This window comes from Dipteris shenzhenensis, chromosome 16 (genome assembly GCF_047967505.1).
Source record: "Dipteris shenzhenensis isolate YYH24624 ecotype China chromosome 16, Dip_SZ_1.0, whole genome shotgun sequence".
NCBI lineage: Eukaryota > Viridiplantae > Streptophyta > Polypodiopsida > Gleicheniales > Dipteridaceae > Dipteris > Dipteris shenzhenensis.
This window is the reverse complement of record NC_141611.1, coordinates 8,707,607-8,779,695: the sequence shown is the minus strand read 5'-3', so window position 1 is coordinate 8,779,695 and position 72,089 is coordinate 8,707,607. Positions and strand designations below refer to the sequence as shown.

Genomic DNA, 72,089 nt, shown 5'->3' with positions numbered 1-72,089 from the left:
TCTCCTCAAGCCTCATCATCTCGTTAAGTGCAGCTTCAATTAGTAGCATCACGATCAAGCTTCAGATATTTTCTATTTTGAAGCCTCTTGGGCTTTCTTTGTATGCTATTGAAGTAATGCTAGGACTTAATTGAACCTGTAAGTCTATTCTATGCCATTCGATGACTTCTTTTTTTAAATGCATTTGTGTCACATTGGCAGGATGGTAAAAATAAAAACTTCTGAGAGGAGGGGGAGGTGTGGAAGAGGAGAACGAGGAGGTAGGAGAGGTGGAAGGATAAGTAGCAAGAGAAGTTTGCAAGTGGAATCTACACCAAATTTAGAGTTTCAAAAAGAGGTTGAAATTGGAGTTGAAGAGGATAAGGAGATGGAAGACTTTGAAGACACTACTATAATTATGGAGGAATCTTCTAAGAAGAGAAAGAAAGAGGATAAACAATTGGATGAGGAGTTTGAGCAAGAGTTTCCTGCAGCACTTGATATTGGCCAGGGGAAGGATGTTATTGAATCTCTTGCAATCAATCCTAGAAAGATTGCTCCCTTGATCCCATTATGTCGTTGTGTTGTAAACACAAGAGTGAGAGGCCTATGAATTGATATGGATAGCCTAAAGCAAGCTCTAGAGGCAGAAAAATATATTCAATAGAAAGGAATGTTTATTTTATCTACAACACTTCCAGATGGTGTTTCACGAGAGGTGACAAATGAAATTGAACAATCATGGGATTCTTGTTGGAGGGATGTAAATGCAGAATTTGAGGCATAGGTTGTTGATGATGCTGATTGGTCATTTTTGTCTCGAAAGATGTTTTTTATGTGGGAGGGGCATCACCGTATTATTGCATGGATGTCTCTAATTGAAGAGAAATTTAAGACATCAAAGGCATGGCATATTTGAGTTTTAGTAACTTGTTTTATTACTCCAGAGAAAGAAACAGAAATGAAGCTAATAGCTGCTCTTCAAAGGTTCAATCTGTAAGTGCGAGTTCTTGCTTATATGTGTTACCTTTTTTCGAGCTTTTAAGGGTTTTGTGAACAATTCTTAATATGTTTGAAGCTATATATTTTTTATTTTTCAGCCTTAATGAAATGGCAATTATTAAAACAAATCTCAAGGATTATTTGTACAACACGAAGACAATGTGTTCGTGTGATGAGAATGAGTACTTATCACTTTTTTCTGAGGAAGAAAAAAAGACACTTGAAAAGCATAGGGAAAATGAAAGCAGTAAAGGATCAAGTACTTGGTATCCTTTGACATCTCTGATGCTAGGGAGAATGGTATTTGGAGTAAGTTTCATACCATTTGTCATGGATGTCTTTTGAATTAGAACTAACTAATTCATTGTACTCATTCATTTCTTTGGAATATATTTTAGCCACTATACAAGCAAGATTATGAGGCAAAGCTAAAGGAACTTCAGCCAAATTTGAGTGTTGCTGATATGGAGAAAGCACTTAAAAGTATTCGAAAGGATGTGAATCTCAAGTATGGTCGAAAAATGATCAAGGTATGGTTAATTTAATGATTCTTAACATAAAGTTGATTTTTTAAAGTGTTCAAGTGTTTTTTGAGATTGAGAAAGAACTCATAATATTAAAAAAATATGTAAATATGATGTTTGTTTAGAAAATGATCAAGGTATGGGATATGCATGTATTGTATGATCAAAAAATACAGTTGAGTGTGACGATTGCATGTATTGTTTATATGTAGATTCTGTCTATTGTCAAACCAACAAATGGTGAAGATTGGTTTAATATCTTGTGGAGCCTCCCATTTGATGATAAATCATCCATTGTCACATTGGAAAAGTTGTATAACATCTCCATTGCAAAGGTCTCAAAGGAGACACAACTAGCAACCCTCAGAATCTTAGGGTCAGATTCAAATTTGAGAACAAGTTATGGGATGCCAAAAGCTGATAGAGAATTCATAAAGTGGATGGTGAAAGAGGCATGGATGGATCAGTTGCTTTGTGAATCTGAGAGGTTACTCTCTCAGATTTTGGTTGCTAGTCAACAAGCTAGCTTTGTGCTTCCTCAAGATCCTACATTGAGAGAGTATTTTGGGGAGATACAAGTAATGAATAGACTTGAACTTTATGAAGACTTAAAGGATTCAATGACTGTTGCTATAGTTGCAACATGACAAATGGAGATGACGAGGGCATCTCCACGATTGGTATTTAAGTAAGCAATACATATTTTTTCCTTTTCAATTAAAAATCCATCCTTAAGTATTTCACTTTTGTACTAAGACTCTTATTGTATGCATATTCTTGCAATCCTTCAAAGTTGTTGGTAAGATTGAAAAATTGTTGCCCATATGTCGAGTATGGACAAAAATTCAAGACTTAAAATTCTATATGTACTCTCTAAACATGATAGAAAAAGAAGGGAAGCAAGTGCTCTTTAAGTGGGAGAGAAATAACTACCCGTGGTGGCTCAATATGAAAAAAGGATGTTGTATCGAGGAGGAGGTAGAGTTGTACACATAGCATAAAAAGGGAGAGATGGGTTCATCAAGCTCAAATTTAGTCCACGAGGATGATGCAGTTATTGAGATTCAAAAAACACTTGAGAAGATGACTAAAAAGGACAAGGATTCAAGTATGGAACTAAAGAAGGGTGGTAGGCCACCAAAAAATCCTAGTACTAATAATGATAAGCTCTCTTGGTCTTTTTTCAAGCTGTTATTTGTTTGTGTAACATATGTTGTTATCACTTTGTGTCTTTACATATGTGGTGTGGATACAGATGTGCAGGTATTGCAGTCTACACCCATTTTGAAAGGATGTAAAAGGAAAGATAGGTCTATCCACTTTTTGTACATTCCATTGACCTCTCTAACTTTGAATCGAAGTGGCACATGTGATGCTTCACATTGCAAGGTTTGGTGCTATGATTATGTCGAGTTTGGGAAGCAATTGTCTATCTCAAACTTCACACAAGCCTATATAGACATGAAGGAATACTTTGTGGGTCTTGGAGGTGAAAAAAAAACAAGAAATGGTAAGAGTGTTGCTTGGGCTATAGATTTTGTCATTCTTGATCTGCCTACATAGCTAGAAGCTCTTGGAGTAGAGGATTCCACATCTCCATCTTAGAATTTATTGACAGAGGACCATGTACGCTACTCCTTGCTAGTAGTGGCCATAGTTGTTTCAAATTCTGGCTGGATCCTAGTTATGTGTGCTCCTCATGTTCTTCATTTGGTTTAGCATTATGCTAGGATTAGTAGATTGGAGTTTGCATGTCGAATGTACATGCAATTCTTGGATGCATATTGTACAATCAAAGTTGGTGGTATTCATCATAAGGTGAGACAATTGTCTTACAATGACCTGTTGAAAGAATTTATGCTCTTGTATAATGAAATGGGTTGTACTAAGCATAAGTTTAATTCTTTTCTTGTCTTTAGGTGGATGTTGTGGTTTTATGCCTTCTTCATCGGGCTGGTATGTCTTGTGTTTGTAATCCTAGAAATGCTTCTGTGGTTGGTACCAAATTGGGCATTGCTTTTGGAAGTAGTTTGTTTCATCATTATTTACCAACAAGTGAGCAGACTATAAAACATGGAGAGAGTATTCCATGGAGAGGTGCATTGGAGAAGGCTCCATGCATGATGTACTTCTTGGAGTAGTTGTGTCCAATTTCTAGACATGTGGTGGACTTAGGTGCTGGGACTGGTTCTATGCAAAAAGCATGCGTGCATTCTAGGAGAGCATGCTTATCTATTGAGAATGATCCTGACATTTGCAATTCTATATTACAACCATTTTTGGATGGACAGAAAGGAAAGGGAAATGTGTTAAGCAACTATGGGTCTCTAAATGATTCTGAAGATGTGGAAATGGTTGTTAATCTTCCAGATGACTAGTAAGTATGTTACTCTCGTCTTTTATCTTTTTAAACCTATTTGTTGGAGAATATTATTATCAATGAGGCATTGATATTGATTGATCTATTTTAGCTTTTTGCCTTCTTATGCAGGTGCTATGGCTAAGATGATGTGTAATGGCATTGCATTCAATGCCCCCATCAAAGAGAGAAGGCATCATCGCAATATCTATGTGAATGACATCAGTAAAGAAGATTGAGTCTAGTGATTTGACATGAGTTTTTCCCTTCAAGAAATTCATTTTGCTTGTGATGCCCTAGTATTGAACATGCATAACTTTTGTGGTGTCTTGCACCTATTTCATTTGCTAGAGATGTAGTAATCATATTGAAGAACTATTAGTAAATCATGTGAGTACCCATGAATATTAATCTCAATATCACATATTCAATTTTGAGCATGTTGGTTTCATAAAACTTTTTATATTTGCTAGAGATAAGACAATCATGTCATATCTTAGTTAAGGTTTGCATGTCAAAACTATGAGTTGTGTACAAATGATCATCACGGTGAATTGAAGCTTAAAGTATCTCCTTGATGCAAATAATAAATGTTTCGGCGTAGATGCATACAAATTTGCACCCTAAATTCTTCACCATGTGACTTGCAATCATTTCATCGATAAATCACTATCTATCATGATAGTATGAATGATGGATGATATAGGTGGAGGGTGTTGAAATGAAGTGAGAGTGCTCTCAACGGAAGCAAGAACGGAAGAAGGAGAGCGAGAGAGACAATGAGCCACACAAGTTTTGGTGGGTGCAGAACCACCCTAATCTTCTTTTTCATTCATTTATATATGTGTTTGAGTATTGTACATAATCGGGGTTAAGGCATAGTGGCCTTTAACCCCCACAACCTCCCACTTAAAGGACAATGTGCCTTTAAGGGAGAATAACTAGTGAGCATACTATCCAATGCCCATCAATACATGACAATACTCAAACCGCTGACTAGGTAGACTCTTCGTCAGCATATCTACAGGGTTATCATTTGTATGAACCTTGACAAGCTCTATGTGCTTGTCCTCAAGTACCTCCCTGATGAAATGGTACCTGACCTCAATGTGTTTGGTCTTTGCATGAAAGACCGGATTCCGTGCTAGCTGAATAGCACTCATGGAATCACTATGCAATGTCGGTACACCTGTATGAATCCCCAAATCTCCCACTAGCCGATCAAGCCATATAGCCTCCTTGCAACCCTCTGTGTCTGCAACATACTCAGCCTCTGTGGTAGACAAAGCAACGCACTTCTATGCGCGAGACATCCACGACACTGCACCACCTGCAAAGGTGAACACATAACCAGAAGTGGATCTCCTACTATCCACATGCCCTGCATAGTCTGAATCTGTGTACCCAAGTACACGCATGTCTCCTTTACCAAAGCAAATGCACATCTCCTTGGTACCCTTCATGTACCTCATGATGCACTTAACTGCCTCCCAATGCCTCTTTCCTGGATTAGCCATATACCGGCTAACAACTCCCACTACAAATGCAATGTCTGGTCTAGTAGCTATCATAGCATACATAAGACTCCCAACTGTTGATGCATAAGGAACCTTGGCCATCATGGCCCTCTCCTCATCTGATTTGGGACTATCTGTATGACTCAGTTTCACATATGGAGGCAATGGAGTACTCACTACCTTCCCCCCCTCCATATTGAAACGCTGTAATACTTTTGTAACATACTCTTTTTGTGAAAGCCAAAGGAGTTTCCTACTCCGATCACGCGTGATGCACATACCAAGAATATGACCTACAAGTCCCAAATCCTTCATATCAAAGGCCTCATGCAACTTGGCCTTTAATGCATCTAGCTCATAAGTGTTCTTGCTAGCCAATAGCATATCATCCACATATAGTGCCAGGATTATCAGGCTACTATCCTTAGCTCTTTTAGTGTAGAGGCAGTGATCAATTTCACTCCTTCTAAAACCCTGGGACCGAATGAAAGCATCAAACTTCTGATACCATTCTCTAGGTGCTTGCGTAAGACCATAGAGACTCTTCTTCAGTTTGCAAACTAAATGCTCTTTGCCCTTTTCTTCAAAGCCTTCCGGCTGCACCATGTAAATTTCCTCATGCAAATCCCCATGCAAGAAAGCTGTCTTGACATCCATTTGCATAAGCTCCATATCCTCTGATGCCACTAGTCCAAGCATGCATCTAAGTGTGGTCATCTTCACAACCGGAGAGAATATCTCATCAAAGTCCACACCCTTCTCTTGCTTGAACCCTTTAGCAACCAAACGGGCCTTGTACCTAGGCACATCATCACCTGTGACCTTCATTTTGTAGACCCATTTACATGGCAATGCTTTCTTTCCATGTGGCAAAGAAACCAAGTCCCAAGTCTTATTCTTCATAAGTGAACTCATCTCTGATTGCATAGCATACTCCCACTTGCGTTGATCCTCACGCATCATAGCCTCTCTGTAGCAAGAAGGCTCCCCGCATTCATTAGTAAGCATCACATAGTCTACCCCTGGAACAAACCTATCAGGCGGTCTAGACACTCTAGATGATCTTCTCAAGGGCATTTCAGCTTGCTGTCCCATTTGCATATCAGCCACATTTGGCTCATCATTTCCACCAATAGATGATCCATCATCTACCCTTGATTGTATACCTGTGGGAGTACTTGGTGGCACCATTTCTTGCACATTTGGTGCATGGACAGCTTGCTGTCTATCAACATATGCAGGTGGATTCACATCCTGGAAAGTGATTCTCCTCATTTCCACATCCCTCATGGGTGTCTTATGCATCTTCTTCTCATTGAAGACCACATCATGGCTGCGTATGATCTTCTTTGCTTCTGGATCCCAGAGACGATAGCCCATCTCTCCACTTTCACCATAACCCAGAAAGATGCATTTCCTAGACTTAGGATCTAGCTTCTTTCGAAGCTCTTTTGGCACATGTGCATATGCCTCACACCCAAATATACGCAAATGAGAGTAAGAGGGCTTCTTGCCACTCCATGCCTCTTCAGGAATACCACCATCCAAACTCTTACTGGGTGATCTATTGATCACATGCACTGCAGTCTTCATTGCCTCAGCCCAAAAACCACTAGAAAGACTTGCATTGGAAAGCATGCATTGCAACCTTTCTTGAATGGTACGGTTCATCTTTTCTGCAACTGGATTTTGCTCTGGAGTACGAGGGGATGTGAGCTCCCTTTTAATCCCACGTGTATCACAGAAATGTTGAAAGTCATGAGAGAAATACTCTCCGCCATTGTCAGTCCGTAGGCATTTAAGCGTTCTACCTGACTGATTCTCAACCAAGGCCAGCCATTTTTGAAATACCTGGAACACATCACTCTTCCGAGCTATAGCATAAGCCCACACTTTCCTAGTTGCATCATCAATGAATGTCACATAGTATTCAGCCCCGCCTAATGACCGTGTAGGCGTGGGACCACATACGTCTGAATGCACCAAATCAAGCATTTCAAACTCTTTCTTTCCCCTTCTTTTATGGGCTGATTTAGTCTGCTTCCCATAGAGACAGTGCTCACAAAATTCAAAATCAGAGAAACTCAAATGCGGTACATAACCCAAATGGCATAAGAATTTCATTCCATTCTGGCTCATGTGCCCCAACCTGCAATGCCACAAAGAAGTGCTTGGCTGCTCGGTTATTGCAACAACATGATCAAATACCCCTGATACATGTAAGGGATACAAAGTCCCACATTTGGCACCCCTGGCCAAAAGCATAGAGCCCTTCTGAATTTTTCAACTCTGAAAGCCAAAAGTAGTGTGAAAACCAGCATCATCTAGCTGACCCACTGAAATAAGACTCTTGGTCAGGCACATGTCTCACATGTTTCAAAACAAATGTAGACCCATTTGCAAAAGAAAACTTTATGTCACCTGCTCCCACTATGTCACATGCATAGTCATTTCCAAGATGCACACAACCTGTCTTTCCACTATCATAAGTGGAGAACCATTCCCTATGGGGAGTAACATGGAATGAAGCACCAGAATCCAAAATCCAATCCTGGGAATATGCATCATCTGAAGTGGCAAGCAACTCTGCAGATAAACTAGACATGAAGAGAACGTCATTGTCACTATCATGTGTGACTGCATTGATCTCCTCGATCTTCACTTTTCCTTTATCCTCCCTTGGACTCTCTTCCTTTTGATTTGCACCCCAATTTGCATTCTTTTTCTTATCCTTTTGCTCTCTTTTCAGCTTGTAGCAATCCTTTTTCATATGGCCCTTCTTGCCACAATGGTAACACTCAATGTTCCGTGCCCTGGATTTGCTACGAGACTTCCCTCTTTCTTGGGACTTCCCCCTGAACTGTGATTTGCCCCTTTGCACATTTAAGGCTGCATCCTGCTTGTTGCCATCCATAGACTTCCGTCTAATCTCCTCAGCCAACAAGCTACCCACAACATCATCAAATTTCAGTACTCCACCAGGTGCAGAGTTACTGACAGCTGTACGGAAGGTATCCCATGAGGATGGCAATGAACATAAGAGAAATATTGCCTTAGTCTCCGCATCAAAATTCATTTTCTGAGCCTGAAGCTGGATGAAAATAATATTGAATTCATTCAAGTGAGAAGCAATGGAGACCCCTTCCTTCATATGTAGCTCAAACAACCTCTTCATGAGGTAAACTTTATTAGAGGCAGTTTCCTTCTCATAAGTGGCACATAGTTTCTTCCACAAATCTTCCGTAGTCTGCTCATTTACTACTGTGAAATAAACTGACTCTGCAAGATGAAGTCTAATAGTAGACTTTGCTAATGCATCTAACTCATTCCAATCATCCTCAGACATATTTGCAGGCTTAGCTTCAATCCCTGCCAAGGGTTTAATCTGCTTCTTTTGAATAAGCACATCCCTTATTTGTTCTTTCCACAAAGAAAAGTTTGTCCCATCAAACTTTTTAATGTTGAAAAACTCCTTTTCAGACATGGAAGAGGATGCCATGATGCAAATAAAGCAAAATCCCAAATGCTAGTGCCTCAAGAGAGAATCACACCAAATACCAGGTGCACCCAAATGTGTATGCCACAATAGAGTGAAATATCACCAAAACTCAAAGCTCAAAGCATCTGACTCATGTGCATATACTATGCATCCATATGAGCAAATCTGGCCCAAAAGAAAATGCCAATAAGTGCCAAATGACTCAAGCATAAACACCGTCCACTGGCATATGCATCAATTATATCTCATCCAAGAGAGCATAGCACTATCAGTGTATCACCAACAATGTCTCAAAGCTATCCCTCAGCATAAAATAGCATCCATGTGCAAAGCGTCCATAAAAAATAGCATCCCACAAGGCAATTTGGGCCTATCAGCGCATCCAACAAGGACCGCAATGCATCCAAATGGCCTATAAATCATCCACTGCAACCCAATGCATACCATGAATGAGCGCACACTGCTGCAACCAGAGTGATCTGCATAAGGTATGCTCAAGAAATCATAGTCCCACGGTAATGAGCACTACTGAAAATAGAACCTGAGATGCCTCAAAACATGGGCGCCATCGCATAATTGGACTCAGCAAGAAAATCTGCAAATATCTCTTCTCTGCCAGAACTCCAAAATCCCAACCGATGAGTGAGAAATGGGAGTCAATACTTATCCACTGTCATGTGGCATAAATCTAAGGTTTCAAAACCTTAGAATGAAAAATGCATAACAGAGAGACGAAATCGAATACACAGAGATCTATAACTCTGAAAATCCTCCACCGAATCGTGCAAGAACTGATAGGTAGGGGTTTTTGGGCGTCCGGAACGCAATGGGATAGACGGTTTTAGAAACCGTGGTCTCAATCACTGGGTCCAACACACGGACTGAAAAACGTTTTTGGAAACAGAGCTGTTTGTAAACTCCACCGGAGTGCGAATGATGAGCAACACACCTCCTGAATCCACTGGAACTGACAGATCTGCAAATGGTTGCTCCAAAGTTGAGTTCCAACACCCGAGCAAAAAACGCAGAAACTGACACAGTGAGTCAGAAATCCAATGAAATGATCCCAGATTCAAGAATGAAGGTGTTTCCAAGCTCCTGAAGTAATGTGGACACCAAAAGCAAGTAATAGTTGCCTCTACAAGTCAATACCGAGTCTCTGTCATCGAACGGAACAGGGAAAAGCTCAAAAAACGACTTTTTTCTTTCAAACCACTTAACAGGCTCTCAAAACCACTTCGTAAAGCCAAAGTGACTTTTCCAAAGGTTCCTCCAAGGTCTCTGCACACTCGGATGCAAGTAAAGTCACCCACAAAGCTTCCCACAAAGCTTCTCCTTCCTCCCACAAAGCTGCTAAGCTTCAAGCATTCACGCACGCTCAGCTAGATCACCCGGGCTCTGATACCAGTTGAGAGTGCTCTCAACGGAAGCAAGAACGGAAGAAGGAGAGAGAGAGAGACAATGAGCCACACAAGTTTTGGTGGGTGCAGAACCACCCTAATCTTCTTTTTCATTCATTTATATATGTGTTTGAGTATTGTACATAACCGGGGTTAAGGCACAGTGACCTTTAACCCCCACATGAAGTAGACATGAAAAGTAGTTTTTGTGAATAAAGGGATCTTATAAGCCCTAAATACTATTGGAAAGAAATGTAATTAAATGTATGTAGCATCTTTGTGGGGTAGTTTTATGACTAAAGGGTGTGTGATGTTAGCGGCATTTTTGTGGGGTCGAAATGTATATAGTATCTTCTTGGGGTAGTTTCATACGAAATCACAATATAGGCCATGCTCAGAAAAATGTGCTCAAACCAAGATGCTTAGAGAAAAGACGTACCCGGGCTTGGGGAGGGCAAGAAATTGAGTCCATGTAGGGTTGGAAGGTTTGGTCATGGGCATTTCGTGTGTAACAAGATGCCCACCCATCTATAAAAACCTTCCATTCTATTGGCTCAATCAATTGCCCGATGATGGGTGCCTCTGACAGGGTAAATAGCCTGAGTGTTAGAAATATGTTCCTATCCTTATGCCTCAAAACTACACTCATGGTTTAGGCACAATGATCATAGAAAATCTATAAATTATGTAGAATTCAAGTTCACTTGTAAAAAGTATTTTCTCAATTTTGCAAAATTTGAGGTATAAATTTAGATTAAAATGATGCAATTTCTCAAGAAATGTTTTTAAAAAGTTGAAACCCTTTGTTTAGTGATTTGTTTAGAAAAATGTACCCATGAACATTGATAATGTGAACACTGGCAAGGCGATGGTAGGATGCATATGTTTTCAATGTGTACAAACCATATCCTATAAAAAGCAAAGACAAGATTGAGAGAAGATGGTTTGAAGTCCTATGCCCAATGGATGAAGGCATCTATTGTGCAAAGCTTGAGGGCAGATCTTGCCCAAATAGAAGACGTTAAATGTTTGGCAAAAAAGCAATGCGAATGGGCAAGCAAAAGAATAAGAACTAGGAGGAGCATGTGAAGGCGGAGGAAAGACATCTGCAGAAGGACTAAAAGTGGCTTATAGGCACAAGCAATGGTTAACAAGAAACTAAAGAAGAGGGATGAGGCATGGTAGGCAGATGATATTTTGCACATATGAGTCATATTGCTAACTAAAGCATGCAAGGAAGGAATGGAAAATTTTATAGATGGAATTCAAGACTCAGATGAGGGTGGTCCTATGGGAAGGCCAAAAAATCCTTGAAGATCAACTACTTCCATTGTAAGAGCCAAGCATACACCATTCTATTGGCTCAATCAATTGCCCAATGATGGGTGCCTCTCACAGGGTAAATAGCCTAAGTGTTAGAAATATGTTCCTACCCTAAAAAAATATGTTCCTATCCTTATGCCTCAAAACTACACTCATGGTTTAGGCACAATGATCATAGAAAATTTGCAAACTATGTGAAATGTGAATAACAATTCTAACACATTATAGCGACATTTTTCAGAGAGGTTTTTTACTTATATAGGCCTTAAAAGTTAGTTTTTTCCAATGACAAATTTTTTTAAATTTTCATACATGTTTGATCTCATAGAGAATAAAAATATGAGAGCATGTACATCAAGCCTTTGAAGCTCATATATTCATGTCCAAGTTTGAGATGAAAAAAATCAATTAAGAGCATTTATATCAACTGTTTCATCTTGAGCCAAGTCTAAGGCACCAAACAAGTCTATCTCCAACTCTATACTGAGTTGATCTCGTATATCATCATCGTACTCTAGCATCGTACGTTCACCTAAAAGTACTTGATCATCTTCTTCAATAAAGTGTGGTGATTCTTGATGATCGTTGTCTTCTTCCTCAATATCGTGATCTCCATCTTCCTCCCGTGCGATGTTATTATGTGCATCTTCCTCTTGGCTCATATTGTGATCTTCATCTTCTTCGCTAGATTTATCAATTGGATCTAGCATTGGTAGTGGCATCTCCATATCCACATCTCTATCTTCAAAAATTTGCTTACTTTGTGGTGCAACTTGGATCACATACCACCATCTTGGATCAGAACGATCCGAATGAAAAACCACCTATATTGAAGATGGGTACCAAATGTCATCAATTATATCTATGAAATTATGCTCAACTACATGTATCAATGTATCTTTAAAAATGAAAGCTTTGATTAATTAAATCATTAGTATGCACCTGCTCACAATGCTCGAGAAGAACAAGAGTATCACTTTCATCGGTCCAATGTTTGGTGGAGTCTATTGCAAAGAAACCGCTACTATCTTTTCTCACCATCGCATGGGGACCGTTGTAAATAGTTCTAAACCATTTTACATCAAGAATGAAAATACTAAATCGTCTGAAATCAACTTCATAGATGTCGCGTATGGTTCCACAATAATCCAACTGTGAGGAGAGAAGATTGGTATCTGAAGCACTTACTCGGCTATCTTGTGTGAAGTTAGCCATGGCTCCACAATCATACGTGACTCTCTTTGAATCGATGCGTTTCACGTGAAAATGTCGTCCATATGACCATAATGCACTATACTTTTTGTACTGTAAAAGAGCATCATTAAAACAATGAAGATGCATCTATTTTATAGCGTATATTGCCACAAATAATTACTTAATTACGTCAAGAGGTAAGAAACTTACATGCACCATACATCCAGATGATAACTCTCGCTCGTGCTCGTTTATTGTCTCTCCATCATGTTCGGCTTTACGTAGAGCCAGTTGTAGCCAATCAAGTGACATGTGAGTGGGGAGAAGAGCCAGATCTCATGGATATGGTTGCAATTGCCTGTACATTACTTTGAATCTCGTCCTTCCATTTATTCTTTCTGCTTTGGCCACTTCATATCTCTCAATCCACTTTTGCATCTCAGGGCTATTGAGGATACAAAACTTATTGAATTTCTCCGTTTGCTCTTCGCTCATCTTTCTTTCAATCCCTTTTCCTTGGGGAACCTTGCCAACGATGCGATCATCATCCTTGTTATGCCAAGCTTGCGGCATATCGGGATCCATGGATGCAAGAAACTCTGTGATATATACTAATGACTCTTGCACAAGCCATCCCTCTGCCATGCTTGCTTCTGGTCTTGCTCTTTGTCTTACAAATCCCTTTAAAGTTTTCATAAACCGCTTGAGAAAAAACATCCATCGACTATGAACGGTACCTGCAATAGCCACCTCATCAACTATGTGCACAAGCAAGTGGACTTGAGTTGTCATAATGCTCGAGGGAAAGTGCTTCTCAAGCAAGCATACGGCTTCGATGGATTCCACCCTAGCCTTCTCGATGCTTGATATGGAGATATCTTTTTGAGATATCCACCTATTTCACATGTCCATGTAAGATATTTTCATAATCAGTCTATAGATTAATCAGCTTAAATTGAAGAAAATGCAATCAATGCGATTTGATAGTAAGCATACCTCACAATACCACATATCTTGAATATAGCATTTCGAACATCTTCTTGTAAGCACCCTTTTATTGTAATTGGGAGGATGAACTATCAAAGCAACAAAGAATTCATGTCAACAATATAACATAATCATAATTACGCTAGGCATCACGATTATCGGTACACTAATTCTACTTAGAATACCTGTAAGACCTTGTGCCAATCATGGGACTTGAGCCCACTAAGCTTATTGTCCTTTGAAAATGCTCCTTTCAAGCAACGCATGTACCCTGTCGGTGTTTGAAAAGAGGCAATGCCTGCCTTGATCACTGCCTCCTCCCTCGTAGAGAGGATCCATGTTGCTTTCGGGAGGACAACTTTTCCTGAAGCATGCACTTGGGGCCACAAACGAGACATCCTATTCATAGCACGTAAGTCTTCTCGCACTCCTCTCGAGTCTTTTGAACCAACCAAGTGTGCCCAAATAGTAGCCCCCACATTCTTGAAGATATACATGGGATCCAAGAGATGATTGATTTGTAACTGACCCCAATAAGGAAGCTCGTGAAAGATCGATAGCCTCTTCATACCAGGAGGAGGTTCCTCTTCATTCGCCCTCCAAGCTTGAATCCAGTCACTTGCCTTCAAATATGATGGTGGTGGATCAAGCTGACCTCCACGTGCGAGATGGTTGAGCGGAAGGTATCGAGCATGACCTTCATAAACATTTTTCCTCATATATTTGGAGTAGCGTGCAAGTGATTTCAAACTCGGTCCACAAACAGGACAAGCATGGTACCCACTTGTAACAAGTCTTGCACGCATGCATGAATGTGTTAGTATAAGACATGCGTGCGAAAGAGAGTCATAAAAGCATAATCCCTCATTATACATGTAGAGACGCAACCACGTACCTACGCACTCTCCATATCCTGGGTAGTCATGCATGGTCCACATCAAGATACCCCTGACCAAAATATCATTGGTATGTCTAGGAGCTCTGGAAATATCAAAGACCTGCACTCCTCCATAATATCTGTAACTCCTATATCAAAGGTGCCATGTACACGTCCATATTTTTTGCCTTGTACTTTCTTGGCACAAGTAGTGCAAGCATGAGGTGTCCCTTTTTTATTGTTATCCATGGTGGGATATTGTAATTCACCACGACTATGGGCCATGTCGACCAAGATGTCGAGCGTAACTCAAAAGGATTCACACCATCCATGGCGAGCCCAAGATGTAAGTTGCGTGGCTCCCTCACAAAGTCCGGCCACTAATTATCTATATGCTTCCAAGCTACACAATCTGCGGGAATCCCCAATGTGTCATTGTTGGACCGATGAGATGCATGCCATGTCATCAACTCCGCTATGGATTTGCATCGGAACATGTGTGGTATTCCTGCAATGATGGGAAAGTGTCTCAAGACCTTTACCGGTATCCGCTCACCCTGCAAGTCATCTCTATATCATTGTTCTCCACACTTTGGACAACTAGCCAAATCTCCATGCTCACGACGAAAGAGAATACAATCATTACGGCAAGCATGGATGGTATCATAATCCATACCCACCGTTGTTAGCATCTTTTTCGCTTCATCTCTTGATGCGGGCATGGTATTTGGTGCAGGCAACATCTTCTGGAGCAACCTATGACAATTCAAACATACATAGGCTTCGAACAATGATGATTCGGTATACACTTTCGAAATGATGATTCTCAAAACAAACATGATGATTCTCAAAACAAACAATATCCAAATAATGAGTCAAATTAATGCAAGAGCTAACCTCATTAAGGTCGAGACACTTGTATATGACCACCCATACTTTACTTGCAGATTCAAGATTGAGAGACAAGCACGTAGTTTAGACATCCTAGCACCCTCTCGCATTTTGACCTCAAACTCTGACATCATAAGTACATGGGATGTAGTGCCCCTAAAAATAGAATCCATCATGTCGACCATATCCTCGTCATCATCTGAGAGACTATCAAAGTGTGAAGGTATATGCATACCCTCGTTAGCCTCCTCATCCTGTTTTAAGATTTCGTGTAAATATAAGATCTTGTATTTCCTGGTATCCAATAAGACTGTGAACTTAAATAGCTTTGACTTACCGATAGTCCATCAACACGTGCAACACCAATGATGGGTATTGGTTCGGGCTCCTCCCCATACATTCGCAAGTGGCGCATGATAATATGACGTTGATGTCGTACTTCTCGCTTGCAATGAGTGCAATGACAGTATAACCTCTCCATAAGCCACTTTGTGCTCCCGAGCATTGGCGCATCATCGGACGAGCTTCCACTCATCCCTTCCATCTACACTTATAAAATCACAACATAAGTTGGAAGAAAATATATTAATAGTTATAAAATAGCATCTATGAGCTTCCCTTCAACTTAGAACAAAAAGTGTCTTAAAGCGTCACTATATAGCGATGTTTTGCTCTGTTCCGTCACTATATAGCGATGCTTTCAATTAAAAACATCGCTATATAGCGATGGAAAAGCGTCGCTATATAGCGATGTTGTGGGTTAAAATCAAAACCCAATGCTATGCGCGGCGCTTTCTTTAGCACTCTCTAATCTTTTAAGTAAGCAAGGCAATCTCTCCTCCCACCTATTTCCAACGACCACCCACCTATTTCCGACAACCTCCCACTCTATTCTCCACTCCTCACCCTTCTCCTAGCTCTTGTGCTCCCTCTCCACCCTTCTCCCTCTTTTGTTTCTTGAAAGGAAGTTTTTCAAGAGGTGAGTCTGTTTCAACAATGTAGGTTATTTGTTTGTTAGCTTTAGTTTTGTGAGTGCTTCTCCTTGTATTGCTAAACCTGTAAACTAGTTTTCATGCTTGTTTTCAAAGGATTGAAACAAAAAACGAGATTTCAAGAAAGAAAGAAGACTCACCTCTTCTAGTCTTTTTTGTATATCTCTTCCTTCTCTTTCTCCTTGTCTCCTCAATCTTCTCCTTTCAAGAAGTTACTTTTATAATCTCCTCCTTCCTCTAATGTCTTATTTGAAAAATGGTATGTTTCCTCTCTTTTGTAGGGTCAGTCCACAACACCGAGCGGGACGTACTATTTTAGGTAAGTGCTTCCTCTTTTTTCCATTTGTTATTTTTGTTATTTGCATTGGCCTGCAGCTAGCGCCTTAAGCGCTAGCTACAGTGATGGGCGTAGGAACCCTCTCTTCCCCTCTCTTTTCTCTTCTTTCCCTCTTCTCTCCTCTTCTTTCCCTCCTTTCCTTCTTCTCTCCTTCAATCTTTCAATCTCTTTCCTCCTCTTTTCCCCTCTTTCCTTTCCCTCTTCTTCTCTCTTTCTTTCCCTCTTTTTCCCTCTTTCCTTTCCCTCTTCTTCTCGCTTTCCCCCTTCTCTTATGCTCATGCATAAGAGAAGTAGACATATGCTCATGCATAAGCATGAGCATATGTCTCTTTTTCCCTCTTTACTTTTCCTTTTCTTCTCTCTTTCTTTCCCTCTTTCTCATTTTTCAATCTCTCTTTCCTGTCCCTCTTCTTCTCTCTTTCCCCCTTCTCTTATGCTCATGCATAAGCATAAGCATGAGCATATGTCTCCTGACTCTTATGCATAAGCATAAGCATGAGCATAAGAGAAGGAGACATATGCTCATGCTTATGTTTATGTATGAGCATAAGAGAACTAGACATATGCTCATGCATAAGCATGAGCATATATCTCTTTTTCCTCTTTACTTTCCCTCTTCTTCTCTCTTTCTTTCCCTCTTTTCTCTTTACCAATCTCTCTTTCCTTTCCCTCTTCTTCTCTCTTCTCCTCTTTTCCCCTTCTTTTTCCTCTTTCATGCTCATGTTCTTATGCTCATGCATAAGCATAAGCATGAGCATATGTCTCCATCTCTTATGCTTATGCTTATGCATAAGCATAAGCATGAGCATAAGAGAAGAAGACATATGCTCATGCTTATGCTTATGCATGGGCATAAGAGAAGTAGACATATGCTCATGCATAAGCATGAGCATATGTCTCATTTTTCCTCTTTCCTTTCCCTCTTCTTCTCTCTTTTTTCCCTCTTTCTCCTTTCCCTCTTCTTCTCTCTTCTCCTCTTTTCCCCCCTCTTTTCCCTCTTTCATGCTCATGTTCTTATGCTCATGCATAAGCATAAGCATGAGCATATGTGTACGTCTCTTATGCTTATGCTTATGCATAAGACTCCTCTTATGCATAAGCATAAGCATGAGCATAAGAGAAGAAGACATATGCTCATGCTTATGCTTATGCATGGGCATAAGAGAAGTAGACATATGCTCATGCATAAGCATGAGCATATGTCTCTTTTTTCCTCTTTCCTTTCCCTCTTCTTCTCTCTTCTCGTCTTTTCCCTCCTCTTTTCCCTCTTTCATGCTCATGTTCTTATGCTCATGCATAAGCATAAGCATGAGCATATGTCTACATCTCTTATGCTTATGCATAAGACTCCTCTTATGCATAAGTATAAGCATGAGCATAAGATAAGAAGACATATGCTCATGCTTATGCTTAAGCATGATCATAAGAGAAGCAGACATATGCTCCTCTTTTCCCTCCTCTTCTCCTCTTTTCCTCTTCTTCCTCTTTTCCTCTTCTTCCTCTTTTCTTCTTCCTCTTCTTTCTCTCTTCTTCCTCTTCTCTCCCTCTTCTTCCTCTTCTCTCCCTCTTCTTCCTCTTCTCTCCCTCTTTCCTTTCCCTCTTCTTCCTCTTCTCCTCCACTTTCTCTTTTCCCTCTTCTTCCTCTTCTTTCCCTCTTTTCTTTCCCTCTTCTTCCTCTTCTCCTCCACTTTCTCTTTTCCCTCTTCTCTCCCTCTTCTTCCTCTTCTTTCCCTCTTTCCTTTCCCTCTTCTTCCTCTTCTCCTCCACTTTCTTCCTCTTCTCCATCTCTTATGCTTATGTTTATGCTTATGCATAAGACTCCTCTTATGCATAAGCATAAGCATGAGCATAAGAGAAGTAGACATATGCTCATGCATAAGCATGAGCATATGTCTCTTTTTCCCTCTTTCCTTTCCCTCTTATTCTCTCTTTCTTTCCCTCTTTCCCCTTTTCCAATCTCTCTTTCCTTTCCCCCTTCTCTTATGCTCATGCATAAGCATAAGCATGAGCATATGTCTCCGTCTCTTATGCTTATGCTTATGCATATGTCTCCTCTTATGCATAAGCATAAGCATGAGCATATGAGCATAAGCATGAGCATAAGAGAAGGAGACAAATACTCATGCTCATGCTTAAGCATGAGCATAAGAGAAGTAGACATATGCTCATGCATAAGCATGACCATATGTCTCTTTTTCCCTCTTTACTTTCCCTCTTCTTCTCTCTTTCTTTCCCTCTTTCCCCTTTTCCAATCTCTCTTTCCTTCCCCTCTTCTTCTCTCTTTCCCCCTTCTCTTATGCTCATGCATAAGCATAAGCATGAGCATATGTCTCCGTCTCTTATGCTTATGCTTATGCTTATGCATAAGACTCCTCTTCTGCATAAGCATAAGCATGAGCATAAGAGAAGTAGACATATGCTCATGCATAAGCATGAGCATATGTCTCCTTTTCCCTCTTTCCTTTCCCTCTTCTTCTCTCTTTCTTTCCCTCTTTCCCCTTTTCCAATCTCTCTTTCCTTTCCCCCTTTTCTTATGCTCATGCATAAGCATAAGCATGAGCATATGTCTCCGTCTCTTATGCTTATGCTTATCATGCATATGTCTCCTCTTTTCCTTTCCCGCTTCTTCCTCTTTTCCTTTGCCTATGCCTATGCTTATGTTTGTTTTTTGTTTTTTGTTTTCGTGTTTGTGTCTATGTTAGACATGGGATCATGTCACACATCCGACGAGTACGGACAGCCTCGCAGGAGGAGAGCTCATGATATATATGTTCTAGAGGACTTTGATTCCTCTCAGGCAACTACCCCAAGGACTACCCCTGGTTCTACTCCTCTCGGACCTAGCACTGTGACTATCCCAAGTCTGACTCCTCTCGGACGTAGCACTGTGACTACCCCTCGGGGAACTCCTTTGCTAGCTGCACATGGCTTTGTCGGGAGTCCCGACGAGTTTGTAGCACAGATGAGTGATGAGGAGGCAGCGAGATTCTTCTCTCTGCTATCTCAGAGGACCTCAGCAATTCCCTCCCCTACACCGATGGCTGGATGTACTGCGGTCAGAGGAGGGCTGCGAAGAGACGGCTGGACATCGTAGGTACTTCGCACTTTGGTGCAGGCGGACGGTTGGCATTCAAGGCAACCATGGTAAGTCTACTTCTTCTCATTTAATGTATTGTTCTATTTGTTTTACTACATATTACATGCACTTTAGCTAACTCTAACTCTCGTAAATTGGATCCACAGCAAGCTGCGATGGGTCGTCTTCCTACAGATGCAGAGACGCGACGCGCATTTCGCATAGGAACAAAGCCGTGGTTTATTGAGCAAGAGGCAATGGGAGCGACGGTCGATTGGGCTGAGGTGGCTGCTCGCACAGTATAAGTCTACTCCTACTTGTAATCTCACTTTTTAAATTGTTTTATTCTTTAAGTTCCAATCTAATTTTCAATTTATATGGTTCACTCTTAGGGTCAAAGCTCAAGCGTCCCATCACCGGAGGCGAGCGATCACCTGGGCCAGGGATCAGATGCACGTGACGAGGATAAGGAAGAAGGCGCAATGCACGAGGACGAAGGATCAGGCCAACAAGACGAGGACAATTCGGATGAGTAGTAGTAGTAGTTGAAGTTTGCATTTTCTTGAGGATTACCAAAAAGCGAGCAAGCCAAAAAAAGCGAGCGATAAAAAACAATAAAAGATTTATAAATCCCCCATTTTAGTAGCAAAAAATAATAACTTATTCAAAAGTGCATATGTTCCCTCAATGCCAGAAGGTTAAACATGCATATAACTTTAAAGCCATTAACACTAATTTCACATCATCCATGAGACTGTTTGTATGTTTAACTTCCAAGTCATTGTTTGTATCAAAGACAAACCCTACTGCAATCAAGTTCTCTCTTTCCACTAGAGTAATTGAGATCATCTTTCCAAGGACTCCTTGCATGGATTAGTTTAGATTCCATGCATATGTATGGGTTTTTTAACTCTATTCACTCTTGGAATAAAACCCATGTTTCTTTATTACTGCAAAAATATCCTTTCCTAATGATTTATTCTTACCTCCTTACCAATGTAGCAAATTGGTCACAAATGCATTTTTTGGTGCATTAAATTTTACTAGATGGTGCACAAAGACATGATAATCGTCTAAAGTACGCCTTGCCATTTGATTTGATATGTAACATGAACCCGTTTGGACTTGTAAATCAAAAGATAAAGGGATCTAAAAATGTCCTCTTTTGGGCCAAAACAGGGAGCGCGTTAACGCGGTCCCTATTTTAGCCCAAAAGAGGACATTTTCACATCGCTATATTTTGGCAAGATGTCAAAATTTGATTGTTTTGGCCCAAAAGATGAGTTTTTAACATCCCTGCATCTTTTGATTATCAAATATAAATGGCATAATGTTACATGTCAAATCAAATGACAAGGCATGATTTAGATGAACATCATGCCTTTTTGCACCATCTAAAAAACTTGTGTGCATTAGAATATAAATTTTATGGCACATAACCACCTTTTTGAATACTTTGTACTTCAAGCAATTATTTTATAAAAAACTTAGATTCTTTCTTTGCTTGCTTGATTTTCCAACCACTTCAACTAATTGTCGCTCGCTCTTTTGGGCTTGCTCGCTTTTTCTCGCTCACTCTATTGACTGCCCCCATTTTCTTCGCCATGTATGTCATTTTGTATATCTGCTCGTTTGAGCAATTTTGTATCACCCTTTCGAAAGGGTAATTTTGTAACAAACAATGTTATATATGTTCGACATGTATATGCTTTTGTTGCTCGATCATTTCATTTGACCGATTTTGTATCACCCTTTTCGCAAGGGAAAATTTGTTATAAAAACCTTTAAGGATTAGTGGGGCTAAACAGGGCCATAGCAAGCCCTGTTTAGCCCCACTAATCCTTTTTTTTAAGTTCTGTTAATCGTCGCTATATAGCAACGTTTACCAGTGTCGCTATATAGCGACGATTATCACTGTCGCTATATAGCGACGTTTATCATCATTGCTATATAGCGACGCTTTATAGCGACGGTTCTTTTCCGACGCTTTTAACGGCTTTAATAACAACGTTTGCGCCTGTGAATTTTTTTTTTTTTAATGTAAAAAGCGTCGGTATTTTCGTCGAAAAAGGGCCTATGCCTTGTAGTGAGTATCCAAAAAACTTGCCAATGTGACCCTGAGAGGATCGGCATGTGTCCTTGAGTGGGATGATTCCAACATTCTTAGATCGTTTAGTAAACTTCTCAATTCTTATATTGGTGCTAGTATTTTTATTGTCTCTAGGCTCTATAAGATCATTGGTATAATTGTTGATATGTGTGTTACACATTGATTATTATATCGATTATAATGTCACAGATATATCAATCATAATACTAATGTGAATTGTCAAAGGGAGACATGGAAAATTCATGGATTTGATGGAGTGCGGGAGATGTGAGAATTTTTCAAAATTTTCCTAATTGAATCTCTATCACATGAGCATAGACTAACAAAGGATACATAATTACAAAGGTGATATGCTTCAGCTAGTAGTCCGAGAGAGGTCATCCGATAGAAGTTTGACACAAGGTCTTAAAGCATCCCAAAGAACATGTGGTTATTTTAAGGAACATTATATCAAAATATCTATATATATCTCTAAAGGAGAAGGTGCCACATGGAAATAGGAGAGGAACTTCGCTCTTACCTCTTAGGCCCTCCACGTGGCATACCCACCCCTCGCCGATTCTTGGGAAGGAATCATGTTTAAAAATTTTCTAAGTTTGTTCTTCCACCGAGCGATCTCTCAGGCGAGCAACTCTGAAGACATGGATTTCCATTGACTCATGAATCTGGAGTCGAACTGCATTTAAAGTAACATGGAGAAAGAAGAGTGAGGAGCCAGCACCGAGCAAGCAGCAACGACAGAGCCTATGGAGAGAGATTTTGTGAAGCCTATAACGTTTTGTATGTTGGGAGGCAATAGCATTCGAAAGAGATCCTAGGGCTGAGAGGACTGTGGTACTGGGAACTGCAATAATGACTGCCTGACAAAGATTCCGAGAGGCACACGAGGGGATAAAGAAAAGCTATGGTGGACGAGGCCTGTCACTTAAACTCAAAGCCTACGTGACGATCTATTACCCACAACAACCATCGCTCATCACACCTCTCCGCTTCATTTCTGATTGATGCTTGCCATTGCATCTCTCTCTTCTGCTTGATGCATCGATTCATTCATGCAGTTTCAACTTTAATTGATGCTCGCCATTGCGTCTCCTCTGTAAAGAATCACCGATGCAACCTCCTTGAAGCAATTTCTACTTTTATATATCTCTTTTGCTTCATTCAGTTGTTGTTGTTGCTCCTAGCTTTCGCCATAGTTGCCACTCACTACCTCTTGCTGCTCGCCATTGCAACCTCCACCTCCTCCCCCACATGCCCATGCTTCCTCTTGTGGTTGCAACCTAGCTCTTGCAGTTCCCAGTACCCTCTGAAGGCTCAGATCGTCGTGAATTAAATGATGCTGCTGGCAGCAACTAGGTCAATCAATCGCATGCGACGGTAGTGCAATATTTGATAGGGCTAGACCCGTCAAGCGGGGAAGCCAACGAACCAAATCGCGAAGCCGGGGGTGGGTTGTTACAACATCCATTGAATGCATCCAGCCTTTCGTCACTTCCATCATGCTCGATTGCAGTAGAGAGCCCTACAAACTTAGGGAGTGAGATTGACGACGGCAGCCCAGAAGCAGAAGAGAATTCTCAAAAGCTCTGGATCTAGCAATAGAACAGCCGTTCAAAACATGAGCAAGTTTTGAGAATGTTGGAGGATTGACGCCTTGGATGAATTCCAACGTGCAGACGATTGCCGGAAGGCCTGTAGGGGGGCACTTACCGGTGTTTGCAGTGTGGACTGAGACGTAGGAAGGGCAAGAGAACCAGGCTTTTGACATTATTTTTTGACGTTGCAACAGATGCAACCGATCTCCCGCCGTGATCCAAAACCGAATGAAAGAGGTTGCCCAAGATGGACGAAGGGCGACATGGAAAGCTGGGTAGAAATGTGTTTGCATTTTACACCTTGCTTGCATGGTGTATGAGGACAAACTTAGAGAGGAGGATCCCAATAAATCCTCCTCAGGGACTCCCTTTTTCCAAATAGATAAGGCCATAGACAAGCTTCCAAACCCAGTGTACGCTATCTCAGCGATACATTTTTCATTTAGCCGAATACACGCAAAATGCAAATGTGAATGCTCTAGAACTGATCATGGGTGTCACATGGCGATCTGAGGAAAAGCCATCCTCGCTCTCTCAGGTATTCCACATTTCCTTTGCTTTTCATTTCAAAGTCACCATCTCCACAGCAAGCTAGCACTAAGCCTACAAATTTGAAACTCCTGCCCAATCGGAGTGCCTTATCCGCCATCTACCTTCCAAGAAAAGAGAATTTGAGGCTGTAGCATTCGAAAAGAGATTCCAAGCTGCAGCATTAGTAAAACAAAGAAGATTCCACATTGAAAGAGATCCAAGGCGAAAGAGAGTAGCCTTTCTTTGAAACATTTGGAATCCACGCCAAAGAGAGATGATGCACATAATTTGTTATTAAGTCAACACTTGACCAACAAATTTGTCACTGCGCAGATGGACACATTTGAATTTCAAGAGACCACAAATCATTTCAAGAGACCACAAATCTATGGAGGTACTGTACCGTTGAAATAGCTAAGCCCCAAGAGGAAGGTGAGGTTCTAGGAAGTCTCAAGCTGCCTCATTGAGTATCCCCATACCATGGAAAATATCTACTAAGAGGAATGTGAGGCATACACTGCTAAGAGAGTGTGGTACATATAATACAATTGGAAAAAGGCCTAGATAGAATCCTACCATTTCTAGTTGGAGGCCAACGCCCGTTGTAGGCTCAATAGATAGATAGAAGGTACATATACACATACAATAATTTAAAAAGTGTGGGTTTTGAACAATGGCCATACTTTTTCTCTAGGCAAGAGAAGGAGAGAAAGATAGGTGGAAGGGGGGGGAGAGGTGGGGAGAGAGAGAGAGAGAGAGAGAGGGAGGCAAATCCAGTGCAAGGTATCCCCCCTCCAACTCGAGAGGCAAACCCCCCCAATTGAAAAACTACCCTCACAACACAGGAGTTGCGACGATGGACAGTGAACCTGGCAAGGTATGTTTGCATGCTATGGCGATGGTGTCTCCAGATAGCACCCCAAGACTCGCTCTGGTGATGGTTGATTTGTGTGAGAATCCGCACGCGAGAGCTCGATGCTGAGGGCTGGAGGTCTATCGTCTGCAGACTGCACCGTATCTCTAGAGTTCACTGGTGGCCACCGAGGGTAGGAGCTTGCTAGAGGTCACCATATGATGAGCTTTTGGAAGTCAAGCTTTTGGAGAGAAGAGACTATGAGTTTGAGTCTCTGAGAGACTCTAGCGCGTGTGGGGAGATGACAGCCTAAGCCGAGGTGACAATGGAACTGGATGGAAAGTTTTGTTTTTTCTTCTCAAAAATAAGAACAAAATTTGAATTGTCTCAGCTATGCATATGTGATAATATTTGGATGTACATCCCTCGAATATGCAACCAGCTATAAATACATAAACGCGAACATGTAAACTTTAACAGAGACAAGAATATCGAGATACCATATATATATGTGTGTGTGTATTTATACATATATAAATATATATAGGTACATACATTAACATACACACACACACACACACACACAGAGTGTAAAATAGACCGTGCATGCACAAACACACATGCACACGTATAGATAGATAGATAGACAGACAGACAGACAGAGATATATATATATATATATATATATATATAGAGAGAGAGAGAGAGAGAGGAAGAACGAGACGTATATAGTTGTGTCCATTATAGGAGACGGTGGGACATGCTTCAAATTCGGTACATTGTGAGAGGGCAAGAAAATTGCACTTAACATGTAGGGCATGCCGTGATTTTGCAAGAAAAAGAACCATGTGCAAAAGACAAGCTAATGGAATTCAAAATTGAAGTGGAAGGATGCAATTGGATGCAAATAGGGCTCAAAGACGTTGCCACGCAAGACATTGCACTTTCGCCAACATTGCTATAGTTTCCCATGGTGTTGTGGGTTGCCTCTCCATTCTATGTTGATTACAAGTACGAGATGATATAGGGCACCCATCAATGTATACATTAATATTCTATGCTCCTACCATTCACTCACTTGGACCTGTGGACCAATTATGTAGTTTTTGTCATGCCCAGCTATGAAAGCAAGAAACAAGAACAAATATGCAACAAGTAGTGGGAAAACATTGTTGTGATGCTGGCCGTGTGTCATTGTTGCCTTTACAAGAATCACCCGAGATTTTGAAAGTTTTATTGCATGGGAATGATGCTACAAGCAGATCATTCAAAAAAAACATAAGAGCATACAATAGTGTGATGGCTTTTGTGTCATTAGGTGCACAAGTTGATGAAATGTTTTCTAGGGATAGAGGTATACATAACTTTCGGGTCCATGGTAGTGTGTATCATTGTGTGGGTAGTTTGCTTCTTGATGATACTAGGCACGAGATTCCATGTTTCCCATTGTTATCTGTATATGACACAGAGCACGAGTTGCAGAACCGCTTGGATGGGATGCCTGGTTTGGATCCTATGATTTTGGAATCCTTGCAAAGAATGATACATGCATGCAATCCTTATGCCAACACATTCGTAGCTATGGGGTAGATGATGAGAAGAAATCCACATGCAGACTTAAGGATGGTTATTTGTGAGAATCATGCAGCCTCCAGACAATATCTGGTTCCCACGGCTAGCGAGGTTGCCTCTATTAAGCCAGGACAAGGGAGTGATCTTGATGTTGGTAATAGGGAGATCCAAATTTTAGGCTGCAATGGTCGTATACGACGAATATCTAACTTGCATTGATCATACATGCCGCTCATTTATGCTCTTCTGTTTCCTCTAGGGGAAGATGGATGGCATGTATATATCCTAAATGTTGATGATCTGGGTCATTGCGGAGTACAAAGACATAAGTATGTGACGCAGAGGCAATACTACACTTATCGTCTCTGCAAGTGAGGTCTGATACAAATGCATGCCTTCTGTGCGGGGGGAGATTACTACAACAATACATGGTTGATGAATACAGTAGTATGGAGGAATCAAGATTGTTGTGGATACATAATAATCAAGCATCTTTGCATGTAGAAGTTTACCAAGGGTTGACGGACATGGTAAATGCAGTTGATGGGATGAACACCTTATTCGGTAATGTTGCAGGGCATAGGGTTGTGTTGCCATCTTCTTTTACGGGAGGACCCTGATTTATGTGCAAGTTGTATCAGGATGCTATGGCAATTGTACGGAAAAGGGGTAAACCACATTTGTTCATTACATTCACTTGCAACTTGAAATGGCCTAAAATATTTGAAGCATTGCTACCTAGCAAGAGTCCACAAGACCGCCCCGATTTGACCGCCCGTGTGTTTCATGAAAAGCATAAGGATATGATGAAATCATTAACAACAGATAACTTGTTTGGTAAGGTAGTTGGGTACGTTTCTGTGATTGAGTTTCAGAAGAGAGGCTTGCCACACTCACATATATTGCTAATTCTAGAAAGTGCCTTCAAACCAGTAGAGACTGCACACTGTGACAAATTGGTATGCACAGAGCTACTTGATGTAGCATTGTTTCCTGAGTTGCATGACGTCATTAGTTAGTGTAATGTTCATGGTCCATGTGGGGCATTGAATCCCTTTGCCATTTGCATGATTGATGGTAAATGCAACCGTCGTTACCCACGTGCCTTCTCTCAATGTACTATGGTGGGAAATGATGGTTATCCTGTCTACATGCATCTCGGGATGATGGTAAAAAGATATGGGTGAAACATGGTGTGGTAGACAATCAATGGATTGTGCCACTTAATCCTTTTCTTTCCATGAAATACAAGGCACATATAAATGTCGAGGTTTGTTCCACGATCACTGTAGTTAAGTATCTATATAAATATGTGTACAAGGGTCATGACAGAGCCATGGTAAGGATGCAGGTTGTAAATCATGTAGGAGGGGAAGGAGAGCTGCACAATCCACATGATGGTATTAGTGATGAGATCACACCATACTTGGATGCACATTACGTGTCGGCTTCAGAAGCGTGTTGGAGGATTTATGAATACTCCATGCACGTTGAAAAGCCTGATGTGTAGCGGTTGCAAGTTCATCTCCTGGTGATGAATAGTGTGATATTTCGAGATGATGATAACTTACAAGATGTAGTGGCAATGGAGCAAAATAAACAAACCGAAGCCAAACTTGTGGTTCCCAACCCAACTTAGTAACAAAAGTTACATCGAGCTACAAAGGATGAAACCAAAATGGAGATCAATGATAAAAGTGAGGTAAATATTAAAGAGAAGGCTCCCTCTTTCTCCAACCAACTATAGGAAGGCTCACCATCAAAAAGCCCTTAAGCACCTTAGCTCAAGACCCCCATGTTGTACATGCTATTCTTAATGCAATTTTTGTTATATCATGATATAGAGCCACATTGTAGGCTTGTGCATAAACACATTCATTCAAATTCCATGCACATACACAATCATCTAGCCAAACCATACACATGCTAGGTGAGGGGGCACCACCCTTGACATTTGTAGGGAGGATTGGGTCCTAATAGACCCTGCATCGCATCTCATGTCCACTATTTTACTCATTCTCTTTTTTCCTTAAACAATTGATAAAATAGTAGGATTCTGTTTCAATTTCAAGTAAGTAGTTACTTGCTCCATGATGGAAAGACTGTTTGCTGCAAATCTAGTTTTTGTGTGCAGCTTCTAGGATGCCATGGACCTCTGTCTGGGAAGGGCTGCTGGGAGAGCTTTCATGTCATCTGCAATATCTACATAGTTCCAAAGTTTAGCTTTTTGGTTGTTGATCTTGCAAGCTATATCCAGAAGGAACCACTAAATTCTAGCATAGTACAAAGATAAAAAGAAAGAAACCATTTTATGCAAATGCATTCCCCAAATGACTCTTTTTAAAATGTCAAAGACATACTTCAAACATTTTAAAGTGTCAAGTACCTCTCTTTAAGTGTCTTAAGAGCCCTTTGGTTCATCAGTGATACCCTCAAGTGTATCATGTATGCTGCCTTTAGAAGTAGATCTAAGGATACAATTTGTGCTTCTACACACAATCAAATGAAGGATGGTAGTTAGGGAATTTTTTGATTTAGCTTATTTATAGGACTTCCGAGGTCAGGATGTAAGCCTGAGCACATACAAAGGCAAAGTTCTCTGGATCATGAACGTGGCATCTCAATGGTATGCCCAAAAGCTACATTTCTTTTGTTGGGAAAGTATGTTCTTCTACTTGATGATCCTATATTGGCAAATAACATCTTTCTCACTTGCAGTGGATTAACCTCAACAAATTACAAAGAGTTGATTGAATTATACAACAAGTACAAAGATCAAGATTCGATCCTCACACTTATTTGAAGACCGAGCATTAATAGATTTTTTGTCAATTTTACTCGAGTCTGAGTGATGCTGTGAAGTAAGAAATGAGAGCGCACGTCTTGTTCTGTCTCAACTTGGATTTGTGCTCTTACATGAAATATTCGTCTTTTGCAAAAAGGGATTGATATCCTGGCCTTTCCTTCCAATCATTTTGCTGGGCAAGAGCCAGGACCAAATGAAGAAATCCAACAATTTGCTTGTACAAGGTTCAATGCAGAATATCCAATCTTTGACAAGGTGGGTTAGTTGTTGGCAAACACAAAATCTTAAAGCTAGGATTATGTAAAAGAGGAATATCTATTACAAGATGAGGTCATTCTTATTCTAAAGTCTTATTTGTTCAAATAGCATCTTGCAAATGTTAATGTCTAGTAGGTGGATGTCAATGATGCCAACGCAGCTCCAATCTGTGTTGAACTCAAATTGCTATGTGTTATATGCAAGTTGATGTGTGCTAGATACAAATCAAAATGAACCCAAGGAAGGGCATGTTCCTTGGTCTTATAATTTTTGGAGAGGAAGTGTGCCAACTCTCCTCCACACAAATGTGTGGTTATGTGGAGAGGAAGTGTGCCAACTCTCCCCCACAAAAATGTGTGGTTATGTGCTAAATGCAAAGTACTATAAGCCAAATGTAAAGTGATATATGTCAGATTCAAAATGCTATGTGCAAAATTAAAAGTGCTTTGTGGCAAATGCTAATTAAAATGAATATGAAGATGAATTTTGCTGAAGTATCCGACAAGTACAAAGTGCTATGTATAAAATGTGAAGTGCTATGCACTAAACTCAAATTTTGTTGAAGTATCTGACAAGTGCAAAGTGCTATGTACCAAATGCAAAGTGCTATGTGCTAAACTCAAATTGCTATGTGCTAGAGGGAAAAATCTTTTGGTGAGCTTTTTAATGTGAGCTTTTTGACCATTTCCTTTATTTTTGCGAGCTTTTTTAGAAATCCATACATGTTTTTGTTATAAGAAAGATGGCGAGGTTAGAAAGAGGGGGAGAGGATATAGGATATGTTCATTTTCATAGCATGTGGAAGGGGTGGAAGAGTGTATACTATGCACAAGGGGGGGCAGATATGAGTGGCAGTAGGAGGCAAAAAATTATGGAAGATATGTCCATATTCAAAGTAGAAGGGAGGAACTATGGGAGATATGTTTATTTTAAAAGTGTAAAATTTGAAACTTTTGACCTCATATTTGGATTCCTCGTTGAATTCCGGTCATTTTGAGTACCAACATGACCATATTCCGATAAAAATTGGAAAAATGGTGTTTTTGTCATTTTGGCCTGTTTTGGGCCTATTTTGAGTCTGCGCTAGCGCAGACTCAAAATAGGCCCAAAACAGGCCAAAATGAATTCATGACAAAAACACCTTTTTTCCAATTTTTATCGGAATATGGTCATGTTGGTACTCAAAATGACCGGAATTCGACGAGGAATCCAAATATGAGGTCAAATCTATCAAATTATACACTTTGAAAATCAACAAATTTCCCATATGCTCTCCCTTCCCCTTTACATTTAGTAGATGAACATAACTTTCACATTCCTCATCCTCTCTCTCCTCCTTGGACTTCTCTTTGCATACCTTATAAGTTCCCCCTCTAACTATGATAACGAATATATGTTCCAACTCCCCTCCCCTCCCTTCTCCATGCCACTTTACCCATGAAAAGCCCATCCCTCCCCTTTTCCTTTATCTCCCCTCCCCCCCCTCTCTCCTCTTAACTGCAACCACAACCCAAACCTTCCACCCACCCCACTCCATGAACCCCCCCCCCACCCTCTCTCTCTCAGGTGAATGAAAAGCTCACAATATTCATGAAAATTGAAAAAAAGCTCATGACAAAAAGCTCACCAAAAAATCACACCCTGTGCTAGATATATCGATATGAACCCAAAGAAGGACACGTTCCTTGGTCTTATAATTTTTGGAGAGAAAGTGTGCCAAATCCTCCCCCACACAAATGTGTGGTTATGTGCTAAATGCAAAGTACTATAAGCCAATTGCAAAGTGCAATGTGCCAGATTCAAAATGCTATGTGCAGATTTAAAAGTGCTTTGTGGCAAATGCAAATTGAAATGAACCCAAGGAAGGGCACATTCCTTGGTCTTATAATTTTGAAGAGGAAGTGTGTTAACTCTCCCCCACATAAATGTGTGGTCATGTGCTAAATGCAAAGTACTTTATGCAGAGCGTAAACTACTATGTGTTGAATGCAAAGTAAGTTGTGCCAAATTCAAATTACTATGTGGTAATTCAATTTTCATATTTAAAAAAGTGTGGTTATATGCTAAAATTATAGAATTCAAATAAAACACATTCTCCATCAATACGGCTACCTACCTGAATCTAGTTTGTTTGTGAAATATCTCCACTATCTTGTCCCCTATATCATCTTGGAATACATAAAAATCAAATCAGAGTTTAGAACATAAAGTTCTCGAATCCCCTCCATACGAAAGTCGAATGCATTAAGAGGACCCTAAAGCCCCACTAGATCTCATGTCTTCTTTATACTTAGGATTTAACTCTCTAACACTTGATGTTGAAATTCATCATCTTGAAGTTATAACAGGTCCTCCATTAGATGGGATTAAAAGTGTAGTCTGATGAGAGAGTTATTATCCTTTCTTCACTGATAGTGAGCAAGTTCTTTTACTAGACTCTCTCTCTCTCTCTCTCTCTCTCTCTCTCTCTCTCTATCTATCTATCTACCTATCTAATGCATACTATATTACAACTGGCATTTAGTCTCAAAGCAGTCTACTAATCGAACTCCTTATCTTGAGTTTAAGGTAGGTATTGAATGATGCATATTGTATTCCAACTAGCATTTAGTCTCAAAGTACTCTATCAGTCAAACTCCTTAGGTTTGAAGTAGCTATTCAACACACAAATGGCCAAAAAGAAGCTCTCAAAGATGTTGGATGAATTGTCTAGAATTGATGAAGTAGGTTGATTGCAGCCTACATACAAGGCTGAATAGTGGCATCAAGAAATGACCACCTCTAAATTGGGTGCATCTTACCAGATTGAGCACGTTCCACAAATTACCCTCGGGTGCAGCCTATGATCAAAGCCTAGCTATTGAGGCCATCAATTTGTGAAACGGTAAGATGAAAACATTTTGGTGAAGGGGTACATATTGATGGTTTTTTAAGATGAGTAGCATGGGTGTTCAAGCTCCTAAAGGCAAATGAGGGCACACCTAACCTAGCAGTGACCAATTCCAATGCATAATTCAATGATGATACATGGTTGCAAGCTAGGGTTATTTTAGAGTAAAGTGAAGGATGTTGATCCCTACATTTCTTTTGTTTCTTGTCAAAGGGAGATCAACTAAAGACTTTCTATACATGCATCTTGTGAACTCTAGTATAAAAAGCCTTGAAGGTCATAGGGGAGCATAGGTCAATTGGGAAAACAAAAGGGAGAGCAAGTCAGATCCCACTTAAGCTTAGTAGCATGGAGTAGCCAAGAGATGAAATGTCAGACCCCACAATCATCATCAAATGTGCTAGACAAGTTGTTTGGGGAGAATCTTGGAAACAAAAGGGAGAGCAAGTCGAAGCCCAATTAAGCCTACTAGCATGGAACAGTGAAGAGATGAAATTCCAACCACCACAATCCTCATCAAATGTGCTAGACAAGTTGTTTGGGCAGTCACCTAAGGAAGACAAAAAGTGAGCAATGAACCCATCTGCAGAAGAAAGGACAAAGTAGCCATAGCCATAGCAACAAGTGAAACCAATGCATAGCAACAATAAGAGTGACCCATGCACTAGCTAGCATAGTAGCCCGCCAAGCCACTTGTGAGAAGATAAGGCAAGCTGACAAAGCCACAAGAGCACCCATGATGCAATGCCCAATCTCAAAACCCAACCAATGATGCTAATCATCAAGCATGAGTGGTTCTTGATGAGGTCCCCATGACACTTCTACCTCAACTTAACATCACAACTTTGCAACCAAGCCAACCTCAACCACTATTGCAACAATAAGACTCCTTTAATAAATTTGGTACAATTCCAAGTCCAAAGGTTAAAGGAAATTCACTATTACTTTCATGCCATTCTCGAACTTGAGCTCGAGCATGGCCTATAATTTTCAAGTGTTCCATGCTTGAACTTATGTTTGAGCACTGGCATATACTTTTCAATAAAGAGGATAAAGAGAGAGGGAGAGAGATGATCAAATGCATCCCAAACTCAAGGAATTGGACCCCAAAATTACTAAAATAGTCTTCAACTACACACTAAAGGTTTATCAAGCTTGCAACGTGATGTGCTATGTGGCCAAAACATTTCTACCCCTAGGTGTAGCCGACTATCATTCCAAAAGATTGGAGGAGAATGAACACATGTGTGTTCTTCGTGGAGCACTAGAAGACTTGCCATGCCAAAATGGCTAAGGCATTAAGCAATGATCACGGCCATTCATGAAAAGAGAAGTGGCATTGCTGCAAGAGGAAGTGAAGAATCTAAAGTATAAGAATCGACAAAGGAAGAAGCAAGCAAAGGATGCAGTGACCATATTGACAAAGGGAATATTGAGCTAAAGACCTAAATTGTAAGTGACCATACTGACAAAGGGAATATTGAGCTAAAGACCTAAATTGTAATCTTGGAAACATGTGCAAAACGATCAAGGACAAGGTCATGGCATCAAAGGTGAAGTTAATAAAGTCTAGGCCAAGATGATGCATGAAGGTTCCAAAGTGCACAATGGGATCTGAAGGCAACAAGATGGGCTCCAACAACAGGTCAAAGAACTTTTGTAGTTGCTCACCCAACCCAAAGAAGGAGGATGGCGACCATGAAGGAAAGGCAGCATAATTGGAGTATGGTTCAACCCCTAGGGATGAAACATATGTGACCCTAATTTTACCTTTAAAAATCAAAAAAATCTAGATTGTACACATTTAATTTACATAGAGGTATTACACTTTCAGCTTGAAACTTAAACCTTGTATAAATTTTAAAGTCGTCACTTTGAGTGATGATTCATCATTCATGAAAGACTCTAGTCTCCAGAGACCATAGTCATCTAGATTCTAGGTTTTGATACATGTAAAATGATGGAATCATCGATCATAAATCAATCATCAATACTACACCAAAACATCATGATCAAAGGAAGTAGGTACTAGTAACTACATCAAAACATGAAAGGTAAATCATCATAAAGAAAAGGCTACCACAGCCAAACAAAAGCGCAGAACACACTAAGAGAAGGAATACGACGTGGATAGTGTGACGTGACAGAAATTGTCAATAGATATGCAAGTACAAAGAGATAGAGCTGTGCTAGCTAAGCACACCCTATAGGAGGTCACACGCAATGTGCGTACTACGCATAGATGTGCCTGGAGGAAAAAACCTCTACTAGCTGGAGTAAAAAGTACCCCAACCCTACACCTAGTCTATCACTCGACACTCCCATAGCATACATGTACGTGTACGCGTGCATGCGTGCGTGGGCACAAACGCGAGCTGTTGGTGTATGTGCAATGTCCACCTTTCATATGTAACCACCAATGTTCCATAGTGCTCTTTTGTAAGGCCCCCATTATGAGAAGAAGCCATGGTGTGAGCATTGGACATTGGTAGGATCCTAGTTTTGACACTAGATGAGGTCTCATGGTGACCGTTTGATGGTTAGGGGATGATAGAAGGATCAATGTACTCCTCGGGGGTTTGAGGACAGCGCCCCCGATCCTACGGGACTGGGGGCAATGCCCCAAGTAGGGGTTCGGAGGCAACGCCCCCGATGCAGGTGTGGGGGCAATGCTCCCAACGACAGGGTCCGAGGCCTACCGGTTTATCCCAACCCGCGACGATATGCCCTCCGTTGCATGCACGCGATCATTCGCGTGTGAATTTGCTCACGCCTGATCAATGGTCAGTGGTCAATGGTCTTTGACCGGTGGCGAAAGTCAAGTAATATGTGCCACCGTCCTCGCACTTAGTCACACATTGTGCTAAGTCAATATGCATGTGCCACTGCCAGCCCACCTTTGTGGTGGAATTGGTCTACTACGAAGGGCTATATAAGGAGGCCACTTCTCAAGCCTCAACATCAAATGCCGATACCCCTACTTGCAGTCCTTCTCCATCCAGAGTTGTCTAGATCGCCATCGAAACTCTACTTGAGAGCGCACGGGTGGACAGCACCATCAATTGTATCTGATACAAAATTTTTATTCAGCTCTATCGTGTCTATCCTCTTGTTATTATACTATCATTGTTGTCAAACGATCTCTCCACTGCATCGTATTTCTACACGAGCGTGGACGTGTGCGCGTGCGTGTGCATGTGCAAGATCATGATATATAACATTCTTATACTGAGATGATCTCGTGATGTATTTTTTCACATCCCATTCTGGGATATTGCTTTGGTAATATAAAGCTACCAAATTTGCACCCCACAAAAAAAAAGTGTGCACGTGTGTGTGTGTGGGTGGGTGTGTGTGTGTGGGAGAGAGAGAGAGAGAGAGAGTATTATTAATGGATAAATTATATTTTACACTATTTTTCGTGGTCCTAGGCGAAAGCCCACGTAAATTCTCAAAACGTTTCTAAATGGCAACTGTGAAATGCCTTTTGCAAAATGTTTCTAGTAACATTGCTTTCATGAGCAAATAAAAGTACAAGAGAAAAACCAGATTTTTTTAAAAAAATGATGAGCTTGCAATGAGTCAATAATTAAGGTTTCAGTTTCATCAACCACTGTTCATTGACTATTATGAAGGTCCTACATATGAAAATAAGAGCAAAGAAGCAGGCAAGCTCTCAGTTAAACTAGGGTAGAGCCAGCAACTTCTCCAACAAGATAATGTGCTAGAGGCATCATGAGACCCCGGAAGAATAAGGAACCACAAAAGTGTACAATTGGCCAGCTTGGAAGCTATTATGCAGCCAGTACTTGCCATTCAATGAGCCGTTTGGCTTTGTGACTTCAAATGGTTCAAGATTACAGTACAGCAACTACCACAAAACCCATATGGCACCTTTTGAAAGGTGTTGTGTGCATAATCAAGCTTCACTAATCTCTTTTGAAACGTGTTGTGTGCATAAACAACCTCCACTAATCTCTTTTCCATTAAAGAAAATATCAAGAATCATTGCCTTATGCTGACCACGTACGTGAGCCATAATCTCAGTCCTGATAATCATAAAAGCTACTATGACAATGCTCTTATAATGTACTCTCCGCCATTCCAGGACAATTGTCCTGAGTCCATTGTCTCCAAACGGTGGTGTGAGGCTGCCCCAATTGCAACCAAAAATACTTTGATGTTCAACATGAAGCAGAAATGAAGACCCCAAGACTACGATATGAGCATTAACTGCAGGTAAGCCAACCAATGCTGCCAATTCTATAAGAATATAAAGCCCCATCTCATCTCATATTTGAATAGTCATAACCCTGGAATGTTGGTGACAAAATCCTAAAAAGACCATCTGGATTGTCTGTATGAACCTGCCCAGTCCACACATAATACATAGAAAATCTCAGAGGAAAAGAACACACATGAATCCTTTTACCCAAAAATACGTATAAATCAATCCAAATAGAATCCAACAAAATGAAGTTTTCAAAATCGAGAAAACAAGGGTGAAAGCCAGCTTTTGCACAACAAATATCATCCAACAGTATAAACCAAACTATTACCCAATGGCCTGCATCCTCAAGAACGTGCATTTGGACCCCAGCACCTTCACATGCCGCCAATGTTTCAGCCATATGTATCCTCTGGACATCCTCGTGTGCCCATCTGTGTAAACTTCTTTCTGCTCTAAGAAAGTTACAGTGGACACCTTGAGGCACGTTCTCCACTACATGCCTGTGATGGAAAGGAAACCAAATTTACTGCAATTATTCCTCTGGGAAATCGATGCAGAGCCTCTCTCTCTCTCTCTCTCTCTCTCTCTCTCTCTCTCTCATTGTACCTTGCGTATTGATGCAGCACATTTTCATGGTATTCTCTGGCCAAACCTGTATATTTTGGAAATAATAGCTTACCAGACAAGGGGGAAATGTCTGACTGCATCTTGAGGTCCTCAAATCGAGACAAATACTAGATGGAAAAACAGAAACAAACATTACAAATGAAAGCTCAATCACAGTATTAGAACAGAAGCCCTCTCTCTCTCTCTCTCTCTCTCTCTCTCTGTCTCTCTCTCTCTCTCCAGCCTCGCTCCCTCCCTCCCTCCTACTTAGCTCAGGTCGTGTCGCCAGCAAGATCCAGGTCACCACATAGCTTTTGCCCCAGGCCATTGTCACACAGTTCCAGACTCAGCTCTAGAACACCATCATGGCTTTTCGCACACAACCAGGTCGCAGGTCAGGTGGCTGTAAGCAGCAGCTCCAAGGTCGAGGTTCAGGTCGCAGGTCAGCCCAAACAGCTTACGGGTGTCACCTCCAACATCTTGCAGTTCAAAAAGTCCCAGGTTTCTTTCCTCCACTCTACTCCGAGTTAAACTGAATCCCCGGCCCAACTCAGGGGTCAGCATCAATTGAGGGTGACTAAGAAACTGCAGGCCAAAGGATGTCACAAAAAATGAAATTGCTGCTGCCACTTCGACTTCACTCCTGCCAACCGACTTTCCGACTCACCTATGGCAGCTGCCCCAACACCCACCCCTTACCCAAAGACATCAAAGAAGGAAGAACATTTCAGACCCACAAGAAAAAGATTCATTACTTACAACAGGAAATTTGAGAGCTCAAGATTCGACAGCTATGGAAAGGAAAGTGCAGGATATGGACAGCAATGGAAAGCAGGAAGTCATTAAAGAGGTACTATACTAGTGTAAGTCATCTCCACCAGCGCCATAGCTTGTCAAAAAATGATTACCACACAGTAAGATCAATGAAACAAGAGATTTTCACTGATTTCAGCATGAAGTTGAACAAAGCTGATCTGTATGTGGAAGTAAAAGAGCAGGAAATTAGACTTATTCTATGCCGGAAGAACATTTCAGACCCACAAGAAAAAGATTCATTACTTACAACAGGAAATTTGAGAGCTCAAGATTCGACAACTATGGAAAGGGAAGTGCAGGATATGGACAGCAATGGAAAGCAGGAAGTCATTAAAGAGGTACTATACTAGTGTAAGTCATCTCCACCAGCGTCATAGCTTGTCAAAAATTGATTACCACACAGTAAGATCAATGAAACAAGAGATTTTCACTGATGTCAGCATGAAGTTGAACAAAGCTGATCTGTAAGTGAAGTAAAAGAGCAGGAAATTAGAGCAAATAATAGACTAATTCTACGCCGAGGGGGAGTGCCAGATAGTTGTTTTGATGAGGAAGAGTACACAAAAGATAAAATCACATGCCTCAAAAGGAGAAAATGCCACAGGTTGAATGGGATGAAAATGAAAATTTGAATATCACTCAAGGGAACACTAGCACAGGTCTACTTCAGAAATAGAACAGCAAAGGTAAAGATTCTCAAACAAACCCACAAGTTGAAGGTACACATATTTGGAGATCTGAGGAGCTCAATTCGAACCTAGCTTATTATTTCTCTCTCACAGAAAGATACTTACCATAAATTAGTCGCCTCATATGATTTGTACATGTCTGAAATCCCCTGTAAGTCAAAGGTCCATGAAAATGCCGGAGGGGAACCACTGGCTACATCAACAGGTCTCAGATTTGTGGTCATCCACTATAGGCAGCATATCAAAAACAGAGCATGATCAGCACAACAGATTTAAAAGAGTTTTAAATAAGAATCATATTCTTGAACAAAGAGAGTACTTTAATCTACAACTCCAACGAAGTCTTTACCTGTGCAATGCCAGGTGAAAAGCCCTTTTGTAGCAAGGCATGCACAACAAATCGCCTTGAAGGGACCTGCAAGATCAATATATTCAGGAGCCAGAAAGATTCTTAAAGCAGATTGACTATTCTATAAGTGGGAAAAAAATAATTTATGGGACTCAATGTGGATGCAATCATATAAAATAGATTTGTGCTAGAGAAAGCCGTTCCACCATACAACACATTTGTGGTTAGATACACAGTTGTACATTTACATTGAAAAACACATAATACACAGAACTGCATAAGCATACAAAGCAATGGGTATAAAGACTCAACACTGTGCATGCTTTTGGGGGAATGATAAATCTTCAGTAGGGTCCTGTTTCATCTGTCTGCACTGAATGTCATTTCAACCCCAATTTGGAGAGGCAATTATTTATATTGTGACCCATTCTTTATGCATATTAACTGCCGTACTGACATCCATGCTGCACAAGGTGGTGAGTGAGGACAAATAAATGAGCAGGAGTAGCATCAATAAGGTTATAAATAGGCATTACGATATGTCTTAAGTCGCACCTGTTTGGCCATTGGCACCAGGGCCTCTATAAGCTCAGCAGGGTGATCCTCTCCATTACCCCCAGCTCTCACTGTTCCAGGTGTCGCATCAAGTACCCATACCTGTACTTCAGACGGAAGTGCTTCAATCACTTTAACCAGAGACATAAATTGCAGCATTCTCTTAAGCTAATTATATTGATTGCAACAGCATTATATACCATCTAGTGGTAGAAGCTTAGAGAACAGGCCAAAATAAGCCATTACTATGTCTTTCAGAAAATTCAGCATCTAGAGGTCACAATTCTGTTCTAAACCAAGATGCTGTTTTGAATCCATTTGCTGTTTTTTATGGCTGAGAGAGGTACATAGAAATTCCCACAGAACAGGCCAAAATTAGCCTTTACTATGTCTTTCAGAAAATTCAGCATATAGAGGTCACAATTCTGTTCTAAACCAAGATGCTGTTTTGAATCCATTTGCTGTTTTTTATGGCTGAGAGAGGTACACAGAAAATCCCACAAAGTTTTTGCATTGCTAGAAACATTCAAGTATTATCTTGCTTCAAAACAGCCACATGTTGTTTCGAATCCATTTATTGTTTTTCTTCTGGCCAAGAGAATCACATAAAAAATGCTATCAGCCTACTAGAAAAAATAAACTCAGGTTGATTTTGCCAAATATTTTAAGCTGTGCGCCTTGATTGAGTACACCAGCTTTCTTCACTACAAAAACATGGAGGCATTTGGAATGTCATAAATCTTACCTCGATGGGACGTGCCAAAGGTTTTGCAGCTTGATCAACCATACTCAATGCCACTGGTCACAATCAACGTTATAATAACATAGCAGCATTCCATCAATTGATTGTTGTAATCATGCACAGCATATATTCAAAGGCAGCTTATAGAACTATTCTCAATTGACAATAACGCTAAGCACCTGCCTTTGCCACCAAAACTGTGACCTATCAAGGCTCGAGGTGTCAACTTCAATTGTCCAACCTGTCACCAAGTAAAATGAAAGAGACATTGAAAATGTGTGAAATTTTTCTTTCAAATACTTCTAAAATATTGATTTAAAGATCCAATTCCTACAAAAGCTTACCAGTTTCAGAACATCCAGTGCAGCTGATGCAACCGTATGAGGTCCAGGCTTTGTAAATGTGGCAGAGTCCCCGTGGCATCTCAAGTCTACTAAGAGAAACTGCTCACATGATTCAAATCTCATCGTGCTTATCAGACAGTAGACTAGTTCTCTCTCTTGGCTATTACACATTTCAACCACTTTTGAGAACAAATTACACTTAAGTGATAGTTGAAGCCATTATACCTGCCAAGATGGGAACTGCTGCGCAAGTCTTTTGGCAAAAGAAACTGCCAAAATAAAAAGAACTTAGGGTCATAAGTAAGGTGAAACAAAACAGCATTCATCCACAAATCATGGCAAATCCTCAATCATCCATAGTACGTCTCATAATTTTCCTAAATGACTTGGGTAAAACATAGGCGAGCCCTAAAGATTTTATATGATCTGCAGTTTCTTTAATGCCTGGGAAAAAAGGAAACTGTCTAGCACAATAGAATGATAAGGAAGAAGTGACATCCAGCTTATGATATTTAAAAAATGAAGCCTTTTACTTTCTCCATGAAAAGAAATAGCCTTTTGATGAATTAAGACATCAAATCCTACATTATACCGCAGTAACTCAACTTGGTACTTGAGATATCAACTACGTCATCCATCACCCTACGGTTGTACATGTCCAATACATGAATAAAGCAAATGTTAATCTATCACCACTTCAAAGTTCAGGCTGACTATTTGCTCTCGAATTTTTCAACCTGTGCGGATCAACATTTCATCATCCCAACTCCCAATTCATTCTTCATTCCATAGCCTCCTTTGAAAATAATTGCTTTACATTTTTGACATGGAAGAACTCCATTCATAGGACAAGTTCTTTACATATCTACACTTACACAGTACGTAACAATGCCCACACCTTGCCCTTCTCTGATCCATTCTTTTGCAGCCATATCAGGTTGCATCCTGCCCTCATCTTGTACTCCCAGTCCCATCATTCTCCCCTCTCTTGCTTGATACACAGACTCCTAAGATCTCACCCTCTCCTTTATGACTTTCCCTCTCGTTTATCCTTTCACCCAATCTTTATTTTTGTCATGCCCTTCCCATTTCATGCCTCTTTCTTGTCACCTGTTTCAGCTCCTTCCCCAGACACATCTCAATAACACAAAGCTTGTATTACTGTTTCTTTTGATGCCTGTGCACAATACTGTTACCTCTCCAACCCTATCATCTGAGAAAAGTACCCTTTTCTCACACACCCACTTTACAAAACTCAAAAACCCACTTTTAAAGCTTTAAATTAATCTCAGTCTTGGAACAAACGTGTGGCAAGGATTAAATTCATTAAATCATGAATGCTGGTCCTTGAGATGAGGTTTAACGTTTCATTTCTTGCAATACTATCTAACTTCTATGAATAACTGTTCAGTTAAATTCTGCATCAAAATATTAATATATCCATAACACATTTTATATATTGTTATACCTAGTCTCCTGATATAAAGAAAGATTCAATTAACATGTGTGGATACTGACTTTTTTTTTTTAAAGGCATTTTTTGAGTTGGAAAACAATCAAGCCTACAACAAATAATGCAACGGTTGGAGAGGGACTTATTCAAAATGAACCAAAAGATGTAGCATAAGACATCATACTCCGCCCAGCTCCCATGAGGGGCAACCATGAAATGTACAGAATACTACTCATAGGTAATGATGTGAGCCAAGGAGTGACCATATTCTAAGATACAGATTAAGCTTAGCAAGTTGCACTCATAGAATACATTGAGGGCCTCGAAAGGATTAAATCCATAGAAACTTTGCATCAAAATGCCATTAAAAGTGCAACAAAATAATCCATGACGTAGCTTTTAAGTCTTGTTTGAAGGGTTAAAGGACTGAGAGTTAATAAAGGGCTGAGGATCCAAAAGCTGCCAACTAACGAATTCAGTTCCTATTTGTGTGACTCCCTAGAATTGCAATTGCAAACCTAGTCGTGTAACCAACCTGTTGCCTCACCCAGGCTCAAAGCACAATCTCCTTTGCACTCACAAGCTTTCAACCCATGCTATCCCTGCTCCTTGAATAAGCTCTCTTCCCAACCAAAGATACCCAGTTGCTGCACTCTGCCCAGGTACTGCAGTCTCTCTCTCTCTCTCTTCTATGAGACATCCCCATGCTTGTATGGAATCAGATTGCCTTGCAGAAAATATGCTTATGCCCCCGTCCTTTCCTTCCTAGTGAGATTAAAGAAACGGCCTGCCAGGTCTAAGAGGTGATGCCAGCAAAATCAGATCGGGTAGTTGATTGCTGGGAAATGGTATTACGTAATGAACAAGCTGGATTTATCATGAAAATATAGAAGAGGCAAAAAGAAACGCATTTTAGAGGCATCCAACAGAAGGATTTTCTTCTACAAACAGTAAAGTTTGTGCTGAGCACAAAAGGTATCCAACAGAAGGATTTTCTTCTACAAACGGTAAAGTTTGTGCTGAGCACAACAGCACAACAAAGGCACACAAAAGAGGCATTTGAACAGCACCCAACCGTGAGGTCGGCAGTCTTAAACAGTTTGGTTTCCATGCTAAGCACAAAGGGCAGAACATATGAAAAACAAGGTGGGGATCCTATTGGTGGGCATTATGTGCAAATGTATGCAATGGAATGGTATGCCCAGTATGCGAATGAGGTACATGCTTGTTTGTTGGGGTTGTCAAGGTCGCTCCATATATGGTCTAAATGAGAGTCATACGTTGTTGGTTCTTCGTTGAAGTGAAAGTAATCCATCATGCTTTGTAGATTTGTTGATTGTGGTGTTCTTTGAGAGGTATCTATGCTCGAGTCACCACTATGGACTTGCTTTCAACAAGGTGGCACAATCACTAAGTCCCCATTTAGAGAAAATATAAAGTACCTCGGATACATATTACGAAAAAATTTACCAGTAACTTGTAGAAGGGAAACGAAAGATGGGGATGGACCATTAAATATGAGTGGGGACGTGGCCATTTTGGCAAGAGATCCTCATTTAAATAGTATCACATGCTTTTAATAAAGGTGGTGTCATACACGCTAAATGGCAAAATAATTCACTACCACTCATGTAAGGCCAAAAACTTGATCCACACAAAGTGACAAAGTCATTTACAATCTCCACAAAGAGACAAAAACCTGAACCTGAACCTGGATGACAAATACTAAGAAGCACGTACAAATGCCTCCCCCATGCATATGAGGCATATTTACAGGGAACTCCATTCCCACTTTCTTGAATGAGCTAATGCCATTCTAGACATGGTCAAGGCACATGAATGTGCCAGAATGTAGGGGAGCAGGGCTGGAAAATTCCTGGGTATGCCCTTGCAGATGTTCCTGGGACGTTCTGACATTGTTCACAGCCATTCCAAGGCTCTCTGCTTGGGAGCAACCTGTGGGCTGACAAAAGGTGCCACGAGCTGCCTCTTTTAAGTCTCCTCCTCATCTCTTGCCTTGCCCTGCCTCTCTCACATTCCCTAAGCTCACCTAGCCACTCCACCCAGCCTCTCCAAGCCTCAAACTTGTCCCTAGCCTGCACTCTGCTCTCTTACCTCCAATTAAGGCTCTAAACTCTCCATTCTCCTACCAACAAACTTTGAGTGTATTCATCTTTTACCCAACCACTCACAAATAGCTCCCCCATGCTTACAAATAAAAGTTTGCTTCCTTTTGGGGGGGGGGGGGGGGAACGCCACCTTAAGTAACTCTCGCTATATGATGTAGGGTGGCTGCTCCCACTATGGACTGCACTTGCTCATGCTAAGCAGCCTCAAGTCATGGAGTGCTCAGCCTGAGTTATGTTCCTTGAGCTTTCTACAATGGTTTTCTTTATAATCATAACTTCAAGATTGAGGTACTGACAACATTGACGTGGATAGTGCATATGGAAGTGCCTTTGTAGAAGACTGGTGGTAGAACCTTGAGTTCTCATTCTTTGGCTGAGCTTTGGCATCATACATCAGCTATTTGTAATTTTACTTGTCTCCTGGCTTCCCCGTGATATTTTTGGCAACGTTTTATCATTGTAAATTTCTCCTAATTTATAAAGGAGTGACAACAATCTAGATTTCTCCTAGGGCTTGCTATTTGGTTCCCTCTAGAGTTCTAGAATACTCTTATAGAATACAAAACATATGTCGAGGAATAGCTCTAACAAGGGTGATCATCGTACACACCCCATGTGGTGTCACTTTATTTTGTTTCCAAATATCTTATAGTTTAAGTCCTAAACATGTGTGGGTGATGAAAGTTACTGTCATTATTATCTTTCATTTTCCCCTAAAGCACGATCAAGTCTAAAAAACTACACAACTTCTACAGGATGAGCAATGACATTCACCAAATTCATAAACCTAGATGAATCTAGGAACATTCCCAAACTCATCGTCTAAAAACACAACATGGTGCAGTTTCAATCTCAAGATAGTCACTCATAAGATTGAAAAGCATAAACTCCATCACGCATAGTAGGGACTAGTTACTATGACATCCCCACCGACGTCATCAGCACCCAACAGTGGGTGTAGACCATAGTATAAAAATATACTCTCACATATACAAATCCACAAACCCACACATACTTGAGCATCCTTTTATACAAGTCTTTGTACTGAGTTTCTGTCGGCACTCCGGAGGTGAAGGGCAAACTCAGCCATGAAGAAGGCTAGCACTAAAGGAGAAGGCTAATCAAAAAGTAGTCCAAAATCTCTTCATTCAAGCTACAACTGCTTGTGAAGTCTAAATGATTTCATTTTAGTCTCTCCCAAACGAGCATCTAAATCTAGCTAATGGGGCAATGCACCATTTAAGATAGAAAAAATTATCACAATACCAACAAGCCGCAACTTGGACGAAAACTTCACAAGGTGAAATTTGCATGTCCGCTAATACAGCAAAAGCATATACCTAGATGAATCCAAGAACATTCCCAAACTCATTCTCTAAAAACACAACATACTGCAGTTTCAATCTCACGATAGTCACTCATAAGATTGAAAACCATAAACTCCATCACGCATAGCAAGGACTAGCTACTATGACATCCCCACTGACGTCATCAGTGCCCAACAGTGGGTGTAGACCATAGTATAAAGAAATGCTCTCACACATACAAATCCACACACCCACACATACTTGAGCATCCTTTAATACAAAGTCTTCGTACTGAGTTTCTATTGGCACTCTGGATAAAGAAATGCTCTCACACATACAAATCCACACACCCACACATACTTGAGCATCCTTTAATACAAAGTCTTCGTACTGAGTTTCTATTGGCACTCTGGAGATGAAGGGCAAACTCAGCCATGACGAAGGCTAGCACTAAAGGAGAAGGCTAATCAAAAAGTAGTCAAAAATCTCTTCATTCAAGCTACAACTGCTTGTGAAGTCTAAACGATTTCATTTTAGTATCTCCCAAATGAGCATCTAAATCTAGCTGATAGAGCAACGCACCATTTAAGATAGAAAGAATTCATAAGAATAGATCCTTCACCAAATGAATTTGGATATTTGTACAACATTTAAAGTTTATAACATTTGTTGACATAGTCAACAATCTATGAATCTCCGAACTTCTTGATTCTAAAGTTAAGAGAGAGAGAGAGAGAGAGAGAGAGAGAGAGAGAATTGGTGAGAGAGAGAGAGAGAGAGAATTGGTGACTTTTGCTTATGCTGCATTCATCACGAACTTGAGAAAATGCCTTATTCGCCTAATTCGTGGCCCAAATGCATAGTCTACAGTTGGACAGCCGCTCGATGTTTCACGCAAGTTCTATACTAAGATGAGTTGTTTTCTACCCCATGACTGCCAAGTTGAGAATACGTTAAAACATTTGAAGAACAAGAAACAGTTCCAGTCTCATCTCTAGAATAGACACAAATGGAAAATTTGAATCTCTCCGTTGAATGATGATTTGATAACAACAAATAGCACACGTGGTCAGCGTATGGATGTATGTGCTCACAAGTTTTGCAATCTTGCCAACGGTAATCTTTGGAATCAATAATCTTTGAGTGTGATTATCTAAACCCTAATCACTCACATGCACATTAGATTGTACATTACGAGCCATAACCGTTGGTTTCATTTTGGGTAGTCCTCATAAGCCTAGCTCAAGTTATGGCCTTAGCTACCATACAATTAATGTTATAGGCCGGATTGTACATTATTATGTGCATGGATATAGGGGTCATGGGTAAAATTTTAAAAGGAGAATTAAAAACCTATTTAATTAAATTATTCCACTATGTAGGCTAGGAATATTTGATTAAACAAATAGAATCTAAATTTGTTCGATTGGATATATTATACTCTTACAAAGGTATATATAAATATATCTATATTTCAACAAAATTGTAAGTCTAATTCTGGTTTTTTAACTACTTTTATCAATTTTAGGGTTGGAACCAGCCATATGAAGTGATAGTTGCTTTCCCACCTCATTATTGCATGCTTGCTGTTGAGATCTTTCCCTCGTTTTTCCAGCTGTTGAAGCCTAGAACAAGAAATTTGCATTTAAAACTTGACTCTTTTCGATTTCCAAGCCCCTGTGTCACTCACCGCGCACCTCTAGGGCAAATTGGCATTGGTTTCCAGCCTCTTGCTGCTGTTTTGGCACTAGATTCCACCACAAATTAGAAGCAGAGCTGTTGGACGTTCCCTGCAAGCTCCAAACTTGCTCTAGATTGATCTAAGAGGTGATGATTTTGCTAATTTCACTCTTTCCACGTTTCTCTGTTCTAGTTTTGAATTTTCGTTTTTGTTTCTTGGCACCTAGAAAAAACAATTGGCCAAGCATCTGGCACTTGTCTGAGTTAGGAAATTCACAAATTAGCACTAAGCTAATTGCAATTGCAAGATACGCATCCACTTTGATCCAAGGTCATGTTCTTCTGTTTGATCACTTCCAAGCATCATCTAATAGAACGATTTGAGAGATTCCTCTTTCTGGTTTAATTTTTTCACTTTCGGGACAGCTTCTTGCTTGACTTGACTTGATAATTTTGGGTTTTGATACCATTGGTATCTTCTTGGTTGATGAATTTTTGTTGTTCATAGATTGATCGTGTTCCATGTTGGAACAGTTTTTATGAAGATACTCTCAGTGTTGTACACTAGATTTTGATTGTGGATTTAAGTTTCTAACTCAACTAACATGGAAGATGATTGTGATAGTGTCTTCATGTTAGGAGAATGAAGAAAGCAATGGGACATCTCTTTCATCATATTCTATTGGCTGTGTTTTGGGCACCTGACAAAGATTCCACAGTTATCACCAAGTCTTGGCTACTCACACTTCATCTTTTGTTATTGTCCTATTTATTGAAACATTGTAATTCCTTCCTAGTTATTAGTTTTATGCTCTCCTAGGATTTTCAGAGGTTCTATCCTAAATTCTGGAATAATTTTGTATAAAGATTCAGCATTACTAGAACATTGACATATGCCAAGTGCTTGAGCTTTGGTATTTGGGTGATCCTCATCCGCAGCCCACGCGGGTTTTTTTGTGTTCTATTCTTTCAGTTATTTTCACTTATAAGACTGTGAAAGGAATGATATGTGGTGGTATCAATTTCAATTTTTGGTTATAAATTCCTAGCTTTAATTAAATAAATCCTCAAAACACGCTTTCACATAATCACGATTCTAATAGGGTATCAAAGGCATCAGGGACTTGCACGGCAAGGTATGGTCTCAAAAACTTGGATGGATTTAAAACTCAGATTAAAGAGCACTTTTTATCCCCTGATTTCGAAAGAGATTTATTCGTGGATTGGGATAAGAGACTCAGTCAGATATTCTACATATAGGTTCTAGACACTTTGCTGAAAGTACAAACATGCCACCTTGTAACTCAGCCTGAACAGTCTCAAAAATATCTAAGTGGGTTGTCAACAATCATTAAAAAGGAAACCACTGGATTTGATGTCACAGGCCTGAAGACAATAACTCCTTTGGCAAATAGAATTGAGAATTATCTGGAGTAGTGTTGGTGACAAACCAGTCCTAATTCTTTTTTATGCAAGTTCCACATCTCACCAGAATTAGCTTTACCACTCGGTATAGTACCTGATACGAATCATGTGAGGTGTGCTACATCAGCTTTCAAAGATATGCCGAACTCTTCAGTTGTTCAAAGTGGGAGCAAAGCTAAGAGTTCACTTGGATCGTTTGAATTTTCTTGCGGATCCATTGACTGATGTGGATGTGATTTTGGGACAACTACGGCATACCACACACAGCCGACCTATGATTATTGAGAGAAGACGATGACAATTCGACATCGTGGATGTGACGTCACTATTACAGCCAGAGTCACAGGAAGCCTTATTCCCATAGTGAGCCACGTCCATGTACCAAAAGTTATAAAGAATGATGTTTGTTCCTACTTGAGTTATGTAAGTAAGCCAGATAAGAAAGGCAATGAAGATAGCTTGACTACAGAGAGGAGGACAGTTCCTAGAGAAATATACCTTTGTAAGACTAGAATAAGTCCAATCATACAAATTTAGAATTTTTGTTGTTCTCAAGATCAAAAATCTACAAAGAAAATAAAAGAGAAAATGAAAGAGAAGAAAAAAGAGGTAAACAAAAACTTTTATGAAAAACAAAAGGAAGGCATACTTAGCAAGCAAAGCAACACTTATGTCGTCATCAGTGCCCAAGCATAAGCAGCTATACTGGGTTTCTAAAGGCCCGCGGAGTCTTTACCACCTAAGAGACCTACTGACTTATCCATAGATCTACTAAATAGACCTCGGTACTGCAATGAAGGTGGCCGGGCTGAATTGGTGAAGCGCCACAGATGGTAGGAAAGGAGAAAGAGCAGAGGGGAGAGGAAAGAGGAGAGAGAGAGATAGGAGGGAGAGAGGGTAGAGGCAGAGGAAGAGAGAGAGGAGGAGGTAGGGAGGAGAGAGAGTGACTAGGGAAGAGAGGGAGAGTGAGCGAGCGTAGGCAGCAGGAAGGAAGAGGGAGAGTCGATAGGATTAGATGTCACATCAAAAGTCCCCTTGTACACAAGAGGATGGTACTTATATAGTACTTCCCTAGCCCTTTAGACCCCTCTATCTTGCAAACACCCCAAATACTAATTATCCTAACCCCCACTAACTTGACCCACTTTTGGCCCTTCATTACAACCATCCCTCCTTTAAAAATATAATTTTGTCCTCAAAATTGCAGGTGATGGGCCCCCTACTGTAAAGAGGACATACATCGTCATTCATACCACCAGGGTCAAAAGGAAATGTAATATATTCCTGTGCCTTGGGTGTTTTGGCACCTCCAGGGTCATGTGGGGGGTAATCCCTCCTGCCACCATCATCATCATGAAACTCCATAATCACATAAGTTCCGGCTGTCCCCATGGTTTTTGTTCTGCGCACCACATTGTGCTTTGCTGTCCACTTTTCTCCACATGTAAAGCATTGATTGCTTTGCCATATACCCTCAATGGTAGCTTCCATGAGTGCTTCAATGAGCTGTCTTTGCATTGCATCTCCCTTGCCAAATGTCAAGAACTGAAAATCATCGGATAATGGAGGGGACTATATAAGTCCAAGCCCTCCACTCTTGTAACACTTTTGATGTGACGTCTGGTCCTATCTACTCTCCTTCCTCCTTCCTCCTTGCAGCCTACACTCTCTTCCCCAAAATCTCTCTCTCTCTCTCTCTCTCTCTCTCTCTCTCTCCCCTACCCCTTCTCCTTCCTTCTCTCCCTTGCTCACTCTCCCTTCCTCTCCTCAATCCCCTTTCTCCAATTTGTCCCCTACCGCTTTTCTACATGGAGAATCCACCTTGGCTGTGCAAATGATCTCATCTTGGGGTGCAGGCTACTTGCCTTTGTCCAAAAGTGCATGTGTGGACACTTGGTTTAACTACTGGATGAAGATTTACTGACCAAATTGCTGCCCCAACTGCAGAAACTTACACTAAAGCATGGAGGACAACGCCTTAAGGAACTCTCGATATATGATGTAGGAGATAAGGGCCGAGAAGGAATCTCTACACCACTAGTAGGTGCTCCCACTAAGCAGCCTCAAGTCATGGATCATCACTAGGTAATGACTCCTCGAAACAATGCACCCTCTTGGATGCCATGGTGAGCTATTAGATTGCATATGTTGTGATTACATCTGCACCGCTGAGGAAGAACTGGCATCTCCCTTTGCGAAACTAGGATACAATTAAGCAAAATCACGATCCAAATCGTCAACAAGCTGGCGGCATAGACTCAAAGGCCGTCGAGCCCTTCAGTCTAGAAGCGGACAATCAAATGCAAACAGCCCGGTTTTTATACTTCTTCGAAGCGGGTTAGTTTGTTTGACGTACGGTGGAGCAGCTTCCAAATGCACCTCTCTAATGTATATCTACACTGTGTCCTTTCCGCAGACAACTGAGTGCTACTAAGGAACGTACCTTGTGCTTTCTACTTACACACCGTTAATATAGAAACTTCAGCCACACACCCTGTGCCTTTCGATGCCTTTTGGCCTCGAACAACCAACTTGTCCTCTATTGGGGGTTTCACTTGTTTTGACCCAATACTACGATTTCGGAGGAACACAATCCGTGGAATTTCTACCATGGATCTTCACAATCTATACAGATAGTCCAAAAGATCAATGCGTCATCATGAATGGGACTTGTTATTGAATAGTTGCTACAACAATAATTGTGTTAGTAGAGGGCAAGATGATTGTTGCATCATCCATTCTTGATGGAGCAAGTAAGGTGCAATCCTAACTTGAATTGGGCTATATTGTTTTAGCTTATAGCATGACTAGGCTAAGAGCTGGTAACAACTAGAAATATATGTTGACCCTTGTTTTAAAAGAAGTAAATTGTGGTTGCGGTCACAAGGAACCATTGGGGTATGTGATTTGCAAGGATGCTCGAATGTGAGAGATGCTTTAAGGGAAGGGGCAAAGTACCAATTGCTAATAGAGAAGAGGATGATGCATATGAAATCAAAACAGCATGAGAAGCAAGAGAAGATAGAGTTGAAGGGAAAAGCAAAGCACGAACCAAAGGTGCCAGCAGCGGTGCTCTGATGCCAACATAGAAATGAGGGGGTGCAAGGTATCGAAAAAGGAATCATGACGAAAGAGGGAGAAGGGAGAGGAGAGGCTAGAGAGAGAAAGACAGAGAGGAAGGAGAGAGAGAGAGAGAGAGAGAGTACAAAGGAAGGAGGAGACTAGGAAGATAGATAGATTAGATGTCAAATCCAAAAGTGCCTAGAGAAGTGGTGGGTTGGGTTGATATAGTCTCATTCACACTCCCCTCTCACTGGGGTAGTACTACATTAGTCTCTTTCCCTCCCTTCATTACAATATAAAACCAAGCTTGCCAACACAAAAGAAAAGGTAAAGGAAAGGTATGAACTCATCAGATGCAAAGACGGAAGGCTGCCATCAACGTGTGTTGAAGACAACATTACTCCCATGATCACGGGTGCTCAAATACCCAAAGAAGCTTGGAATATTTTGGAAACACTATGAGATGAAAGAAGCTCTTCCTTAAAAATCAACTACTGGGCCCGAATGGCAAAAAACACATCCATATAGATCAATTTAGTAGATTTGAGGGATGCTTCTTGCTTCGGTTGATTAAGAAGTTGACTTCAAAGATCTTACTTTCTCTTGCTTCTTCATATGGGTATTTGTCACCTCTCTTGTTAGCGTGATCCCACTTTCAAAGACATGGACACTGTTCAATCATAAGGAGGAAAGAAGGGAAAGTTCAAGAAAAATCCAGGTTTTCATGATGAGGAGAGAAGGGAAAGTTCAACAAGTATCCAGTTTTTCTTCTTCTTCTTCTTCCTCTGCTTTTCCTCCTCCATCACAAGGAAACCCTCACAATAGGAGCAGTATGATGAAGGAAAAGAGTCCCATAGACCTCTTAGCCACTTGAGGACGATTAAATCTCTCTCTCTCTCTCTCTCTCTCTCTCTCTCTGATATTCTCGACAAAGATAAATCCTTGAGCCTAGCTTCAATCTACTAAGGTTAGAAATACACACCTTCCACTACGTTGTCCGTCCACTGGGACTTTTGGGCAGGTTTTGGGAGTTTTCTTCAATTAACAGCGGACTTACTAGGCTCAAATCATCCAATAAGTCCATATAGACGAGACAATTAATGCAGAAAGCCACATTCGTCAATTTATTACCTTGGATGGGGAGCCTTATTGCTGTTTCCACTTGACTATCAAATCCGTGTACCATGGCAAAAGTACACACACACAAATCTCTGTAAATAAAAAACTACACACACACACACACATCATTGCACGTACGACCACTCAAATTTCTCAATCAAAATCTTCCTGTGGATGATTCACTAATACATAATATGATCCAGATTAATAAACCTACTTCCACGTTCGAAGGGGGTAGGCTTAAAAACTTTTATAAGCCTAGAATATGACCGACTAAGAAATTTTTCCAAAGGGAGAGGGGGGGGGGGGAGAGAGAGACAGAGAAGAGCGCTACTAAGCAAGCATACTACGCTTATCCCCTGTGCGTCATCAGGCCAAGCACCTCCGAATAACCGGCGATGAAGCAATTTACCCCAATTGCGTCTGGATCCCAAAATCCCATGGAGGAGGACTGCTGTGGGTGGCTCACGCGTGGCCCTGTCCATTACCTCACTCCATCGCACCTGCTCAAGTCAAGAGTAGCAGTATATGAAACTTAATAGAAAATTCGCACGAAACACCACGAAGTCGTGGAAGAATTCTGGGCAAACATCTCACCAGAGCTCCTTGTACAAGCTCGTAAGCCTACAAACGCAACCGGCCGTTGTTTGTGAGAGCTATGAAGCAGATTCTAACCTTAAAGGTCGTATCTTTGATTAACAAAAACGACTGAGAGAAGTAATTCCATGAAACTCTGAACTGAATTCATTATTTTGAGAAAGCTTCGACACTTTACAGTAATCGTTTGAAGTTCCATCCGTACATGCAGCACGGAAATTTTCTATAAGAATCTTGGGAAGTACTAAACAGCTAACCAGCTAGATAAGGAAATCATAATGCGGAGCTTTGAAGTACAAGCATTACTAGGACTTTACTGCTCGAAGGCTTCGAGGATGTCCTTGAGCCCACAGGCCTTTCCTCTACGAGCGTCATTTCGACGGGCCTTACATGCGTGCGAGCCGTCAAGTGAGAGAATCGCATACGATCCGACGACGAGGCGAATCCAGGAAGCTCTCCCTGCGAAGAAGAGGCGGAATGAGAGTCCAAAGAAAAGAGGGGGGGGGGGAGGGGGGGGAACGCAAGGCTCAAAAGAAGAAGAGAAATGCGGAATGGGGACCTGGAGGAAGGGGCGGAAGGGGAGGAATTGGGGGAGGGGGGAAGGGGGAGGGCGAGTGGAGGTGGGGGAAAGGGGGGAGGAGGGAGTGAGGGGGGAAGCCATAGCCGAGACTGTGTGTGTGGAGATCGGCTATGGCGATGGAGAGCAGAACGAAGAAGAAGAAGAAGGAAGAAGGAAGGAAATGCAAAAAGACGAAGGGTGGCGATTGGTCCAATTCACACAGAGCCCCCGCTTTAAGGTCCCACTTACACGTGGTGCCCCTTCTTCCACTTCGATCCCTTGGACGATCCTCCACAACTGCCACGTCACGCAGTCGGTTTGCCTTGACAAAATATTTCATCTTTACCACAGGCATCATCTTCGACCTTTGAATTCAGCTCTTGCCCCCTCCTTAGCCTTAGCAAAGGTTCGAGTTTTGCAAAGCTAAAAATCCTGTTTGGTATTTGTTGGGGCAAGAAATTCCTATTGGTTGCTCTCAAGTTGGTATTTATGACTTTGTCACTAGATTTAGAAGTGTCTTTGACTATGGTGCTCTGTGTGTGTAGACTATCAAGTGTTTATAACACTGATTTGTTGGCACCTTGGCAGTGACTATTCATGATTTTGCTTTTCGGCTTCTGGGCCCTTGCTTTGTTGCGGCCATCTCCACGACATCCCCTTCCTCCTACCTCGCCATCCCCTACACCTCCTCCTTCCACCCCCCCTCCCTCCCCTCCCTCCTCTCTTGGCTCTCCTCCCTCCCCTCCTCCTCCTCCTCCTCCTCCCCCCCCCCCCCCCCCCGGCCCCTTTCTCTTCTCCTTCGTTGGCTCCCCTCGCCCTGGCCCCGTCGGTACCATCCGCCAAGCCGCCCTTGCCTGATGCCTCACTACTTCTTCCTCCCACCCCCGCTTGCTCCGCCGTCCTTGACTGCCACGAAATCTGTCGTGCCCACCACCCCTTGCCCGTCTATGACCGCCACCTCCTCTCCGAATTCTGCCTCCAGCCCATCATTCTTACCTGTTCATGGAGGTTTTTTGGCTTTGCAGACCGTCAGTTGGCTGCTCTGGAACTGTCGCCATAGCAGATCATGTCATGGCAGGAAGAATAGGAAAGGATGAAAAAAGGAGTGAAGCTTTATGACGATTTCTCTTGGAAGGTACCCTTGAATCTTCTTAGGCATCTCATCTTGTGGGAAGGCTGAATAGAGGTTTGGAAACGAATTGGTAGACCCATCGGAAACGAATTGGTAGACCCATCAGGAGTTTTGAGGAGTGGTCCTTGCATCATTTTTTGATTGGATTCAGGACAGGTCCTTGCATCATTTCTAGGTGCCCTTGCTGCTCAAATCGGTCTCGAGGATTTGAGGGAATTCACGTTTAGGGATTTCGGTTCAATAAGTTTGCTTAGTTTGCTGGAGCTAAGCAATTTGGAGCTACGGAATCAAGTTTATCTATTGCTGCTATATTGTATAATAGCTTGGGAGCTGAAGATAATCATATGTGGACTCAAAATTTGAAGAAACGTTGGCGATTATTATAGGAAGGTGCTTTTGCTTGGGCATTCATAAACTCTCTCTCGAGGGAAAAGGACCAACACTTTTGGCTCTGCGGGTCTCCCAAGAAACCAATTGGAAGGGCTTGGGTTAGAATGCAAGCAAAGTGCCCTCCTCGATGTTGTTATGGGAAAGGCCACTTTTTCAATCCCACCACGCATCACCTTATCCTCCGTTGCCTTTCTCACAATCCGCGCATAGATGTCCTTCTACCCTCAGATGACCAAGTCTTCATATGGGTTTGACTATATCATCCACCAAAGTGTTTAGCAGCCTGCAAACACCCGAAGACCAAGAAACGTGTAATAAATCATCCATTGGCGGATAGCAAGTCAGTGACAGAATCAAAGAAAAACTAGAGACACCTTAAAGTGTGGAAACAATTATAGAGATAGTTAAGGCTCTAAAGTTTGCTTCAGACAAGCTAGAGATTTGTACTGCAGAGGAGTTGCATTACGTTCATGTCCCACAAATAGCCTGGAAGCTCGCATTGCCTTCAACACGGAGTTAGTGGCAATGCCCATCCACTCCTAAAATACGTCGGAGGAGTATATTTAAGCTTTTGTGAAATAGACCCTTCAGTGGTGTGCGGTGCAATTACGGTTTTAGATTTGCACGGCAGAGTGTTGTCTATGAAGATTTTGACATTGTATATCTTAATTTGCCTATGTAGTGGGAGTTTTGTCTTTCTGAGAGAGTCATGTGCTATTGGGACTTTTAGAGAGAGTCTTGTGCTGTTGGGGCTTCTAGAGAAGCTATCTTGAGAGCATGTCGAATTGTATCCACAGATTCTAATGTTGGACGGCAATGGAAAATCATCTCAGGAGGAAATTGTGTCCTTATACGAAGTGTTTTGTCAACTCGATCGCAATGGGAAAGCCTTCATTTCCGCATAGGAGTTTTTGTCTGTGCCTGAGTTTGTTGTAAATCCTCTTTCTAAGGTGAGGTTCCTTCTCTAGTTTTTGAAGCACGTTTAGCTCACGTTTTCATCTTTGTTTGATCTATGAGGATTGCAAGGCCATTACTGAGGCAAGGTTTGCTTTTAATTTGTCCCATTTTATCTTATATCTTAACTTATTATTTGTCCCATTTTATCTTATATCTTAACTTATATTTGTCATTATTTTTGCTTGCTCACCAAGAAATTAACACCAAATTCTCTAGCTGTTATCACATCTCTAGCTTTTATCACACTCTCACATTTAGCCTGTGCAAAGATAGCCCCTCCCCCATCATGAACGTGCATCATGCTTTCCAACAACTATCTTCTCTCTTGGACTTGTTGCTCCTCCTACCCCTTTGTGAATTTGAATCTCACCCCCCTCTCACCTCTTCTCCTCGGCTTTCCCTGATCTGTAGCTCTTGCTATGTTGTAACGTCTTGCACCACCAGGAGGTCGGTGGTCTTCATGAAAAAGGGTGGGGGTGTAGCCGTGCATTTCTGTCAATGATTCAAGTCGCATTGAGCTCTTAGGATTCAGACGAATGTCAAAAGGTGAGAGACTTTGAGAGGCACATGCTACTAATAAGAAAGCATGTCGTAGTTGTGGAGATTGATCTTGATTTCATCCATGATGGTGTATGCATCTCTCTTTCTTTGGCATGTATTCATTCTTGCCCTCGTCGCCTCCCCTCTTTTGAAGACATTGAGAGGTGGATCACTCTTGATTTACGTCGGCCTTGTCCCCCGGATTGCCTACAACTTGTCAGAAAAGTGTCCATTATCTTTTAGGGGAACGATGGTTCTCCCGAGCCAACATTCTCACTGAATGAATTGATCTAACAAATTGTCCGATTGGGTTTCCTTCCCAGACTTTCCTTTGTGGATGATCAGCTCTCACTTGCTTCGTTTTGATTGAGACTGAAAGGGGCTTGGATCAATCCAAGACATACCTCTCCCTAGGGGTGTCCTAGTCGCTCAAGGTAATAATTTGATAGTTTTCCCAATCATTGTTAAGGGAGGCCACGCTGCTCAAAAATGTTGATCTCCTCTACTTTTCCTAATGGACAGGATTCTTCTTCCCACCTTTAGATCAGTTGGGTTGTCAATGAAAAGATAAGAAGGATGTTGGATCACACTGAAATGGTGAAGGCCCTTCCTCCATGAATTCTTTGGAGTTTGTACCTCTTTTAGCTAGTCGGGGAGTCAGAATGTGAAGCGCACACAAGACATTGCTAGGATATGATTGATGCTTATCGCTTGTTTCAGGGGTTTTGTTCTAATCTTGTATACTGAAGCTCTTTTTGTAAATGTGTCTAAAGGTCCTTACTCTTTCTTAGTTGGCACTGTTCTCGATTCAAGACTTTCTAAAGACCTTCTAAGCTTTGGTCCTTTGTTCTTTCTCAAGTGGAGGGTCAAAATGCCATCATCGGAGGTGACTTGCAATATGGCTTCAAGGCTCCAGGATAGATCTCATCCAAAGGTGGATTGGTTGCAAAGGAAACCAAGGCTTGGGAGGACCTTCATAGGGTATTCTTTAACTAATTATGTTGATTTGATTTCAAATGATGCCTTATCAAGGTTCACATGGAACAATGGAAGGAAAGCACCTAAGTTTAGAGCTTCCAAGTTGGATCATTTTTACGTATCTGACTTTGGTTGGTGGCTTGCAGGTCTTCTAAAGGAAAACACGGATGTTGGATCAGCTTTATCAGATTGTGCTCTGATAGAATGGTCATATTCACTTCCCTAGACTTGAGCAATCCAAATAATGTCCCCTTTCACCGTAGCACCTCGTTTGATTATTTGATCTTGGGCAGGCCTTCTGAATGATTAAATATCATTCACCTTGTAAGTTTTACTTTGACACCCTGGAAGGAACTGTTCGTCACCTATCCTACAAAGGAAATCACATCCAAACTTTGAGAGAATTTGAACAGATTACAAGAGATACGGAGCTCGCTCTGTGAGGACATCCAATGAATTTGGTTTCAGCAAGTCATGCATCAGGGGCTGCTTGCTTCCCTCGTGTCATAAGGGATTTTCTCGATGCTTTGGAAGGCGTTCATCAAATTTGTAGAGGAGTCCTTTCTGAGGAGGAAGATGGGAGGATTCCGATGACTAACTGACCAAAGGCTAGGAGCCGGAATCCGTCCGGATTTCGACCAAGAAAGGGCAACACATGGCCCTTCCTGGTCTTCAAGGTGAGCTGGGAGGTGTTGGCGATGATGTGGCATTTTGGTTCCTATATTTTCCAGCGTGGCAATCATGGTGTGTTTTGTGGCAGTCGTGGTGTTGTTTTGTGCATGTTGTGTTTCTATCGAGTGCATGTTCTACTAGTGCCACATGTGTGCATTTTGTTGGTTGGAGGTTCTTGGTTGTTTTGGGGCTGTTTGAATGTGTGATCTTCATTCTTCTTCGATGGGTTCTAAGAGAGTCTGAGGGTTTTTAGAGTTGTTCGATCGTTTGCTCGTCTACAGGTGTCGATGGAGCAATTTGTAGGTCTAGATGGAGTGATGCTATTGTAGTTTGTCTGGTCTGTAGTGGCGATGAATGGGTGCGATGGTCCATCGTTTAATTTGGGGGTTTCATAGGAGTGTGAGGTTAGGAAGCTAAGGTGATGGTGGCATCATCATAGGAGATTGAGTGTGGGTAGGAGGATTTATTTTTGTAGGTGGCTCGAACTCTTAGGTTTGTTGTGTTCGTTAATTGCCCTAGTAGGGACAAAAGATGTACAACTATTTTGGCCAAGTGGCATTTGTAGGTGCAGAAGATGTTTAAAGATCAGGAGGGGCATTTTGTGGCTGTGTGAATGTGGTTTTTGATATTGTGTGTTTGTATGCTCCCAATGAGACCATAGCTGGGGGTTGGAAATCACTTAGTGGGGCCAATGAGAGGGCTTCGTGAAAAGATGGTGGGGCAAAATTTGTTGCTAGGGGGGGGAACTGGAATATGACTAAGAGGAATTTTGATAGGTCGCATGTTAGGAGGAATGTTTCTTTGTTGACATATGAGGAGTCGAGGAATTGAAGTGGCCCTATCGAAAACAGTCACCGCTCATAGCCATTTGCGGATGATATAGTTGCCTTATCAACTACCTTGTGTGATAAATTTTTTGGGATGCTTCAGTTGTTTTGTGAGGTCTCAGGGTTTGTGTGTAGTTGGAAGAAGACTTCTGCCCTATGGACTAGTGTGGGTGGGTAGAAGATTTGCCTAAGGATAGAGGAGGGAAATTATGAGATTTTTGGGTGCCTAGTTGGGGTTTGGGCCTGTCCGTGAGACAGTGCATTGATTGGTCTAGTCAAGGGAGAAGTTATGTGGTCTGCATGGTTTGTGTTTGGGGTGGAATGCCCACTTTGTGATTGTTCAGCATGCTATAACTTATGTGGCCCCTCTGGGGGTTTCAAAAAGTGTCATCAATTGGAAGTCGAAAGGATGTTGAGGAAATTTCTCAAGGTCCAAACAATGGTGAGAGGATGCCCTGAAGGTGGTCAAGAGTAGGGAATGCTTGGGATTACCAAATTTTGGGGTGAGGAATGTGTCTGTGATTGGCAAGTGGTTGCCAAAGTTGTTTAACGCCATGCCCTATGTGAAAATAGATGGTGCTATATTGGTTGCCTTTCTACAAAGAAATTTGTTAGATATAACTAGGTGAGACTATTCAAAGGAAGAAATTGCTTAAGAGCGAGGCTTTGTTTGATACATGTCATCATTTGCATAGGGGTAGTATGTTGGGTTGCTCTAGAATAGCATAGGCCTTAGGCCATATGCCCTCTGATGAATTTGTCATCATTGATGTTTTTTGTGGGAGATGTTTGCATGTCTTCTTCTTCTTTTTTTGGGGGGTGGGGGTCTTTGCTAATATTTCTTTTTTTTTTGGTAAAGGTACATTAAGAGCACATGGGAGGCCACTTTGAACCTATAATAAGCTTCCTTGCTTTGATTACTCAAAAAAGCTTTCTCCTAGTAGCTTATGTGACCTACATGTGGTGGAGATGCACTTTTAAACTTGAAAGTGCTAATAATCTAAAGGATAGCTGACCACAAACCTTGGGAGCTTACTTGCTTCTATCCCTCGAGGAATATCTGGGTGGTGAATGCATACAGCTTACAAGGTGAGTTGCAACCCAAGATATAAGTCTTTTGTCTTGCATTGGTGGCACTTTGTTAGGAATATCTGGGTGGTGAATGCATACAGCTTACAAGGTGAGCTGCCACCCAAGATATAAGTCTTTTGGCTTGGGCTGGTGGCACTTTGTTAGGTATCTACAATCTCAAACTTCCCACCTTAGAATCTCTCACATTTAATGGGCATGAAATGTTTTAAGACAATGATATGGGAAAACATCTTGCCTCGTTCCTTTTGACACCTTTTTTTAAAAGAGAACTTTTGACATCTTTTGCTTGAAATGATATGGAAAAACACATTTCGACACCTTTTGCTTCAAATGATATGAGAAAACACCTTGGCATGATTTCTTTGCTCCTTTTGCTTCATCGTTCACACGCTTTATCTGCTAATTTCCCTTTACGTTTATCTTTTTTTGCTCTACATAGCTCATTAATGTTGTTATTTTACCTCTTCTTGTTAAATGTAAGGATCTCAGTCTACAAAAAGGCTTTGTAGCTACTTGACACCATGCTATCTTCTAAAGCCCATAAGATTTCTAGGATCTTATTTGAAGGTGCATCTTGGGTACATTATCCAATCCAATGCCACGTCTCTTCACTTGCATTTATTGCATGGTGCTTGGCTCTCCCACCTTTATACACTCAACTCATCAACATTAACTACTGGTTGAGGTACCCAGTCACCATGTCTTCAATACGAGGGATGTCTTTTGGCGAGCATGCACAAATCTCTCTCTCTCTCTCTCTCTCTCTCTCTCTCTCTCTCTCTCTCTCTCTCTCTCTCTCTCTCTCTCTCTCTCTCTATCTATCTATCTCTATCTCTATCTCTCTCTATCTCTCTCTCTCTAACCATCTACCCAAATGAATGAAGGGTCATGAAATCCTTAAAATTTAAACTAACCAACGTGAAGAATGCCACAAAACTATGATAAAGGCATAGAATATACCTATACATGAGCCGTTGTTCATTTTAGAAGAGCCTTGGGACTGCCCCTCTGGTTTGATCCCACTCTTCACTTTCCCCCATAAGGTTTGATATGCACCCACACCGTGCTTCCTCTTCATCAACTGAGTCATGTAATGACAAAGATGGATTCGAGCTATCAAGTTGTGCTATCAATGAGTCTGTAGCCTCATGTAGTTGTTCCCAATATACATCCTTTGACATCCACCATCGAAATTTCTTATTAGCTATGGGCATCCCCACGGAAAACCTTTCCTCATCTACCTCTATGAGCGTCAATAAAGTAGAAGGTTTCCTATTGACATCAATTATTTATCATTCATTAGCACAAATATTTAAAGTGATAGTATAAAAAAGGAAGAGACAACAATTGCAAGGAAGAGAAAAAAACGACCTTATAAGATGGATTTTGGCAGACTCAATAATGCCGACATTGACATTTTACTCATGCATCGAATCACAAAGCATGAGGACCTACATAATGATCTATGATGTGTAAGGATCCTATGAAATATCAAATTATGTCTTCAATTTAAATGAAAGAATTGTGCATTTATGTCATTGCAAAGCTCTCATCCATGCCCACAAGCGATGATTCCCATCAAGCTCATGGAGCTTTTTGCCTTGCAGGTATGCCCACTTCTTCACATCAATACCAAACTCTACATTTATGCAACCCTGTGTCATCCTATGCCATACCTACTCTTCCTCCTCCAAAACTAAAATAGGCTCCTAGTCAGGAAGACGATTGTAGACTATGAACATTCCCATAGTAGGAATGTATCATGCCTGTAAAATCAGATACATATGACACACCCTCCATAGGATGCGCTCTCTCGCTAACCATGAGGTCACACCATGTCACAGGGTTAGCCACATTGAGTCTATGCTTCATTTGGTAAGGCTCTCCAAGAGGGGGCCAAGATCAATTTCCTTCCCATAAGAGGCATAAGTAAACTTAAAGACTGTGGGCAAGGAGTCGACACCCACTGAGCTCTTATCCAATATGAAAACTGTCACAACCACATCACTTTGTGGAGCAAAGGAGTGGGTGTCCCCCCCTAACTATGTAGGTGCTACATCTATAGTAGTTCTTCTTGGGTTCCCATGGCAATATTCTCGTAGTAACAATTGTTTGCATTGCCTCTAGCTCAATATATCTCCAATCGTAAGCTGGAGCTCTGTGACTCTTGAATCTAGCCCTCCACTTTCATGACTCTTGAATATGGCCCTTGCATCATGAAAGTGGAGCTAGGGAATGCTTGCATGTCTAGGCACCTGCACTCGCAATGCTCGCCTACTCCTTGTTCCTCTACTAGGCTACAATTAACCTCATGATGTCCTCACTCTCTAGAGTGGGTCCCTGTGTCATATTTGGTACTTGTGATATAATTTTCCCAAATTTTAGATTATAACACATCTCATGAAGGTAGATGGGAGGATGCAAGGTATGATGAAAGCACGAGAAGAGTGAGGGAGAGGGAGGGTAGGTAATGCAAGTGAGATGAGAATGGAGGGATAAGAGCAAGAAGAGAGTGAGGGAAATGAGAGGGAGAATGGGAGGAGGAGAGGGAGGAAAGTTAAAGAGAGAGAGAGAGAGAGAGAGAGAGGGGGGGAGAGAGATTATGCTCACCATTTTTGCACACTCTTGCCAAAAGATGCTTGCCAAAAAATTACACCCCTTCAATAGAATAGTAACATCAATGTTTTGGCCTAGTATTCCATGAAAAGAAACTTTGGGTTTTCAACCCTTCTGCTTTTAGCACTCTTTGTATTAATGCTATGCACAATAAGAACACATGATGTTGAGATGAATCCTAAACATCTTTCCTCAAGATCAACATCAAGAAGTATGTCTTTTTCCACGATGATGAATATGGGGAATGGAAGAAGGACCGAATATTACATTCCATCACACCCCTTTACTAGGAATGTCCTTCCTTTAACTCAAACAAGGAGCTTGTTAATGTTTCTCAAAAAACTCTTTTCTTATTGGTTCAGTAAAGATATCTAGAACATTCTCTCTATTTTCGCAATGTTGCAATGTGATGTCACCAAGTAACACTCTTTCTCTAATGAGTGCTCTCTAACATCAATGTGATTTGTTCTGGAGTGATATATTGGATCCTTGGTTGATTCTTGAGATGATTGATTATCACAATATATTGTTGTTAGCTTTATCTGATCAAAGTAAACTAAACTTTTGAGTCATAGCACCTATTGTGAGTGCCTGTGCCTTGTATTTTGCTTCTATCGGAGACAAAGAAAAGTTGGTTGCTTGTTCGAAAACCATCATATAGCACCTTGACCAAGAAAAAATGCATATCCTTGAGTCGATCTCCTAGTCTCATGACCTCCTACATAGTCACCGTCATAGTATCCATGCAACCTTAGATGAGTTCCTCTATATTCTATTCCAAATTGTCTTGTACCTCTGTGTACCTCAAGAATATCTTGTCTATATTCTAGTGAGTCTATCTTGGATTTTCCATAAACTATGCAAGTGAACTTAGTAAATAACAAACATCAAGCCTTATGATAGTTAGATATATAGGAGATCCAATGAGCTATTTTATCAAGTTTCAAGTTCTTCTCCATGGGAGTGGATGCATTCTACCATATAAAGCTTCTTTAGGAGACTAGCTCATGAATGTGCTATTTGAGTCTTTCTAGAACTCAATACCTAGACAATAATGCATAAAACCAAGTTCTATCATGTCAAACGCTTTAGTAAAAAGAGCAGTGATAATGTCTTCCCTCAAACTTTGTAGTGGAGTGTATAATCTAAATTTGGCTTGATGTAGCCTAGATTAGCAAAGTTCTTGTTAATTCTATTGTACTAGCTTGTTAATTCTACTGGACTAGTTTGTAGATTCTTGCTTTAAGCCATAGATACTTTTCTTGAGATAACAGACTTGATTCTCTTTTCCTTGCTCAACATACCCTGAAGGTTGATGCATGTAGACTTCCTTGTCTAAGTATTCTTGAAAAAAGCATTTCTTACATCTCGCTAGTACACATTCCATCTATTGAGTATGGCTAGTGATATAAAAATGTTAAGAATCCATCATTGCTATTGGTGAATAAGTCTCTTTATAATCTTGACCATGTTGTTGGGCAAAACCTTTTGCAACTAGTTTGGCTTGGTATCTTTTAAAGCTACCATTTAGATTCTACTTGACTTTTGTGTGACCCATTTGTTTGCAATAGCCTTCTTTCCTAGTGAAAGGTCACATAAATCCCAAGTGTTATCTTTGTACTACAAAGCTTCTTTTTCTTCATTGTGTCTCTTCTATATCCATGGTGGTAGTCAAAGAATAATTGATGCTTTCAACCTAAATTGTTCTTCCTTTTTGAGCATAAGTAAACCTGGGTGGTCGTCTACCTTCTCTTGTAGATTATCTTGGTTGTTTCTCTTCTTTGGGATCCTCTAGAAATTATTGCTATTCTTTATCAACCTTCTCTATATGTGATTGAGAAGTTATTGTGACTATCTATTGTGTATTTGATTCCTTCCATTTGGATTCTCCACCAAATACTACATCTTTAGAGGTTGACACTTTTTACTTGATGGGATAGTATAGCTTGTATGATTTGCTGTCTTCATCACTATAGGCAATGATGATGCATTTATGTGACTTGACATCCAACTTTCTACAATGACCATCATGTATGTGTGTATACGCTATGCAACCAAATATGCAGAGATGCCCAATGCATGGCTTGTATCTAGTGATGCCTCAGAAGGTGTCATATCTTAGATCGATTAGTTTGAAATTTAATTAAGCAAGTAGTTTTCTATGTAGATTGTTTTTTCCCAATATTGAGTCAAAATATATTTCTTAGTGAGTGTTTCTCTAGTACTGTCTCCTAAAAGTCCTATCCTTCCTTTCAGCTCTACTGCAGTCCTAAGGAGTATCTACACATGTGAACTACCTTCAAATGCCAATACTCTTGCAAAAGTTCATGAATGATGAAGACAAGTATGCACCTCCTCTATTTACTTTGAGGATTTTGGTATTTTTGCCTATTTGTTCTCTACCATGACTTTGAATTCTAGAAAATACTTTAGATTTTTCCTTGAGAAAGTAGACCCAACAATATCAACAGTAGTCATTAATGAAGTTCAAATAGTACACATAACCATTAATGCTATAGGTTTGTGCATAACCCCATACATTTAAAAGTATTAAAGCAAGAGTACCTCTTGCTTGAGAGGCGGTTCTTCCAAAGTTGTCTCATGATTTCTTACTAAATGCAAACTTTTCCAAGAAACTAAAGTTTAGGAATGCTAAGTTCCATATTCTGATTTCTCAATCGCTTCAAACTTTTGAAGTTGCCATGCCCATACCTTTTGTGGAATATTGCAAAAAATGACATTGGCTAAATTTGAACTAACATGCCATGCAAGTTTGACAGCCTTTTGGAAAGGCATCCTTCTTTGACTACTTTTCCCATTAGATGATATCCTTTGGATTTATCTCTGATTGTACATTCCGACTCCATCAAAGATGACTCTATAGTTATATTCCATCATTTGTCCAAAAAACAAAAGGCTCTTGGCTGAGTTTGGGAGCATAAAGTAAATCTCACTTTTCCTTGAATCAATATGTTATCTATAGGGTATATAACATTATGGGTCCTTGTATTGGTTTAATCTCTGTAAACCATTCTTGATGTTTTGTCATTTGTGATGAGTGGACCACTACCAATGTACCATGGATATTGATCTACATGGTTGTTGGAATACTGAAAGGAAAGAGTAGAGAGGACACAAAATCAGAATACTTGCTTATAGAATGAAGAAGAAAGAGGTCCTTAAGTAGGCACCTCATACAAGGTCACTGACATCACTGATGACCTCAAAGCTCCACAATCATCTCCTCAATCTGCTCCTAGATTCTCTCAATCATCCTATGTGGCTCTCCACCACCTAACTGTGCTTGTGGGCACCTAACTGTGCCTCTAGCACTCACACATAGAAACATATGGTGTGCCTGAGGCATACACCTTGAGATATCCCAACAAACCCCCCCTCAAGGGAATGCCTCAGGCTATGTCAAGGATACATCTAGTCTCATAGTTTCTCATGCCATCTCATGGTGGTCAAGGATAAATCTATGGCTAGGTTCTCATGCTAGCAAGGGTTCCCTTGGGTGTAAGATAAACAGAAAGGGATACAAACAGACCTTCCAATGGTTATCTCCCCTGCATGTACATGCACACAATGTCTGCAGGAGGTACCATGGAACAAAACATACACATGGCCTACATCATAAGGTGACCAGAGGTGTTTACAAAACACACAAAACACAATAGTTTATTTTCATTCATTTTGGAGGACTATCCAGGCTGAGTACCTTGACATAAAAAGAGAGATCTGGAGCATACATAGAGATGATTTAAAATGCATAATCTTCAAAGGATGCCTCATCTTGTGGAGGCTCATTCACTGTAAGTAGATTTGCATTTTCTGTCTTTGCTTTGGCTTTGCAAAACTTCTCACTATGGTTGTTTTTGCCACAGTGCTTGCATGGATTAACTTTGAAACAGTCCTTTGAAAGGTGATTTGTCTTTCCACAGTGATTGCAAGGAGTATACTTGCCCTTCTGGAATTTCATAACATAAGCAGTGTCATTGCCTTTCCTTAGCTCCATATGTCTTTCTTCTTCTTGGAGAGCTGAGATAATGCCTTCAAGGTTAGGATTGGGAAGATTCTTTAAAATGCTAACAATGTGATCAAAACTTTCAGGCATACTCTTAAGTAACACTGCCATAGCATCATCAGGGGTGATAGGAGAGTTGATAGAAGCTAACTGAGTCATAAGACTCCGCATATAGTTGACATGAGCAGCTAAAGTAGTATCACTTGCCATCTTTAATTCAAAGAAAGAGATTTTAAGTGATAGTTTAGATATGTGAGAGCTTGCACCAAAGATCAAGTCTAGCTTCTGCCAAGCTTCCGAAGGAGACTCCAAGTCAGATGTATGATGTATGTAATCATCACCCAAAGCTAAAGCAATTATACCATATGCTTTTTCTTCTCTTGCTGGATCCCTTGCCGGTCGTGTCGGTGTTGAGGATTCTCTAGCATTGGAGGCCGTAGAAGAAGTGGTAGGAGTAGGTTTGACAAGTCCCCATAAGTTCTCCCGCATCAATGCAAATTTCACCTTCATTTGCCATGTATGGAAGCCCTTTCCATTGAACTTCTCAAGATTATATAAGGTAGCCATGAGAGGGTCTAACCCAGATATTGGGCAGTGTCTATCTCTCTTACAAGGCAAAAAGGACTGAAATACTTCCAAAGTATGAGCACTTGATGTAGCAAATAGTAGTGACTAGATTTCAAACAATGATGCTTCCTTTTACATGCTTCATAGAAGTGGATGAAATAAACACTTTCCAATCACAACCAGGTCTAGCAAGTCAAAACAAAACTGAAGCAACATTGTAGTGAAGTTATTGAAAACTTCAAAAGACCAGAAATGCTAGAGTAGCATTTTATGTAGCATCATTTCCAAAAGCATGTCAAAACTGTCAAAACTAGAGAACTGAACTTGGAGGGCTCATAGCACACTCTTCAAAGCAAAAGAAAGGGGGTTTTCTGAGGCAAAAGAAAGCTAGTATACCACAGTAGATCCTCTGGGAAGGAGAGGTGAAAAAACGCGTCAGGTCGCCTTCACCTTCTTGAACAAAGTCGACTGGTTTTTCTCTGTTTTCTCCTTCAATATGCAGCCATTGCTGCTCAGATTTCAGCACAAGGTAGCCCTAGGTATGGAGAAGCTTGCCCTAAAAGGAATTAGACAAAGACGGAGCAGGCGCAGAGAAATCACAGGAAGAAGAATCGACGACTTTCGTGCAATGGCGACCAGCAGAGCGCATATTTCTTCAATTGCTTACAGCCCGAAATTTGCCCCAACAAGAGGGATCTCCAGCAGAAAGGGCGTGGGAAATGGGTGAGAATTGGAGGAGAACAAGCTCAAGCAAATTTTTGGAAGAAGAGGGAGAGATGGTGAAGAAGAAGAAGAGGAAGAAGATGATGATGTGGCAAAAATGGGCTCAAGGGGGATCAAATGGCTCTGATACCATGTTGGAATACTGAAAGGAAAGAGTAGAGTGGACACAAAATCAGAATACTTGCTTATAGAATGAAGAAGAAAGAGGTCCTTAAGTAGGCACCTCATACAAGGTCACTAACATCACTGATGACCTCAAAGCTCCACAATCATCTCCTCAATCTGCTCCTAGATTCTCTCAATCATCCTATGTGGCTCTCCACCACCTAACTGTGCTTGTGGGCACCTAACTGTGCCTCTAGCACTCACACATAGAAACATAAGGTGTGCCTGAGGCATACACCTTGAGATATCCCAACAATGGTCAACTTCATAATCATATTTCCCTTGGAATCATTGTCAAATTCTGCATAACATCAACCATAAGATGCATCGTGTTGGGTTCATTGGCACAATGACTCTCTCTTTGATGTCCACCATGATAATTTCCTCTTCCATGGAAATTTCCTTTATTGATGCTAGATTGAACTCCTTGGTCAGGCTACTTCTTGTAGCAATCTCTTTTGTAATGTCCAAACTTATGATAGTAAACTATTGCACTATATCTTTACATGTTGACATGTTGGTGGATGCATTCCCTCTTCCTTTAAGTTCCCTCTATTAGAATGAATTCCTCTTGGATACTGATGCTGATTCTAATAATTTTTTGATGCTGATTTTGACATCCATTTCTCTAAGATGCTCTTCCTCTACGTCTGCCTCTATTTGAGGTTATGAATGCTTACTTATTGCATTGGCCTTCCTTGCCTAAATGGCATGAGTCTTGAGTTCCCCATTGAGAAACACTAATTGTATCTCTTCAAGTGAAGGGACTTACCTTTGAATGGCACTACTCTAGACTAGGTTTCTCATGAGCTCACCCATATAATTTAGGATGGCTTGAACCATATCTACGGGCTTCATAGTCTCTCCTATTGCTGCTGCAAGTTGATTGTTGTAGTCTTTGATCTTGAGGACATAAGCATGATCAAATTCAATGCTATTGCACAAACTCTAATTGATTTGGTTTTTGAATTTTAGGATTTTGGAAGTGTTTTGGATCCATAAAGAGTTAAGGCATAAAGAGCATTTTGGACTCATAAAGAATTAAGGCTTACAATGAAGGCATGTGAAGTGCAAAGTCAAATAATGTGCAATCTATCTACTTATACAATTCTAATACTTCTAAAAATCGTGAGCTCTACTCTCACTAAATTGAGGATGGTCAGGTTTCAAGATATGTAATGAGTGCAAAATTACATGTGAGCAAAGGGACTAACAATAATAGGAACTATTTAGGTGAGTTGAAGCGATGGCTTAATTGGATTTTGTGGAGTTGGATCTCCACTGAGATTAACTAAGCTATGCTAATCTATGCTACACCAACCATCATAGAGATGAATCATGAACTAGAAAAAAAAAATTCTTTTCTTTGTTCTTTTTAATGTGTCAATGAAGAGGCTTCAATGTGAAAAAGAAATGGTTGTGATGTAGAGGCCCAAAACTAACAGACGCAAGTGTCAAAACTTGTGCATGATGTGACAGCTGTGTAGAGCTTGAAAACCTGATTAATTTACCTTTTTGGACCACCCTCGAATTCTTCTTAGTTTAAAACAATGACTTGACCAAGATGAGGGGGTAAAAAGGTGATGTGGCAATCAGGTGCACATGTAGTTGTGCCTATCAAGAGTGTGCTTTGGAGCACTATGATGAGGTGGTAGCTATGTGCACATACAAGATGCTCATGTGCTTATGATGGGTTAATTGAGCCTGACGATCACTACGCCATTGGTAGTGATGGTGTGGCTGATGTGGCCTTGATGACATGGCAAGATGCTGATGACCTAGTAGATAATGTAACCATACCACGTGGCATGATTTGAGAAATCCAAACTTTGAACTATGATTAGACAATGTTGTACATGTATTTTTCTGCTAGCCATAGATCATTATGTGGCATTTATTAATGCTCATGTTATAAGAAAAAGACTAAAATAATTAAGAATTGTATTTTCTATTATGTCTCAATGTCATACTAGTATGGAAGAATATATATGCTGAGCAATTAGACAAATACAATACTTGGACCTGTATCATAGTAACGAGATCAATGGGTTCATGTAGTATAGTAATCTCTAGAGGTATGAATAAGAATAATAATAAGTTAGAGATATTTCTTAAATTTCAATTTGGATGAATTTATCATGTCTTGATTAATGAAAGTCTCTTTTGGAGATACTTTTTGATCATCTTGATGATGATACTTGATGGATATCCAAGAGAGTCGTCACATCTTTCCCAATACTCATTGACTCATAAAGTCATATACACAACTGAGATCAACTGCAACTTAAGCGCAAAAGGGATGTTACAGAATGTATTTTTCATAAATATTTTTCCTACTAAGTATGATTATGGAAATTGGATACAATGCAAGGGTATCGATTGAGGTGTTGCATGGGGTGATAGTGCGAGGGTACTGATTAGCATGTTGTACAAAGAAATCATAGTATTTATTTTTTGCTAGGCTAGATGGTTTGTATCATGGGGGTGATTCGATGTTAATACTAATGTTGCTAGTGTGACTAGTGTTGTTGCAATTGGATGTATTGTGTATTTTGATGCTTGTATATTAGTGTTAGGATTAATAAGCATAGTAATTTATCAATTTATTGTTACTAACACAATTGGTGGGTTGAATATAGATAATGAGTCGGACAACAAGGAATGGATATGGTGAAGATACTTTAGGTTGAGTGAAATATCTAATGGTTGCTAAATTCCATGGGCTAATATTGTAAAATAATGTATATCCTCAATCTCTCTCGAGAAGTGAGCTGCTGCTCCTCCTCTCTAGCTGTCCTCTCCCCTCCTCTGCTAGCCCCTCCCCCTCCCTCTCAGCCAGCGCCCCCCCTCCTCCCTCTCAGGCCCTACCCTCCCCTCCTCCTCTCCCCCCTTATAGCCTCTCTGACCCCTCTCCTACCCTCGACTGTACCCCTACCTCTCCTCCCATCCTCGTCTACCCTGCCTGCCTCCTCTACCCCTGTCTACCCTCCCCCTATCCCCTCCCTTCCCTCGCCTTTGCTGGCAGACCTGTCGCCAGCCCACTCTACCCCCCACCTCTATTGCCCACCTTTCGCTACCCCAGCCTCTTACAAATATGAAGAGGGGAGAGGAGAAGAGTGGAGATGAGGAGAGAGGGCACAACTAAAGAGCACACGACAAATAACTAA

General features: G+C 40.9%; 1 protein-coding gene and 1 pseudogene across 1 annotated transcript; one reads left to right on the top strand and one right to left on the bottom strand.

Moving 5' to 3' along the window:
* The first annotated feature begins 2,369 nt into the window (after positions 1-2,369).
* Positions 2,370-4,103, top strand: LOC147892508 (uncharacterized; annotated as a pseudogene).
* Positions 4,104-36,294: 32,191 nt separating this feature from the next.
* LOC147892507 (alpha/beta-Hydrolases superfamily protein) lies at positions 36,295-54,397 on the bottom strand. The gene is made up of 13 exons (XM_087387067.1): positions 54,237-54,397; positions 53,984-54,136; positions 53,678-53,704; positions 53,493-53,583; positions 41,130-41,173; positions 40,905-41,003; positions 40,744-40,801; positions 40,564-40,616; positions 39,819-39,920; positions 39,264-39,329; positions 39,020-39,141; positions 37,132-37,303; positions 36,295-36,939 (listed from the first exon to the last, which is right to left on the bottom strand). The coding sequence occupies exons 1-13, from the start codon at positions 54,336-54,338 to the stop codon at positions 36,859-36,861; spliced, it is 1,170 nt and encodes a 389-aa protein (XP_087243193.1). The 5' UTR covers positions 54,339-54,397; the 3' UTR covers positions 36,295-36,858.
* Positions 54,398-72,089: the final 17,692 nt, after the last annotated feature.

Coding starts and splice junctions, on each gene's coding strand:
- LOC147892507 (XM_087387067.1), bottom strand. CDS start 54,338: ATGGCTTCCCCCCTCACTCCCTCCTCCCCCCTTTCCCCCACCTCCACT. Junction 41,004..41,129: donor AGCAGTTCCCATCTTGGCAG/GTATAATGGCTT, acceptor TCATGTGAGCAG/TTTCTCTTAGTAGACTTGAG. Junction 36,940..37,131: donor TTGAGGATGCAGGCCATTGG/GTAATAGTTTGG, acceptor TGGACTGGGCAG/GTTCATACAGACAATCCAGA.